The sequence below is a fragment of the Toxotes jaculatrix genome, chromosome 15 (assembly GCF_017976425.1).
Source record: "Toxotes jaculatrix isolate fToxJac2 chromosome 15, fToxJac2.pri, whole genome shotgun sequence".
In the NCBI taxonomy this organism is placed as follows: Eukaryota; Metazoa; Chordata; class Actinopteri; family Toxotidae; genus Toxotes; species Toxotes jaculatrix.
In genome coordinates this window covers 11,808,145-11,869,092 of record NC_054408.1, presented here as the reverse complement: position 1 = coordinate 11,869,092, position 60,948 = coordinate 11,808,145, and the positions used below count along the sequence as shown (strand labels likewise).

At 40.0% G+C, this 60,948-nt stretch overlaps 2 protein-coding genes across 8 annotated transcripts; both read right to left on the bottom strand.

Annotated features, from left to right (window-relative positions):
* Positions 1-1,225: 1,225 nt before the first annotated feature.
* On the bottom strand, positions 1,226-18,363 carry atf2 (activating transcription factor 2). Of its 7 annotated transcripts, none has more exons than XR_005895385.1 (13): positions 18,238-18,296; positions 17,603-17,675; positions 16,303-16,399; positions 16,105-16,223; positions 15,895-16,020; positions 15,316-15,494; positions 13,393-13,507; positions 11,479-11,583; positions 8,609-8,845; positions 8,086-8,292; positions 5,438-5,543; positions 4,370-4,540; positions 2,662-4,120 (listed from the first exon to the last, which is right to left on the bottom strand). XR_005895385.1 is itself a non-coding variant. In XM_041057418.1 (12 exons), the coding sequence occupies exons 2-12, from the start codon at positions 17,648-17,650 to the stop codon at positions 2,574-2,576; spliced, it is 1,563 nt and encodes a 520-aa protein (XP_040913352.1). In that variant the 5' UTR covers positions 17,651-17,675; positions 18,238-18,293; the 3' UTR covers positions 1,226-2,573. The 7 variants fall into 7 exon arrangements, 5 of the variants coding, with proteins under 5 accessions (XP_040913352.1, XP_040913353.1, XP_040913354.1 ...); XR_005895386.1 differs by having other exon boundaries at positions 4,370-4,537; XM_041057418.1 differs by lacking the exon at positions 4,370-4,540 and having other exon boundaries at positions 1,226-2,797; positions 18,238-18,293.
* Positions 18,364-19,374: 1,011 nt separating this feature from the next.
* atp5mc3a (ATP synthase membrane subunit c locus 3a) lies at positions 19,375-21,997 on the bottom strand. Its single transcript, XM_041057835.1, has 5 exons — positions 21,941-21,997; positions 21,646-21,742; positions 20,739-20,813; positions 20,050-20,240; positions 19,375-19,942 (listed from the first exon to the last, which is right to left on the bottom strand). The coding sequence occupies exons 2-5, from the start codon at positions 21,682-21,684 to the stop codon at positions 19,828-19,830; spliced, it is 420 nt and encodes a 139-aa protein (XP_040913769.1). The 5' UTR covers positions 21,685-21,742; positions 21,941-21,997; the 3' UTR covers positions 19,375-19,827.
* Positions 21,998-60,948: the final 38,951 nt, after the last annotated feature.

Here is a 60,948-nt window from a genome sequence, read left to right as displayed (position 1 = left end):
ATCAAGCAGCAGCTCTGTAGTTAGCTGTAGCTGTTTCTATAACAATGCTTCATTATTTATCGATCGATAATATATTTTGTTTCTAAAATCTTATCTTAGATGTAGTGAAGTAGAAGTATTTACTCAAGTATTGTGGACAATACAAGTACAATTATGAGTTACTTCATATTTCTACTCCACTACATTTATTTCACAGTCACATTTACTTTGCAGATCAAGATTTTACACACAAAAATGATTAACAAACAAAATATGCTGCAGTATTATTATTAATTAAAAAAGGAGCACAGAACAGTAGGGCACGAATAAGTTTTACATTGTGGTGATTTAACTGAAGGATAAAAAAAATCACTATTAGACAAAGGATACAAATATGGCACAAAGGAGGCCAAATACCTGGGTTTCTCAAGATAGGGAAGGTTCACTGGAGCTGTAAGAAAAATATGAGAGAAAGTGTTATTTTGAAAGAAATATAATCAAGCACAAAAACAGTACCACCAGTTGTCAGAGATCTGGTCATTTCCATATTTTCCACAAGGTGGCAGAACACACCACAAAAAGAAAATGTAAAGGTTACAATCAAACAGTGTCCTGTTACAACTATTGTAAAAGCAAGTGGTGAGGCCTGGACTTATCCATCAATGATAATACATCTTACTTAAAACATTCACACATTTCATTCAATCTGTAGTTAATACAGATCAGCCTGGAGAATTAAGTGAAAGCAAAGCTGGATTTTAAAGAGATATTAAAAGGTTTATTACAACAACTTATCAATTCAAATTTTTATACAGAACTTTCACAAGTTACAAGTACACTTTCAACACAGTATCACACCTCTTTTTAGCAGTTAAGCCAAGGTAAAACAAAAAAACAAAAAAACAAAAACCAAAGCTTTCATAAACTTAGAGCCACAACTCAAGTTGAAACAACTTGTTTAATGATATTTATCTAACTGAGACATTATCAAACAGACAGTTAAATTCTCGCAGAGAATTATTATCTCATGCAGATAGCACATAACAGTAAAATTTAAAAAATAACATACTTTAAGAAAACCATGTGTTAGCTTCTCATAAAACTACACAGTAGTAAGCCAGTACAGACTAAGAGAAAAGGCAAATTGACTTCATGGTGTGATTTGTTTCCTACAATTATTTCAATGATGAAACGCTCACAATTCTTACAAAGCAGTAGTAGTGTTACTCTAATATACATGATGTGATTCCTGTTCACATCTGAATGCTTTTTTTTTTTTTACATGACAACATTACTGTGTCGGGGAGAGGCCTATCCTAATGATTCAAAGACTTCAAAGGTCAGTTTTTAACTGCTAACAGAGTTTATGTGATCAACAGAGCTCAGAGCTACTGAATCCACACTATCCTTTTAAAAAAAAACAAACAAACAAAACAAAAAACTAAGTACGTAACACCTGGAAAGATCACGAACAATGTATCATTGATGTTATTTACAATGTTTTCTAAAAACTGTCATCTAGAATTGCAATCAAGAAAACAGCATAATGTCTTTAAGCGTTCTGCATTAGACACTATAGCCATAAAACAGTCACTTATAAAGCAAAGACAGTATACAAAGCAAGATGTTGGCTCTACTGAGCAATTGTGCTCATGAGACCCATAATCTGAGAGAACGGCATTCAACTTAAGCTGATCTGCATTAAAAAAGGTACAGAACTAATTTATACAAAACCATTAATGGCACTGAATGAAGTCAACATCACCATGATTGAGTAATGGAAAAGGTACTGCAATCCTACAATCACTGCTTCAGGAACAATCAGACTACAGATGGAATGTCAATGAAATAGCAAACGTTTCTAACTAACTCACCCCCTTAAGACTATTTTACAAGCAAAGATGAGCTCAGACATTCAAACTGCACAATGCGACTACAGCTGATCTCACTCACAGAAAAGGTGGCAAATTTAAAATCTGATTCAGCCATTTTTACATTGGTGTATTGTGACAGTAATCAAACCTACTTCTAAAAAGCTGCCGGTACTTAACGTGTGGACTGTCGAACTCTAAAAAGGTAAACCCGTCATCTCTCAAAATGTGCAAAATCAAAAAAGCAATTAAAAAAAAAAAAAGTGATCACTGTTAATGTAACAATATTATAAAGATAGTGCTTATAACAGTCATGAAAACAAACAAGCAAACTAATTACAAATGAGCCACAACACACTTTGGTAAGGTCTCTAACAATTCACTGATCAACCGTTCAGGCCGATCGCTTTCAAATAAAAAAATATATAAGATTAATAAATAAGTCACAGAAATACAAAAACATTTTAGAACCACGTGTTTTACATCTTACACCTAAAGTGCCTGTTCTTTTGTCTTCATCAATTCCAGAGAAAACATTGCATTTTCAAAAGCATTGTCTATGGAGGACGAAATGGACCAAACATAAAACAAACCAATCAAGAATAAATTAAAAACATTACGGTCCGAACTGAAGCTGAGAGAGAATCGCTTTCCTCTGTTTGTCAGAGAGATAGAAGAAGCAACAGCGCTCCAGTGTTGACGCTCGGGCACAGTTTGGGACGATCAACTCCCTGAAGGCTGAGACTGGCTGACGCCCCTCTGTGGCTGGCTCTCCTCTGTGCTCTGGTTTGATGTGATGGCGGTGGCGCTGGACAGGGCGGAGACGGCCGGGGTCGTGGAGGAAGAGCTGACCCCATTGGAGGTGCTGACGGAGCTGTGCTGGATGGCCTCGTTCTGGGGGCTGCCGGGGACAGACATGTCCTCGCAGCTCTCATCTTTGTCAGAGACTGCAAAGATCACACAGAAAAATCACAGTCTGGGCCGATAATATGTCTTGATAAAGTTTGGATTTGCCGTTTCCTGCTGTTTTAATTGACAGCACTGACAGTGATACAATCCAGAAAGGCTCAGGAAAACTTTGTCATGTAGGCCTAATCAGATGTAAAAGAGCTATTTGCATGTGGTGTGTGGAAACCATTTCATTAATCCCCATAATGCTACTTCTGCACCCCTTCCTTTAATTAAAGCTCCAATGTCAATTTAAACCCACATCATAAGGGTGCATTACATTCTGGGGCATGTGGCAATGTTTCCCATCCCTAACTGCATTCTCATTTGTTTTTTTGTTATCTTGCCAACTACTGCAGCGACAGATGATTACAGCACCTGATTTTAATGATGCTCACACTGGAGAGTAGGGAAGACTTGGAGTTGAAATGCCACCAGCTGTTAGGCAGTTGCATTGAATTAATTGGATCCGGATGGAAAAAAAAAAAAAAGAAAAAAAAAAGACTCTACTCTCATGCTCTGTTTCATAAAGGAATAAGGAGCACAATGATAATTAATATTGCTAATGATATGAAGTCACTTGTTATGGCACTTTGTAATTAATGACTGGGACTCGTATTTGAGACTGTAAAATACAGATTCCATAGCAAGAGGAAGCAATTAAAGTGCAACACAAATGTCTTCACATTAGAAGCTTCATCTGCCCTCTTGACTAGACTTTGACCGTGTGATTTAGTGCAAGTGAATGTCAAAGCGCAATAAACTCCCTTGCTGTTTTACCATGTAGAAGGTCAACCTCAGAATAAATCAGCCTCGTGGTTTTGTTCCATGTTCAAGTGAGCATTATTACTCCTAACGACATTAAGGGCTGGCTGGCTGATATATAATAATACTCGGAAATTCTGGTTCCCTGGGCAGCCGGAGCTTCTTTCTGCTCTCTTGGTTTCTGAAGTGGGGTTTGCTGTAAGCAGATGGACAGCTTGGTGTGCCAACTGAAAGCATGTCCGGGCTTGTTTGTGGGGCAGTCTGGGTAATTTCCTCCCACCTGCCATGGTTATGCCTGGTCAGGACGATGAAGGGTATTACCAGGTCTGGAGGCCAGTGTAGCCTTATGGGATGTGTAACTCTCGGAGAACAGAGAGCTTGATGAGGCCTTTATATGGGTGAGAGCCATGGATCAGTCAGAATGAAATAATGTGTTTTACTAATTAGTGAGATTTATTATTTCATTGATTCTCAACCAGGGTCACTTGTATCCCAAGGGTTACTTCTACAGTTGAGGGTTGAAAGGGGTTAAATGATTGTGGAGTAGCTCCAGTAATCTGAAAAAAAAAACCAAAAAATATATTTGATTTGAAAAACAGATCTACACATTGAGTCCATTGTAACACCTCTACATTAAATGTTGTGATTGCAAACTATTGTAATAATATCTACTTTTTCCTGATCAAAAATCCAGTTTAAAATCAATTCAAATGAACAAATTTTCATTGAGCAGACACTAGCAGACATTTATTTTCACTCTCACATCTGTTGGCTTTACTTCTTAGCTTGTCTAAAATCTACTCCACCTGTCATCATGAACCAAACTGATGAAGCGGGGTATTTGGATGGGGTCATATTTTTTCCAAACTGCATAAAAAGTGCTCCAAATCTCATCCTTCACAAAGGTCTGGAAAACGCAGGACAGACATCCTCAGCAAACACATGAGAAAGATGACCCACTTCATCTGCGGATCCTGCTAAAAAACAATCCAGACGACACTAAATGAGACCTGGCTCCGACAACCCACTCCAGCCTGGAAACCATCAGTCCCATAATGCACATGACGTGTGTCAGTGGAATGGTTAGCAATAAGGAATGCATAATGAACAGCCAAGCTTGGTGGACATCCCACAACGAGAATGCTCTGCAGTCTTGTCAGGCTTGCTGCTTTAATGGACTCATTTCAGAGGCAATCATTGTCAATACAAGTCAGCGGAGGTGTTTAGAGCACAGTGGAGAAGTGGCTTGGAGCGCTCTTGTTTCTCGTCGCATACTGGCTAATCTGTGAGGGAAGGTGAGTTATGACCAGAAAATCAGAATGACAGAAGCCCAGTCTCTGGAAATGAAGAAATATAGGTGATATAATGCTAAATGAGACCGTGTGAAGAAACTGTACAGTACAGGCTGACAACAGGAAATTTAAATGAAGAGGATGTCAATGGCTGAATCTTCTCATATATTCGAATATTCGTAAACATGATCGAAGTATGTAAGCTGAAAATATTAAAAGTTACATTTTAACTACCATATGTGGGTGTTACATGCTTTCATACTCACTCACAGTAGGTATTTAGCCTCATTTGACAAATGCTCATTTAGGTGTCAGGTGAGGAGAAAAGAACTGTTATCTTGTAGTTACCACCTGTGGCCTCTGACAATGCCACCAGTAAGGATTTGTCTCAAACAACATTACCCATTAATATCTAAACTTTGCAAAGTTTTTCAAAAACAACAACAAAAAAGTGCCTTAATATGTCAAGAGCTCTTTCCATTTGGCCATAAGTAAGACGTGTCCTTCTAGTGGTTATCTGGAGCTCATTTTAGAAGCGTTTCACTGGAAGCCTCGGGCTGGGAATAATGGAGCATTACTCACTGTGATAGCCAGATTTCTTCTGCATGGCGGTTACAGGGCAATCTTTATGAGCCAGAAGAAGCTGCTTCAGCTGAGCCACTTCGTTTCTCAGCAGGGTGACTTCATTCTTTGGGAGAGAGGAGACACACAACAGCACTCAATAAAATGGTCACACACGGAGCAAACACCATGTCAGATTAAAACATGAAGACAAACAGACGACATGTGCACATAGTTCGAAATCCTCCAAAATGCTTTTCACCAAACAAGACTGAGCTCTGCTTCAAACAAAAGGTCTGCAGTAGAGTTCGACCAGTACTTGATTCTTGCGGCCAACAGTTAAAATGAAATTTGAGAGCTACAAAAAAGTAATAGTAAAGTTGTTTTTTAAAAGAAGAAAGAAATAATGTGTACTGAATGGAACATTTTATACTTTAATAACAAATCTGTCAGTGCTCTTTACCTCATCTGAAACATATGTTTAGCATTTCTGTACTGTTCTTGTCTCCGGACAACATTTTAAGCTGATACTGATACATCTGCAAAAAGAGGCTGTAAGTAAATGTATCAACACACCTGATTTATCCGTCTAATTCTAGTGTGAATCCATAATAGGAAGCTATATAAAGACTAGAAATAATCCAAAAACCTGCATGTATACAGTAAATGCTCAGTACAGTATATACACTAAATCATAGCCTGAATGTGGGGTATGTCCTCTATAGATGAATAGCTGAATCTTTTAGCTAATGCAAATAATTAATGGGATCACAGGGTTAAATGCTCAGGACCTCCTCTGTACAGTAAGAACACGTGACCACAGCATTACTGCAGATAAACCCATATTTTGTCCCACAAGAAAGAGCAAACACAGGAAAAGGTAACACCACAGTGAACGAATTCAGAATAAAATGTGATGTACTTCTTCATTTATGTTTTTCCTACACAATAATTATGGGCCTTCACTGGCGACCGACCAGCACATTTTTCAGAAGCGAGCTGTTCGGATTGTCAGTGCAACTTTGTAGATGCTGCTTAGATTTACACTCTCGTGTCGTTACAGCTCCCAGGGGAACAGAGGATTTCTGCATGTCGTAAAAGAGAGCCACATTACGCTGAAGGTGACTTTAACTGGATTTAGAGCGGCCAGGGGCCCGCAGAACACCCAATGGCAGATTTAAGCTCCTTCTCTTCTCCTTTAAAAGGACTATGGGCAGCTTAATCTATTAGTCTAAAAGCAGCCAATTTATTTGATTCCATCTGTTTAGTCTTGCCGGTGCTGGCAAGGCTGAGTTATTGTAAGACAGATTTAAACACAGCTGGAAGGACGGTATGTATCACATGTAGCCAACGCCATATTCACTGTGCTTCCACCATGACTGCTGCCATTTACTGTAGTCACATAAACGCAGGCGTTCCTTTCTACTCTCTCTCCATCTTACTAAAGATAAACAAACTCCATGCAGATAGATTTGTACACAAAAGTCACAAAATGCTGTATCATTAGTTGGATGTGGAGAAAAAGGCATCCTACTGTTAGAGCTTAGCGGTGAAAATACAAAGCGTTCGGCTGATTTACAAAGACATTTACACCTTCATTTACTTATAAGGTGAAGTCAAACTCATGACAGTCACACTGCCACTGATGCTCCAAATACAGTAACTGCAAACTGCATCGTGCAGGGAATGTTAATCCCGACTAAGCTGGACTTTTGAGAGTTCAACTTGTTTCTAACTTTGTGAATTAATCAAAATTGAGCAAATGGGCCTTGGGTAAAGCTGGGAGCACTGTGAGCTGCCTGGTCTGACACCTCATTAAAAAGCCAGTTAAGGATGATGTTAAAATAATTGTGCATCATTAGAGGCAGTTTCACTGATCAGCTGGGCCATGTCAGCATGGGGGTTTTTACAAAAACTGCTCTGCTGATTAATGCCTTCATGTAAAGCGCTCTTTTATTCTCTGCCACATGTTGTTCCCTTCTTTGTAGTTAACAGCAATGCTCTTGCGGTTTATAACCCCATTCACTCACCTCTCCTTCCCCTTTCATCTACCTATATTTATGTAAATTCTCAGCCAGTGCACCCGTGACAAGTGGTGATAACTTGTTTTGTGATCCAGATATTAACAACATGAACCCATTTCTTTTCCACTGCTGTCTGTCTCCCCCTCCACCTTCCACATCTTACTCTGCTTTCATAGAAAAATAAGACAGTGAGCAAATAAACACCACATCTCATTTAATTGTCTGGAACACCGATGTGCTGCACCCCCGGCTCACACTTATCAACAGAGACAGCAGATACATGAACTGTTTCGAACTTGTCAGCATCAGATCCTAATTGCTTCCAGCGAAATGAAGGTTCAAAAAGACACCTTTCCCTAGGAGATTTTTGAGGCCATTCAGTAAACTGCTGAGACAGAAGCGAAGACACGCTTGTGTGCAGCTGACATCTGGAGGATACATCTTTATTGACAGGGACATATCGATGTAAAGGGCTGCTGTCACACGACAGCTCTTTTTAATCGGCTTTAATGACTTCATCACCACAGAAGGGAAAAGTCTGTGTACACAGCAGATGATGATAAACAGATACGGGCATGCATATATACATAAACTGTCAGTAGCTGCTGTTACATGCAATGAGTGAAGGTTAGAGGTAAAGAGCACCTGTAGTTGTCCGTTCATGGAGCTGAGGTCCTCCGCCTTCTTCTCCAGAGACTGGACCCACACTTTCCTCTTTTGCCTACAGCGAGAAGCGGCAGCCCTGTTACGCTCCAGGAACTTGCGGCGTTTCTCATCAGGGTCTTCACTTGTGGTTCTGCGCCGCCGACCCCCTGTGCTTGGAGGGTTTTGTGCAGGGGGCACCGGGGAAGCCTGTACAATAACAAGAACAATAATATAAAACAATAACTACCAGAGCAAAAATCACCACCACACACACTGAGTAACGGGACCGGTGTGGTTACACACAGAGAATACTGACGTTACTGTTACTAATCACATTAAATACTCAGTTTAGTGACTGATTTGATATGTCAGTATATACTGTACATACAAAGATTTTACATAATAAAATCCCGTTTTAGGTTATATTCACATCTTGTTAAAACAACAGTTGTGCTTACAAGAGGCTTAATTGCAACAATATTCTCAGAAAGAACAAACAGACACTGTAGTTGTGAATACTTACAGGTGTCTCTGTGGTGGAGGTGGCTGGCTGTTGAAGGGAATGGGCAGAAGGTTCCTCAGCTGTGGGTAGGTGAGGAGCCGGAGCCGGAGTTAGGACTGCGGTCGGGGCTGGAGTTGGGGTCGGGGTCGGAGCAGGAGAAGCGGGAGCAGCAGTGTGTGTAACAGCGCTGCTCTGAACTTCACCACCATCTCCATTGGTTACCTGAGGAAGCTGCTGGCTTAATGTGGCTTTCAGTTTCTGGGAAGAGAGTTCATCACAGAGAAAACAGTCATTAATAGTTCAAGCAAAGAAATGGTTCTTATAAGAGGAAAAAGTCAATTATACAAGTATGGTACAAAGGAGGACATGCTGCAAGAAGACCATTTTGCTGTTTTATCATTCAATATATTTGATATTTTTATTAGAGTATGTAAAGGGAACATTTTTGAAGTATTAGTGTTTATTTTCACTGGCTGTTAAGGCATGTGTTTACTCTATATAAATATGATTTTCACCTGTGAATACCTTCTTTTGAGCAATACATTAGCAATTAATCTAGTTGTGACAGAAAAACAAGGTTATTATAAGTAACAGAGCAAATGTGCATTTGTGATTGTGGGCCTGCGCAAATGAATTACAAAGGAGCGAGCCCTGTGTGGGATTTTAACAAGCGCTTAGTGTTTTTTGAAGAACTACAAATGAAACTTGAAACCCAAGACATTTCAAAACACTCTCTCAACTGCTAACAAAAATATGTGCTTAGAGGAATTAAGGAAAGACGTTCCAAAAGATGAATAACAACACCAGACAGAGCACGAGTCTTCAGAAGTTAGTGAACTGTCTTGACATTTGCTTCAATGAAGCTACTGAGTTGAAAGCAGTCAGAAGAGATGAAGAGGAGAGGTGTATGACTGCTGACTTTACTAACAGGGTCGGTTGCTTGATTATACAAAATATTGTCCTTCTACAACGACTTTAGTGTTCCATTTCCCTTCAAAATAAATATAACATTGCAAAGAAAAAAAGACAAAAAAAAAGTCCGACGCACGCATGTAAAACACTCCTCGCGTTCATCTGGTTACAAAAGGTGAGGGACATCCACAGCACATAACGTGACCCAAACCATCACACAATGTACTTTTTTAGAACATCAACGGCATGTGACTCACACGTACAAAGACACAGTCCATTCACAGAAACTATTCCTCTGCACATTGGTGTCCATGATTCACAGGCCAATTCCTCCAGCATCACACACTGAGCAAACAAGGTGAAAGTGAATGAGCCTTTCAAAGCAATAACAAAGTGAGAGGGAATACATTTACATGGGAAAACAGAGGACCACATTATTCTAACAACTACCTTTGCCAGAGCAATCTATCTACCAAATTAGTTTATCGTGTAATACCCTTCCAGAAGCTCTTCTGGCAGAAACAAGATATTATTCTCTTGGAATGGCCCATAGAAAGAGGGAAAAGCCAGTCAGATTCATATTTCATCTCTGCCATGGAAACCTCATCAGTGTAATAACCCTCCATCTCGTGGGTGTTATTCAACCATCTGCTACTATATTACTTATCTTTATTTTGCAACTAATTAACAGCATAATCTTCTAAATTCAGCAAGTTAATTATCATTATTGTGGTCTTTGCAGCATCATCAGTCCTTGTAAAGTGCCGTCTCCACGCCCCCTGAGAGCCAGGTGGGGGCGGGGAGCGGGCAGGTTGAGTGGGGGTCTGTTTTCTTGACGCGGGCTCATTAGGTGTTTGCTGATGAGCTGAGTGCGGTGGGAGGCGCTGGGAGTAAGAGGGGGGATGCAGGTCAGGCAGGATTCTGCTGAACAAAAGGTTCCATGCAGGGTAAGGCCGACTTAATGTGCCTCGCTGAGCGTGTGCCAGGATGCCCCCAGCTGGCTTTCGCTGGTAGCCCCCCTCTGGTTGGCCCCAATGACGGCGTGCTGAGCACAACGCTGTCTACGCGTTTGTCATCGTCGTACCCCATGATCCCTGACAACCCCTCCCCTCCCACTCGCTTCCCTCCTTCTCCTCCTCGGTAGTCAGGATCAATCCTTCCTTCCCAACACACACACACACACACACACCTCCTCTCCATAGTTTATCTGTTAATTTCCACAGGCGGAGCATGCTGCGAACACTTACAGGTTCTGTGATCCGTGCTTCATCACATTGCCACTGATCTTGCTCACAACACTTCATATCCGGGCCCTTCAACTATCACATTTTAAACAGGATGACTTAGTTACAAGACTGCTGTGACCGTCTTCTCTCCACAGAGAAATGGCTGAAATATGTCTGTCTCCTGCTTTTTGTTTTTAGTAGCTGGATGATTCTAAGTCGTTATTTTGATTATGGATTAATCTGTGATTATTTTCTCAGAGAAACTGATTAATAATTTTGTCCATAAAATGTCAGAAAATAGTGAGATATGCCTTCACGTCTTGTGCTGTCAGACCAGCAGTCTAAAGGCCAAATATATGCAGTTTATTATCATGTATGACAAAGAAAAGATGCAATTCTCACAGTTGGTTATACTGGTATTGTTTTTTAATGTGTTGTTGTGTCTGTATTGTTATGTTAACATTACTGTTAACGTTTTATTTATTGTTGTTAATTTTCATTTCTGTTTCTGACCTAACACTGTTTTTAATCCTGTTCTGCACTTTAGGTTGAGTAAGAAGTATTCAATTTTCAATACTTTTGGATACTGCCCACCCAGGCTTTCTCTACCGCCCTCATTTGGTCAAAGACAGCAACTGTTTCTTTATCTTCAGGCTTTCTCATTACTTTGGTTGTTATTACCTCTCTCAGATAGGGAAATAACAGATTCTACATGGAAATAATATTTGATATAAAACAGGAGATGATAAATACCAGCTTTGCTTCTGATTGGGCGGGCTGTGGCTGTGCCTGTGGCTGTGGCGAGGGGGGTCCTGGGATCCCGGGGACGTTAGGCACTACGGTGACAGGTCTGACAAGCTGACAGCAGAGACACAGACACAGATCAGCACAGAGAAAATTAGTCTTCGGCAGTAAAAAGGCAAGCGGCGCTCCCCCATAACACAAACACACACACACACATGCATGCACCCACACACACACACGGCAGGCTCTCAGAGTTTCCTCATATCTCAGCCTCATTAGGTTGGATGGCCTGTTATTTTGTGGAGGCAGCGCCACATGGAGATGCAGTGTGCACGCTAATGAACCTCTGCCTGCCTGCGTCAGAGCATATGGACAGGGAAACTGAAGAGAGGATGGAGAGACACGAGTCGGAAGGGCAGAGCCAGGCCTCCTCTCACAGCCGCTGACAATGAGACAGAGGGAGGTGGGGAGAGCTGGAGAGGGAGAGAAAGAAGAGGGGGGAGGAGATGATCGAGTGAAAGGGAGGCCCACTAGTGGCTCGTTCTCCATCTACTTTTGCCCTCCTTTGCTTGTCAACGGCTTTCCCAGTCCCCACAGACTGGGAAGATACAGGTTTTTTCCCTGCTGTGCCGCTATCAGGAGATAATCATCTGCTGCTCAGTGTTCCACACAGACAATCAGGACTACAGTGAACAACAAGACAAGCTTACACATGGGGGAGTCAACAAAACAAAAAAAAACAAACCTTCATTTACAACATATTTCCTATATGAGACATGGGTTGCAGTTATAATTGGTTTGCAAAACACATTAGTGGTATCATGTATTTGCTTTGCCAGAAATCAAGAGAGTTGATTCTAATTGTACAAGGACAAATAGTAGTAAAGTATCCTGGACTGGAGCCTGCTGTGGCTCAGCCAATTCCTGTGTCTTCGTCACAGTGACACACAGTTATACTCTGAAGTCCATTATTTCACTCAACCTCTATAGCTTTGAGCCGACTGCCAAATCTGAGCTGCCAAAGTTGTAAATAGTCCCGCTGTCCAAATAGAGAAAAGGAGGTATGCGGTAATAATGTATCACTACAGCATAAATGCATTTTGAATGTCACCTGAGAAGGACTTCAGTTTTTCTGATGGAAATAACTGCCTGTGCACAGTCTCAAATTTATAACGTGAGCAACAAACAGAAGTAGTGTTATTCCCATTTGTGTTTTTTATGTTAAATCTCTTAGATGCACAAAGGCAACATTTCACAAGGAAACTTGTGTCCAGCAAAGCGCGTTGTTCGACACAGTCCAGTGATTTTTTAGTCTAACCACTGGACTACAATAGTAATGTAGAGTTACGTGGCTTGAGAAAGCAAATGCTTCAGTCCATTTGTTTGTCCCCGGAAAACAGCAGAAACAAAACAATCTTACCTCTAGGTGCATTTAGTCGATGTTCTGGAGCTCTGCAATATGATCGAAAGCTCAAGAATGCTACCAAATGGACTCTGAGGTGATGCGATTCAACAACTGCTGTTTTCCAAGGACAAGAATTAACTACAAAGCTCAGCTATTGAGCCGGCATGGAAGTCCTTATAGTGCTCATAATGCCCAAAATTGGAAACATCAGCATTTACAATCATATAACAACTGGGAAATCTCCATATTCTAATGAAGATCATGTGATATGACCAAAGGTTCCCCACCCTTGGATGATACTTTTTTGTCAGCAAATGCTTTTTTACTAGTTTTCTTGTTAGTGATATACCCATTTGTTCAGTGAGTTCAGGTTACTGCATGCATTCTTATTTCTATGATCAGTAAAAATGAGAAATGGCAAAAGCAAAAGGCTCATTTCAAATTTCAAATTTTAAAATTCTGCTTTAACCACACACTGAAACACAGTATTAACTTAATATAACCAGCAGAACACTCACAGGGATTGTAGTTGGAATATGTACACTTGAGTTTGTAATAGACGCAGGTATAGCAACTGGCATGGTCTGGCCATTAGGCAGCTGTAAGAGCACAGGGAAGGTGCCAGACACTGGGCTGAAGGAGGAGAGAAAAGAGATCCCAGTGAGGAAAACAACAAACAACTTTGTGATTAACACATGAAACAGAATCTGTCACAAATTCAAGACAAGAGTGGCTACTAACACACTGACATAAAGTCATATTCAGGCAACCACTGATGGGAATAAAACGGAGCCAAAGACAGAACCCAACTCAAACAAGACTTAAAATAAATACACCTGCAGCATAACAGAGTTAAGCAATATTATAAAAAAGATCACGTTTTACTGCCACATTAGATCCAGTAAGTATCATCAGTCCTGCCCATATATGGACTTCTGGTGCCAAAACAGTTTCTCTTAAAATACTTGGGGTTTTCACCAAATCATCTGTGTCAGGCTTTTTAAAGAATCATTCTTTTTTTTTTTCTTACAAAAAACATACCGGTTTAGAATTTCCGTGTGTCACTGCATACATGATTGTTCAGACAAGTCTTGAAGAAGTTCACTTTACCTCAGCTTTAACCTATGAAACTGACTGTAGGTGTGATGAGCACTTACTTTAACAAAGCAATGATAAATGTAATGGGTATTTCAGTGTGTACACATTCATCTGAGCTGGATCTGACTTGCTCCACTACGCACATGCCCACAATGTGCGGAGCTAATTTGCTGCCAAAACGCCAAACAAATGCCCTACGATTCACGAACAGACACAGTGTGGTTTGCATACACAATTGAATGGATTTTGTTTTGCAAATACAAAATACACCTGACAAACAAACACACCACATATTTCTAATACATCGTGCTTCAGACACAAACACAGCATGTCTTACAAGTACAAACATCCAGCACATCCAGCAAAGACAAAAAATATCTCAATCTTTCTGCCTTGATTGTGTTGAGAATTTTCTCACAAAAAAACTGAGTAATTCCCCCTCACGAACAGCAGGTGGCGCTACAAATCAATATAAATGCGCTGGGAGGTTGAGCAGAGACCTTCACTCCGGGTCCAGTGGGATCTTCTTATGAAGTTTCACATTGTGTTTGCAGTAAAAGGACAGTGAGCTCACCTCCCAGCCCTCTTGCTTAACCACCAGGGGTTGACTTAAGGAACTAATACCCTTTATAATGTACTACTGTACCATTGCGCAATATTATAGGGCTGTGCGCTCAATGGGCCATGTAGCCCTACACTTCAGAACAGACTATGAACCACTGGGTCACGTGACATGACATATTGGCAGAAAATTAGCTCCACAACAAAATTTTTTCATCAAGTTGTCTTTTTGAAAATCTGACGCACACAATCCACAATCCAATTTTCTGTCCATATTCTAAGTTAGACGGGTGTCTACTGACCCACATGATGGTAAAAAATATAATAATATATTTAATTAGCATTTTACAACTACAGCCCCAAGTAGGTTTTAATTATGCTTAAATGATACTAAAACAATTTATCAATTGACAGAGGATATTAGGGCTCAGTAGTGTGTAAGTAAAAACATACACGTTCCAAAAACTGCTCTGAACACAGAGTGTGACCGTGATGATCATGTGAAAACCCCATTCATTTTCTTCTCCACCACTCAGAAATTCAACTGAGGGTGTACGTCTATATTTGAGCAACACTGATGTTGTTTTTGAAGACGGGACTGATGAGGTCTACAGCCAAAAATAAACATTCCTGCGGAGTGCAAATAAATCAAAAACAAACAAGCACATGCCTCATAAAATATGAGCTCACCAAGACAAAACTGCACAAAAAGAATTTTAAAAAGGAAAGGATGACTTAATAAAAACTATGATTTTTAAAAATTGACATTTCGAGTTACTTACACTATAGGCCTATTAGTGGATGGGACTTGGGTAATAACAGAGCTAGATGTTGGCGATGGGAGAGCTTGCTGTATTACAACATTAGCCTCTGAGGTTGCTAGAAGTACATTGGGAACTTGGAGGGATGCAGGATGGACTATAGTGGATGTTGGCAGTGAGGCTGGCTGCAAAGATAAGTCCTGGAAACATCATACAACACCTTAGCTGCAGGAAGTGTTTAATGAAAACCAGATAATTTAATTACTTCCAATTATATGATCCTGATATTTTACCTTTTCCTCAACATTAGAATAAAAAAATAAAGATTAGGTATAAAATAAAACTTATTTGTTCAAATCTAAATCTCCCATTATGTTTAGGAATATGAAACATCTTTTGTGCAGCACTGTTAGTATTATTTCTGTCAAGTTAAAGTCAGATTAAAATTACCAAAAGGTGCAAACACTAGATGAATATTCATACGAGTGGATGTGCAAATTCCATAGTAAATTAACTAATCACAGAACCAGGAGAACAACCTTCATGACAGTCTCGTAAACTCTGTGTGATTAGCACAATCACCTAATTTAAAGATTTTACCTTGTCATCGCTTGTTGTAGATTCAGGGTGAGGCAGAGGGCTATCTCGATGTGCCTCCATTGCTGTGGGTTCCTCGACTTTGTTGCGTATGATAGGCGTCGCAAGGGGTGACAAATCCAGTGGTAACTGCAGAGAAGTGAGAAGAACGTGTCAGAAACAATGGAAGAAACAGGTGTCAGATAATCTGATGACAAGTTTATTGAGAACAACCTTTTTAATGTCATCGTCAGTGGCTTTTTTGAAGTCATGGTCGAATGGACTTGCAAGTTCATTGAAGAGCCCCACCTCCTCGCAATTCTTCAAAAAGCGGGTAGGTGTAGGTGTTTGGTCTGCAGTGGAAGACAAACGTCAGTGCACTGGGTAAAAGTATCAGTTACATTAAAATATATCAACTTCAAGAGCACTCACCAGCAATGATGACACTGTCATTCCTTGCAGGGCCAAACTTCAGGGTCATCTCATGTTTGTGTTTGTGGACAGCCAAGTGGTCTTCATTAGTAAACCTCTGCGTAAGGTCAAAAAAAGAAAGCAGGCAGGATAATGAGACATGACACACAAGGAGAGGCTGTGGAGCAAACAGTTACTGTTAAAGTTTGTAACAGTGTACATTAACTAACATTAAAACAAGACAGCAGGTCTATTAGCAAGATGGCAATTCAAATGCCTGTACTGCCACTACCTCTTCTCCTTCTGATGAGTAATATTATTCCACTGTCTGTATATAAATGAGGGTAGACTAAATTTTAGAGACTATTTTCAGTACAACACAATACAAAGACATCAGCACAACAGTCCGCAGCCCCTAAAATAACCACGGTATTGAATCAACACCCGGAAAACCGTTTCAACAAAACTTTAACATTTTAACCTTCATGAATGAAGGATTTCAGTTGCAGGTCTGTTGTTAACATTGAGAACACAGAGGTTATGTTCTCAGTACTTTTTTCTGTGACTTTGGTGTGCAGTTTTAGTTAGTTAGGAACTTTATTGTCCATGTTTTCCTTGTCATTTGATGCTTTTTAGTGCAAAAAATTATAAAATACATGAATTAATAAATACAACAATTCCCCACTCAAATCTATACCCTAGCAGGATTGAGACCATAACATAGAGAAACCCTAGGACATACAAACGATTCAAAATAGATAAAAGAATTACAGTAAAAAAAATACAATAAAGCAATCAAACTACTTGAACATACAAAAATATAACAGTGAACACATTTTTGTTTCCACAACTCTTTCATATCTCTTTAAAATAACACTGGAGGGTTGAGGGGTGGCTGCTTATGACCTCAGGACATTGAAAATCCTGGCTACACACATCAAAGCTGGAAGAGCAAAGCGTATCACATGCAACAAAGGTATGCGGTTATGTGGTATTTGTCTTAACTATCAGGCCACCAGATGCTCCACATGGTGCATTTCTCAAACAAAGTTATGTTATATCCATTCAATAATTACAATGAACTAACTGACAGAGAACTTTGTGCCAGGTAGTTATCCAGTACAAGCGGTTTCAGCTTCTGTACACAATACAGTGAAGCTGCCATCTACAGTGTCATGCACAGTGTACTTGAAGGGATCTTGGGGACAGCAGGGGCCAAATACCAAATTTTACCTGACAAAAGTTAACCAAGCTATAGGCCAGTTTATATACAGAGTAATTTGAAATAATGGCACAATTTGCGGTAACAAATACGACTTACCTGTCCACACCCAGGAGCAGTACATTGGAAAGGTTTATCATCACTCATATTAAGGAATTCCTGTTATGTCACCCTGGAATACAAAAAGGAAAAAACAAAGACTGCAGTTACAGTAAATATCAGACCTAAAGATGTGAGTCACAAATAAGGCTTTGGACACCTCAACGTGTCAAGTAAACGTTGTGGCTATAGCTCAAATTAATTTCAGCAAATGCACAGAACTGATATCGGATATTGTGTGACTAACGGAGGGCTGGAGCAGCATTGTAAAGGTGAAAGTCCTCAGAAATTTGGACAAAGCATGTCGATGAAGGGCGTCAGCTTTGGCTGTTTACATTTAAGTGTCACCATAAAAGACGCTAAATTCTCGGTCCATTAATTTTGGTCCAAAAAAAACGCGTCGGATGAGGACATCCTGAACCACCTGTACCGTCTCCCGTGTGACAAATATGATGAAAAGACACCACACATTAACCCTATAACGTTATAACATGAGGGAGCTATCATCTGTTCCAGTCGCTTCCATGAAATAGCCTGAGCCCTGCGTTAACATACAACCGTCGCCATGTTTGAACCTAAATACCACTGTAAACAGAGGACATGTCAGCATTTATTTCGAGGCCGTTTCATTGTACCGGAGTACAAGTCCCTCACAGTGCCAGAAATTAAGTCTTTTACAACAGCTTTGTGCTCGGTTGCTGTCAGTTTCTGTGGTCACTTACCCTCAGCCACAACCCTCGACTTCCAAAATCCCACGTTCGTACTAAAGTATCGCGAGAGAAGCGTGGGCTTTTCCGTAAACGTCAGGCGAATGGGTTCTGCGGTTTTTTCATTATGACACTCAGACACTCAAAAATAAGTATTATTTTCAAACTTTGTGCTTTACTGTAAATCTCATATTCTTAGGGGTAAATTTCGGTTTTCCCCAAATATAAATGGATTTTTGATAGAAATGACTAATGAGAAAAAATACATAACTTTATTTTGAAATCCTGTTGATGAATAATGTGTTTAATATATATTTTTCTCATAGAATTACACTTATGTACATGTTTGCACAAGAATGAATCTTTTTTGTTGCTAAAAAGTGAATGCTGGATATTAAATATAAAAAGATTCTCATTTTGATACTTTGGTGATTGCACCCTAAAGCTTCTCAATATGTTTAAAATTTTTCACTGTGGTAACCTGTGTTAACTTTAAATATTAGCTTCCCTTGTCCCAGGTGATTTACAAACAACTATTGGTGATATAAATATGGAATATGGGTTTTCACAACCATGCAGGGCAATGAAAATATACCAATCTCATCCAAAACTTTAGTGAAGTAACAAATTTTCCATTACTCAGATTTCTTCTGTATGGCATTTATCAATAATGTAATATGTCTTTAATTACCAGGTTAAGGGTCACATCTGATTATTCTCATCAACAGTAGTGAATGCGTCTCGTTTTTTTTCTTTTACTCAATAAAAAAATGCCCATCACCGGTTCTCAAATAACTCAGTGACATCTAAAGAGCTTCAACAAAGATATTCAATTTACAATGGTACAAGAAGTGGAGAAGTTGGAATGAAAAAATATTAGGCCTGTTTTCTTGCATGACAAATGACCTGAATAATAACCCATTACTAAAACTGATATTTTAAAATCTATTGAGTCAACTGTTTCAGCTTCCAATCAGCCTAAATTACAATTTGTTAGGTTTTTTTAAACAACCGAGCAACAACTTTGCTCATGACATTCAAAAAAGTCAAAAACCATTATTTAACTTAATTAAATTGTCTAAGATTTATTCAATGCCATTTACAAAAGTAAGCACTCACTTGCTGCCTAATTACATTACTAGTTAACTGCAGCTGAACCAAGAACTCATTAAGGTGGACCCCAAAAAGCTTGAATGTGATGCTCTGAAAAACAAGGCTGATGCATGGCAAGTCTAAGAGCTGCTTCACAGAAAAGATGACATTCATGTGCTGACCGCTCTCTGTTGTATTAGCATGATAGTCCAGACATAAAAGTTACTGCCATTGTTAAATAGTCAAATACATGTATTTTAATCACGTAATTTCTTACATTTGTACAATACATGCTTTGCTTATTTCGACAGTGTCTGAAAGACTTGAAAATGTACATTTCCATGACACCAACACGGAACAATTTTGGTAGCCACAATAAAATATGTAGTCACATCTGTAATGAAAGTGTCATATGACAGCAGATTTTTACATAGCAAACAGGATAAGGAAAGCGACCATCAAACAGAACAGTCCCATAGCTTCAGACAGGGCAAATCCCAGGATGGCATATGAGAACAGCTGCTGCTTCAGAGATGGGTTCCTGCAAACAAGATCATACTGTCAGTTCATCTATGAAAAACCAAAGCATGCACGAGAAATGAATCCATTTTACATTTTTAAAAGAATATTTTCAGGTATGACACAAACCTAGCATAGCCGATGATGAGACTGCCGAACACTGTCCCAATACCAGCACCGGATCCAGCTACTCCAACTGTGGCAGCTCCAGCTCCAATAAACTTGGCAGCGGTGTCAATGTCCCTGCTGACAGCACTGGTCTGGAAGCCCCTCAGTGTGACCTGGGTGAGTGGGCTCTGTGGCATCACAGCAACACTGCTCTGGAGCAACAGGAGTCAAAAATGGTGAACTTTCACCTTTAAAGGCAATGCCATGAGGTACGAAAAGAAATTACTTGACAAACCAGAGCTAAAACAAAACAGTCTTAGTGATAGGAGCAACAGATTAAACTACAACTACATTCCAGTTTTTGTGATTATGTGACAATTTTGTCAAGTGCCAAAATCCAGCCATGTTCATGTTAACATTTATAATGCAAAATCCTTTGACGCTTTTCTTCGTTTCCAACTAAAAACTAATTCTGTACTCTCAAAAGCCAGGAAGTGGACTGTTTTTTTTTTAAACTTATGACTTGAGTTTTGGGGATGTTGGTCAGACTAATTTCAAACTGCAGATCTAAATGTTTCTAAGTATAATTTCTGACATTTCGTAAGGTGAAAGACTAAAATCAAATAGTCAAAATTAGTTATAATTAACCAAGCAACTAAGTGTTCAAAGGACAGCCACAGTCTAGGTAGAAAGGATAAACTACTACTTACCTCTGATTTCATCTCAGGCCTGGACAGCACAGAGGCAGACAGGGGTCTGGAAAGAGCCCGGGAACCAGCACGGACCTGCAGTAACAGCACAGATACAAAAGCAGTTTTGGTTTAGCAGGTTTAGTAACACAACACAAACATAAGATCAGTAAGACATGGAACATATTGGGACTATTCCCAAGCACACAAGCAGATGGAAGGCACCTTGAATGTCCCTTTGTCAATCACAGTGTCATTCACTGCAGCTCACAGCCTGTCTGACCTGTGGCATTATAGACATTTGCAAGTACAGATTGAGCTGTCAGGCATTTATTTTAAAAACTTATATTAATATATGGTGCTGACAAACTACAATAGACCCTGCAGAAAACTTACTAACAAATGGACCTATTGTAATTTCCACTATAGCTAGCTAGCTAGGGCTACTAGAAACGGAAATATGACCTTGGAGAATAACTAAAACTTCAGGATACACCTATTTGGAGTTTATAACGACCAAATGAACGAGGGGAATATTTGTGCATCGAATGCACGGGGCAGTGTGTGAGTTTTCTGAAGGACCCTACACTGAAGTCGGCTAACAGAAGCTTATAATGACCTTAGCTGACGGCCATCATTGAAGATGTCCGCTACGAGCTAAAGCAGAGGCAAGGCGGCAGTATAATGAAGATAATTCACATGCACAGTGTTCATGAACATCAGAGATACACAGCCACCGTATTAAATGTCTGGGTCGTTCGGTGCTTTAGCATTAGCCCACTAGCCTGCCGGCCTGTTCTGCAGATACCCTTGCCACAGTCAGCTGCAGTCAAGTTCAACCGGAGGCCCAACCGGATTTAATGGAGACGTTAAAGACAGCGGAACTCACATTCATAGCACGGAGACAAACCGGAGGAAGAAAACTCACCAGCGCCGGCGTGGAGACGAACTTTGCACAGGCGTACATTTTCTACTTTAGGTCGTTTTAACCGGTTCGGTCAAATCTGGTTGAAGCCCGGGTCTCTCTGAGGAGGGAAGACCGGAGAGAAGTAAGGTCAAACGGGTGTATAAAAGCCCCACAGAGAAAATAAACACACTAATATGAACATTCGTATTCGCTCTGCACGATATCCTCACTTGCGCGCTGCAATGTGAAGTATGGAGAGAGGATGAAAAGGGATTTGTTACAATTACCTCCTCATTCAAACTACCATCACACTTACCGACTGCAGAGGTCGAACCACAGTGGAAGAGTGCGCATGCGCGACGTGAAGTATATAGAGACCCGGATGATGACAATGGAAGGTCATTTCACAGAAACTTTATTGAACAGGAGCATAGCGGCAACGCTCATTCACAAAAACGCTTGGTCTTTATTTACGCACTCAGATGCACCTCACATGCGTGAACACAGTTACGAACGATGATAAAAGTTTATAGTCATATTGATGAAAGGTAGTTTGGAAGCTTTAACAGCAGAGCTTTGTAAATGAATATCATGAGATGATTATTTCTTCTCTGAGTAGGAAATTTGTAATTAGTGGTAAAGTGTCAAGACTTCTGCAGAAGATTGCAAGAGTTCATTTGAATTTTCTTCTTTATGTATGGCTGAGAGTTAATAGTAAAAATCATATAACCTACTTATAAAATGCAAATTTAAACAAGTCCAATTATTAGGCATCAAAACTGTTTTGATAATAATTTTGGAAGAAAAACGTGATAAAAGCAATTAGCATACTGATGAAATCAGCCTGATCCTTGCTCGTTTTTGGAAGACCATTTACTTCCCTTTCCTGTATATTTGGTTACATGGACAGTCAGGACCACAGTGATACAATTTTCATTGGAATACATCAACAACTGGATCAAAAAATTTAGCCTTCCTGTTTCAAGAGTTCTGTATCCTAAATTGCAATCTGTCTGATACAATAACATATATTTTTAGATTCTGGCTAATACAGACAGCACAGAGAGAGTACAACATCTACATCAGACCTCTTTTTTTGTCAAACTGTCTACATCCTGTGGCTGCAGGTACAGCAGAGGCAGAATTCAACTAGTATTTCAGCATTAGTTTTTCTCTCAAAACAAAACCTGCCCACCGCTGTCCACTACTATCACCTGTTGTGTGAATTTAACACACTGCCCAGAGGGACTCATGGCTCAGGGCCCTGTCTGTGCATCTCACAGGCTGATGGTGGAGCTGTAGGCTACCAACACCGGGCGGATTTGTAATTGTGATGAATGACTCCACAGCAGCTGGTCTGTGATGGAAAGGTAATGAGCACGGGGAGTCTGCCTTTGCAACACGCTTTCTTTAAGGGAGGAACGTCCCAGTGGCTCCTCAGGTATGATCTTTTCAGTTTTACGGCGAACATCAAGCCACAGATTCCTGACCTCCTGGGCACTGAGAGGAAACAGTCAGTAGATCACATATGTACCAGAAATGCTGAAAAAGACAATGAAGGATCTTATGCATTCGCAAAGCACAGGACAACCAGCCACATCCTATACTATTCTATTCTGCTCTGTTCTATTCTCGTCTTATCTGTTCTGTTTCACTCAAATCTTTTCTGTTATGATTTATTCTATTCTATCATATTCTATTCTGCTGTATTCTATGCTGTTTTATCCTAGATAATTTTATTCAGTTCTACCACAAAAGGGAATAGTGCAGACTACTTTGTCCTGTGCCATTCTTTTGCTATTGTATTCTGCGCTATTCAATTTTGTTCTATTCTAACAGAATATGTATGCAAATCATCATGTCATAAGCTGGTAAAACTGCTTCTCATGTCCATTTATCATCACGTTATTGCACTATTACACAAAACTGTAGGGCCTGAGAAGCTTGAACATAACTTGTAACAACCATGAACAAGGTTATTCCTATAAAGGTCCAGCAGAGGGTGCAATAGGGTCTAATGTGCCTATAGCCTTTGTTGCTGGGGTCATGGTAACTGCACAAAAGTGAAGAGAAAAAGACTTTGTGTTTCAGCACTGTCCTAAAATTCATGATGGATTAATCAGGACAGGACATATTCTGTTGTAGAAATACACCTAAATAACTATCCAATGGATAAAATAGCTTATCCCATTTTTGTGATTCTGTACCAAACCTCTTAATCTTCCTAATGAGTCTGAATTTGCAAGAGAGCGAGAGCTTTTAAAATACAATTACCATATGACAGATCTTTAATTTTACACTGTTGATATTGTATTTTTGTTAATGCAAATGTAAAATGTGAGAATATATTGTAGGCCTGAGTGCAATGGAGCCACTTATAGGTCGGAGCTAACCGTACGATAAAACATGAAGATTTACAATATATTAATTGCAAGACAGCACATATCAAAGTGGCCGTTAACTACCCGAGGTCAATGTCACACTGTCTAATTAACCGGGCAGCGGCTGTGTGGTCCTACATGGCTGTGGAAGGTGGAGAGAGCAGCCGATCTCACGCACCCCCAGCTCCCCCCACCCCACCGCCCTTTACCCACCTTTTACTTCCTCCCATTCAGAGGCACGCACGCACTCGTTGTCTGAGTTCTTGCATAGAACACTCTGAGACATTCCATTTGCATGCCCGCCCCATCAAGCTGGATGCACTCAGACTGGTAATAAAAGGCATTGACCCCCTTAACCTTTATGAATTACAATTTGTGCCTGCAGCACGTCCTGTCAGAGGCCTCAGAAAAGCAGGCACCTCAGCCGGGGTGTGTGCGTGTTGTTTTGCAGTTGTTAAGGAGAGGGGAAAAGGTTTTTACAGCTCCTCGTCGGAGCTCCTGACAAGCAGGGAGGAGGCGGTCTGACAGCAGAAGCAGGGTAGGGAGGGACTGCAGCGCTGCTGATGGCTCCATGCTAATCTCCATCTCTGGATGCCGCACGAAACTACTGAGGCTCCTTTTCTTTGTCAAGGCCAAGGATACACAGCCTGTAGGGCTACAGTTTATCTGTGTTCCACTTCTCATTTCTTACTCTCCTGAACAACTGAGGCAGTTTATTCTTATAGTTTTAACTAAACCCAGGAACATATTAAACCAGATAGCCACTTATGGAAACATCTGGGTTGGGTTTCATTGCAAGTTGTCAGTATTAAAGACAAAAAGCCATTCAAACCTTGCGAAATCCGTTTGTGGGGACAAAGAGAAAAAACAAAAAATAAATCTAAGTCCAAGATGAGAACATTTGTTGTTGACTGGTTGAGATCATTTAAATGAAAAGGACTGAGCTACAGAAGATTATTGTGGAATTTTAAATCCCTCAGTGGAATGAATATGTCTAACTTCAGTTTGTTTTGTAGTTAAAGTAGTGAAGTGCACAAAACTGGAAACCAGTCTTTCCCAGTTCAGAAAGTTTATTCATATGTATGACTGATCAGCACATGACGTTCCCTTCATCGAAAGAAATGTCTGTTGAACTAGAGATGGTTCACATACATGAAATTCTGATAGGAGTTAAAAGTTTGAATCGCAACATTGATATATATCACAGTACAATCAGAAGTAATCAGCAGACGGTAGACTCTACAGGTACTCTGCTGTGTAGTGAAAGTACTCGAGTTCCTTTTTCTGATCATAAAGGTCCCAGAACTTAATGGTAGGCCTAAGACTCAGAAACCATATCATGCGAATCCCTTTCTCACATGGTATAAAGGCTCCATCAATCAAATAGTTTCAAAGTTTAGTCTTTAGGGTATGAAAGGAACTTTGTTTTCTTTTTTTGCTGATGTATATAATAAGTCATGCTATTGAGTAAAATGTTTTCAGAGGCTCAGAGGCATCATGAAAGCAGCCAGCTAGCAAACATGTAGCAGGAATAGTAGATTTTGATAAATAATCACAGGGAAGCTTTTCTAAATAGCCAGTGAAGTTTTTAACATATGATGGTGCCATTTCTCCTGGGTGGCACAGCTGATAATTACAACACCGGTGATCACACACCATGATAACACTTGTAGTTTTATTCCCTGAACAAACTGGGTGGAACAAACAGGTGGAAAATCAGGTGGAAACTGAATCCAGGTCACATGTTTGAAAGACCTACATAAAAACCAATGCTCTGCAAAATCTCAACTGGTGATTTTTTCAAAGAAAAACAAGACTCTTTAACCACTGTAGGTCACACAGAGAACCTGAGAACCCTTTTCATTGAGGGTGTAGACAGCCTTCAAGTAGCTGGTCCAATAATCCACAGTAGGGCAGTACATGGGCTGATACTCTGATACCGCTGGAAATCATCCCACAGAAATGCACCGAGTGCTCTTCATCTCTGAAAGATTTAAAGGACATTAGCATTCAAAAAATTGATTTTTCAGCAAATCCATAATAACACTGATCTTTGTGCTGCTGGTGAGCAGAGGAGTTGGAAGAGGTGTAAGAAATGCTGAGGCTTGCAGTATCATTAGTCTTTATCCTGACTTTTTTTTTTTTTTAGCTACCTCTGTAACACCTCTATATCCACTGCATGTCCTATGCTTTGGAGTGTTCAACTACAACAGTGATTTTATTACACAGTTGCCTAAAAGAAATACTATAATGCCAATATTGGCTGGATTTTAAATAAAATTTAAACCTGACATTCTGTTCTCACAAACACTGGAGTGAACTGAGCTTTATTCCTTCCTCTGTTTAACATCAGGAAATTCAGGCAGTGGCTGTGTGAACAGGAGCGTGGCTGACAGGGGCAGCCGTGCGATGATTGGTTTACGGATCTGCGCTTTCTCTAGTGACTTCAAGGTCACTAAGATTTACAATCAAATGGCTTATGACACTTTAGTAAAAGCCACCCACAGCTGATGACAGGAAAAGAAAACGAGTCGGCCCCTTTAGAGGAATCTGCTTGACCTCATGCTGTGGTCCATTACTGGGATGTACTTGTGTCTGTTTTTATTACAGCACCTAACAAAGACATGCATGTTAGTTTTTGCAGACAGAAGGTTGTTAAGGACGGCATATGGAGAATGGATTTGATAGACAGACAGTCAGTATATGGTGCACACAGTATAGTAGATTAGAAGAATGGTGCGTTTCAAGCTCCAGTCAAACTGCAGTTACAGTCTACTACACAAAAGAGCAATTAAATATGATTTAAAGGCCAATCTGTAATGGCAGTGTGCTGCCCCCTATTGAAATATTATTGCCCTACTACTTACTGTTTTAGATGGTGATTTAGTGTGGTGTTCTGTCTTGTTTAGTTTATTTTAGTCATCACTGAAATGTAATGGCTGAGTTATGATTTAGAGACTATGTAACAAGACTGGAGACTGTCAAAGCTTTGTTCTTTGGTTAAACAAAGCAAATGTATATATACATTTTAAAGTAATGATGGGCTCATAATCTTCAACCTCTAAGCTTATTTACCATCAACTTGTCACCTTTTAACTAATGGGAATATCCTCAAAAATCACAATAAAAGCAAAAACAGCCATGTAAGCAAATGCAGGCTTTTGTTTCAATCATTAACAAAATTACATTACCAACACTGGATATGAGACTTGTTACACATATTCAAGGCATGTTTACTTAGCACTCATATGGAACGCTGTTGATTTTTATGGGACGCATATGGTTGCATTTTATTGTGCTCAATTAAATCGCTTTAAACCAGGATTAACTTTTTAGAGCGGCAATCAATTATATAACGTTTCCTTACTAAGAGCTGTTCACTGCACGGCTGCTGCAAATGCCTCCTAAGCGCTGCTCACAGACCTGGGTGTCAAATATGAGGCTGTCACAACAATATTTAGTGAAAGAGCCCTTCCTGCTTTTAATGGCCTGACCTACATCCCAGTTCAGAGAGCTAATAAAGGCAGTCTGGTGTAGGTCCTGGAGCTGCACAATGTCACTCACAGATGCCCAACTCAGCAAGATCCGGAATGCTCAATTAGTTGCTTTTATAGGCCCCATTAATATGCATTAACTCTCTTTCTGATGTACGAGCACAGACAAACAGTCGCTGCGGCCGACCTATCAGCCAGGTAACACTGTTTTTTTGTTTTTTTTCAGCCCTTTCCAGAACATAAAGAATTTTGGCATCATAAAAGCATACTGTAGAAATGAAAAAGTAGCAGAACTTAAAGAGAACTATACTTATGTCAAAATACAGCTGTGGAATGTAACTAAGTACATTTACTCAAGTACCGTGCTCAAGTACACATCTGAGGTTCTTGTACTATTTCGTGCTACTTTATACTTCTGCTCCCCATTAACAGATAGTCAAATCATTATTTTGCTGGTTCCAGCTTCTCAAATGTGACTATTGGATGCTTTTGTAAGTTCCTATATTACAAAATACTTACTTGGGGGGTTTAGGATTTTTGGTGGGATAAAACAACACATTTAACTTGGTGACGGGAATTTTTCCCTTTTATTTCTCTTTTGAGGTTTTATAGATTTAATAAATTAATCAAGAAAATAAGCAGCAGATTAATCATTTAAAAAAAATAATTGTTAGTTGCAGCCTTAAAATATTCTACTCTTCAGTCCAATACACTTGTCAACTATAGCAATTAGTTACATACAAAACATGATGACCATACAAAATATGATAAATATGATCATACAGAGTACACCAACTCACAGCATAGAAAATTAGCTCTACTTCAATCAACTGCAACAGTAAAATGCCACTAATACATTAGTGCCTCAATAATAGGGATCTGATAATATGATATTTGACACTATAACACTCACAGGGGACACATTTCTGCATTGAGTACTTTCACTTTTGATACTTAAAAGTATATAATACTTACTACTTAATACTAGGTAATTTTGCATTTTGCTAACTCTTACATTTATAAGGTGTATTTTCTCCACCACTATAATAATATAGGTTTTAATATATAAGGGCGCATATAGACGTATAGATCTGGTGAAAAAAACAATACAAAAAAAAAAAACACACACTCACACAAAACAACACAACACTTACAGGAAGCCAGATCATAACATCTACATAGAATCATTCCCTCAGTCTCAGCTCCATCTTGAACCAAGACAACAGATAGCTCACCACAGAAAGCTACACAATCTGGTACCACTCCTCCCACACAATAAACCGATCTGGCACACAGCAAGCCGAATCAATCATGGCACTTTATTATCCTGTCACTAGTCTGCTTCCTGCAAGTGTGTTTACCCTGTCCATGGCCCTGCGATTGTGGCTGTTCAGTGTACATTAAGACAGACATAATTGAGATTGTGGGCGGCCGAAAGTGCAGGGCTCAACCTGTTGTCGTTAATCTGTCATATTGTCTCGAGTCACAGCAGCGGTGACCCATAGGAGGCTCCACCTTGGAGGCACGACTGATGGTGCTTTGTTGTTCATGGCAGAGGGCCTCACCTATTTTAAGTTTATTGGTTTGCCACCAGCGGAGAACCCAAAGAAAGTGTGATCTATTGCCCAACCTCTGACTTCAATTTCTCTGTTCTGGTCCTAATCCATGTTAGGCACTTTATGATTAGGAGTGACTCTCTTAAAACTCATCACCTCTACATTACACTCTAGTAGTAATGATTTGAGTGATTAAGCATCAGACTGCGTTTTTTATTTTGAAGTGTTATGATGAAAAATAAGCTGAAAAACTCAAAGGAGCAAACAGTCATGCACAGCATAATGAAAGCTTAATACTGCTCTTTGTAATATACTAAATTATACAAGGAATCAATCTGAATTAATTGGTAACCCTTCAGATAGCAGCAGTCTCTCTTTAAATTAGATTACTGATGGTTGTGCAGAAAATTCGCCTTCACTTTGTACAAATTAAAGCTGTGGAAAAGCATTTACAAAATAACAAGATATAAATGAATGCAATCGTACTGTTGGAAAAGGTGCTTTTTACAATCACACAACATATTAGAAATAATAGCTAAATCTTGCCTCAGCGGCCTGTTATTAATTACCTGGCAAATAGGACCTGTCTGTTTTGAAACTGAGTTATAGTGGTGGCGAGAGATCACCAAAGAAAATTAAACAGCAATCAAAGTACATTTCTATCATCATAATTCTGATTGTCAGGATCACCTTTCCCAAGATGGCTCATAACAGCACAACAAATCCTAGTTTTTATTAAGTGGCTCAATTTGCAGCTGCTCATATTTCACGTTTATGTTGTATTACAACAGCGTCATACATGTATTCCACATTCTTGTTATTTCTGGTATTCAACGTGATTTATTAGACATGGAAATATGAGAATTCTGCCATGAAGCTGAGTTTAATTGATAGAGAAGACGTAGCTTCTAAAGACTAATCTGTGGCATCCTCTGAGCAGAGCAGCACGATATGTTTATGCCACACTAACACAGAAACTGCAGCAATAACACAGAGCCCCTGGAAGGTTTTCATCGCATCATGCACGCCTTTTATCCAGCCTTGATTTTAGACTACAAAAATTCACAAAGCAATCACTTAAATCTCCAAGAGGATGTAAGTATCTGGCTCTGTGTCTTCAGAATGTGGCTTCTTTTATAGCGAGGGGTTATATCAGCCTTGAGACCCATAAGTTATGAAATGTCAGGATCCTATGCATTCTAATTGAGTGTGGAACAGTTAATGGCCGTGGAAATTCAGCCGCTTGACGTCTTATTCCCCTGTGTGCCGTTTCACAGCCAAGCCCATGAGCCTCAATTAAATGACAAAATGGGCCCATTCTTGAAAATAACAACAATAAAAACACAAGCCTATATGGCAATAATATCAGGTCTCACCTTGAATCAACAATGGTCACAGCTTGCAAATGACTAAACAGAGACACTGCGATAAGAGCAGAAGCAGCAGGGCTTATGTGAGATGTTTTTAGCAGCTTGATATGGGAATATACTGCAGTAGGCCTGTAACTAACAATCGTTTTCATTATCAGTGATTATTTTTGTCAGTTAATCAATTAATAAAACTACAGAAAATAGTATGAAAAATGCCCATCACGATTTCCCAAACTGAAATTTTCAGTTTTGTCTGACCAGCACTGTAAAACCCCAAAATATTCACTTTGGTATCAGAGCAGACAAAGAAAACACACAGATATTCATAAGAAAATATCTGTGAATTAAAAACTGATTAATTAATCATCAAAATAGTTGCTCATCAATTTTCTGTCAATCAACTAATTGATTAATCGACTAACCATTTCAGCTCCACAGTGTACACATAGCGTATGTAAACAATGTGTTAAGATGTTTTAAAAAAGGAATGAGAAAAGGATTTAATTACTTACACTTCAAACTGACATACAGCAGGTAAAACTCAGCCTGTCCACTGTACCCACAGGACTAGCAGAAGTTTTTTTCAGACTCAGGCCTACTTTTTCTAACAAACTAGATCATGTCCCAAAATATATATCCCCCCCAAAACTTAAAGTTACCTACGTGTTACTGAGTAAAACTTTTAAAATCCAGAATCAATACCGCCTAAACCTAAGCCCATTTTCAGGAGATGTCTGCAATCTATAAATACACATGGACCATGTCCTATTAAATCCTGTGATATGGAGAGGGGCTGAATATTGACCCAATCCTGATTGGAGTAGATTTTTTTCACACCCTTGCTTATTGTTTTTATGACTCTTTGACTTTAACCCCTTTACTGCTTCACTGATTTCATGCAACAAACAATAGCTTTTCAATAATTCAATTTATAGCTCGCCATAAATGGAATTCAAAGGACAATGCTGTTGCAAATGAACACAGACGATGCTTTTGGCTCCGGCATCATCCTGGTTGCCAGAGGAAAGAGAGAATATTTATTTTACGGTTGCCTCACATTCCCATTAAAACGAGGAAGCTACATTTCCAAGCACGTGGTGTAAATGTAATATACAGAGTTGAAAGAGACAGATGGTAGAGTGAAAGTCTCATGTGGCAACACTGTGCGATGGTACCACTGCAGCCAGTGCCAAAGAAGAAATCCTCCCAACACCATCCGAGGCCAGATTAGATCTATAAATACGCGTTCATGTGCATCTATCACGTGCCCGTTCACATCCATGTTCATGTGAGCAGTCGGATCCTGAAACGCACGTGGCCACATCTCGTTCATCATTTATTGTTAATGCCAAAACACTGAGAAGTTGTATGTGGGAGAGGATCAAGCACAGAAATGAATTACCATCCTATTTATTTATCCAGGCCTTTCTGTCAATCACAGCAATAATCAGAAGTAACTCATTCAAATTTTGAGAAAATGAAGGATGCATTCCTTCCAATTTTCAATTTGGAAGCGGCAACTATGGCCATGATGAATGTCTGAAGAGTCCATCTTCTTCCTCTCATTTCTCCTAACCTTTCCTGACAGCTTAGATATTGCCTACCTGGTAATTTGCTCTACAATAATTGTTACTGTGAGATTTCCCCCAGCTTTTAACAAGGATTCTTAACACCCTCTGTAGGTGACAAAATGCAATTACAAACACAAGTGCCCCATCGTGACTGGTCATCAGCAGCTGCCACCTCCATTCTCCAGTCCCAACTGGTTCCATTAATGAAAAAAAAAAAAGAAAAAACAAAAACAAAAGACGTGCAGACAGATTTGGCAAACATTTGCTGCGAATAAAACTTTAATTAAAAGATATGAAGCTGTTTTATTGATTAACAACATCAGTGATTAAAGTGTACGGCTGACATTTTTTTCCAGGCTTGCTGTTTTGTTCCCTCTCAGAGATCATTTATTGTTGCGCGGCCCTGTTTATTGATAAGTGTGTTTGATGAATGCAGATGCGGCTGTTTGGAGAGCGGGCTTGCTGATGGAGCGATCATATTGTGTGAAACACCAGGCTCGGGCAAGAACAGCTGTTGCGGCTCCGTCCACTGGGACGCCATGTTTCACCACCACCCCGAGTGCACATGCAGGCGCGCTGCTGTAAAGCTGCAATCAACATATTCACAACGCCCTAACAACTCTATGAATTTTATGACACATCACCAGAGCTCTCTCATCTCTGTCCGGCACTAAAACCTTAATTATTGAACTAATTGCTATGTCTATATTCATCTCTCTGGTAATCCTTTGGTGATTACATTTTGTGTTCAATACCAGGCTTATCCTTTAATTAAAAGGATTATTAACCTTTAAAACTGAGCCATGAGGGATTAAACCCTTGAATGTTAGTGTCAAAAGCATTTTTTTTTTCCCAAAACAAGTTGAGAATGAGGTACAACATTCCAGTCATAATCAGGAGACCGTCAGGCTGGTCAGATGTCTCATAGCTAACATGTTAGCTTTTATACAGAGTTGACTTACAACAGCAATAAGCCATCATCAACATCTCTTTCCAATTAAAGTCTACAGAATGCTGACACATTATACCTGGTGGGATAACAATCAGTGCATATACATGGATAATGATACAGTTCTGACCAGGGGGAATCTAAACATGGTGAGAGCAAGGTGAAAGGGTGAATGAGTCAATGGTAAAAAACTAATTATAATACAGACAATGAGATCTTTGCCATGGCAACCCTTCAAGGCCTTTCACCTCCAGAGCAGGTGAGTTCAAAGTTCAAAGTCAGCCTAAGTGGAGTGTGATTGAAAATCATTGAAGATCTTGAAAACTAAGAGTGCGTTCTAAGAACAAATAGTACATGGGGGGGTGGGGGTTTGGTGCGACCGGGGTTTGATGACACCCCATTGATCTACGTGAGGGTACGTCATGTACACCTGTGTGAGAAACAGTAAGGAACACATGCTCTGATCAGTACATGAATACATGAATGTTAAAATGATACCATCAGTGTCACAGGTGCTGCGCTGTTGTCACCCAATGTAGCATCTTTTTGTCTGATCAATACCTGCCCTCATCAATAGTGCAACAGAACTATTTGGCACCAATGAACCATGAGCAAGAGACCATGATGCTGAACCCACCCCCTCCACCTCCACCCCCCCCCTCAGCTGAGTCAAGCAGTTAGACTCAAGAGCTGTTTGCCCATGCCAAAGCCACGCTGCATTATCCAGAGCAAGTCTTCATTTGAATGTCCTAATTAGTTAATTAGTTGGTGGTTAAGGATGATATGAGCATCTCATCAATCTCTCTATCTCTAAAAATAAACACCCTGGGACGGTGGTGGTGAGTCATTAGAATACTGATGACTGTGGGAAGTGTCTGTGAGGATGAGAGGTCTGCTTGTGACACTCCATATTTCCACAAAGCACCGAGCTCCATAAAGAAGACTAAAGAGCAATTGCTGTGAGCACTGTATGGATGACAAGCCAAGCATGACGTAATGAGTTTACAGAAAGTCTGAGGAGCTCAATTAATGTTTTTTCATGCGTAGCTTTTGGGATTCATTTACTTGTTTATCATTGATGGAGGGAAAATGAGAATTAGACATGAGAATGAAAAGCTGTTTTCATACTCACAAATCATCAAAACAAGTCAATTTAAAGGTCCCATTATTTATACTTTTTTAGTTTTGATGTCCATAAGAAGATATATTTGTGGTTATAAGTTCCAAAAAACTATATGAATATAGTTTTACATCTCCTCTCTCATGCTTCTCTCTGGAGCTCTAACAAGAACAGGGCATTTTGTGTCGGTCTCTGAGACTCTATTCTAATTGGCTGACTATTTCGGAGTGACACAGAGCCAGGCCAACCACATGGTCAGTCAGCTCTGAAATTAACCAAACAGACTGTCAAACTCAGACTAAAATGCTATGGTACTTCAGCAAAAATAAACTTGAGCCACTGGTCTCTAATATTACTATCCTTGGGACAGCTGACATATTGGCTTCCAGATATGCAACAGTTGTGTACCTTGACATTTTCCTGTCTTGTAGCTTGCTAGCTAAGCAACCGTTATCAAAGTTAAAACAACAACAACAGCAACAAAATGTTGAACAGTGAGTGATGGTGGGCCGTACTGGGGGCAAGGCTGAGGGAGGCGACTGTAGTTTTGGCATTACAAAGTCCTAATGGCTCGTTTAAAGGCACAGTGTCTCAATATAGGCTGTGTGCATTTCTTTGTGGATTGAGTATTTTGATGCTTTCAGTCTTTACATAGTACCTAGACCTCCTGCTAAATAATCAAAGAAGACATGGAAATCTCACTTTCTACAATATGTGCTCTTTGAACAAAGAGTACATTAAGATTTTTTGTCGTTTTCAACCTACCGACCTCCTTAGATGTTGTGTAACTTTTAACAATTACTTTGTCCAAAGTAGCAGCAACAAGGACAGGGAGTTTGTTATTCGTTTCTGCAGTGGAATTTATGAAGGAAAGAGCAGAAAAGAGGGGAGAAGAAGAGGAAAGAATAGGTTAAAAATAGTTAGCATATGGCAGCATATGATTGAGTTTCCAGGGCTCTGAAAATTCACTCTAATTATTCAACGGTATCCCTCTGTCATCCTTCCCTATATGCATTCCTTTGCGTGGAAGTACAAGTGACTCCAACTAATATACATAATTCTGCTACTTAATTGGCACGGATCGGGTGAAAGTGGGCTAGGAAAACTCCTTAGAGACTAATAGGGGCACATATCATTGGCTCCATCAGAACAGTAGTCCCATAGGTGATAGAAGTCAGCAAATATTTCATGAGCTGTACTATCAAAGTACCTCACCTCTGGAGTCCTGTGCACTATCCTGCGAAAAGCACTTCTGAAACAGTTCTGCTGTCAGGTGTATTTATAGCAGGCGGGCCGATGACTGATGCTAATGCCACGGAAATTATGCAGTGCACTATCGCTGTCATAACAATATGTTAGACTTAAACAGGAAGGTTAACTAAACTAGTCATTTAAGTTATAAGTGGGCCACTGGCGTATGTCTGCGTCCACAGGTATGGATTAAGCTTCGTGCTGCAGTAACTGCAGTTGGTTTTCATAGACATGGTCCTAGATTTAGCCTAGTGTTGATTTTAATAATATGGTGCTAGATGGAAAGATATGCCCCATGGGGGATTAAATTAAACCACCACTGAGGAAGAGTTAAAGGTTACCCCTGTGAAGAAGTTGGACAAAATAATTGAAATTGCCCATATCACAAAAGAGAAAATGATTAGAAATCATAGCATAATGTGTTAGAGAAAAAAAAAAAAACACAAAGTACATGTACAACGAGGGAAAGTCCAAATCACAGCTCACTGGCAGGAATGTGTAACCAGTTTATTAAGGCACTTATTTGACACCACAAAGCTACAACCTCAAAAATTTCTGTGACGCCCCTGCAACAAAGTCTATGCACAGCGTGTGAAGAAGATGTGTAAACTGTATGTGTTAAAAGATGAATGCATTACAGTGCATAAACTGCTGTAAGGAGCTAAAAACCATGACTACTGTCTGATGGACTGTTACCCTTTTTCTTAAAGGCAATCAGGCTAACAGAAAACCAAAAGATGTAAACACATGGCGGTGAATCTGTGATGGTGAGAGCAGCTATTCTGCAGGAGTCATCAGCGCTGATAATTAGCTCTGTATGGTTTCAAAACAGATAGGGAATATGAGGGTATTTTGCAAGGCTAGGTGCACCCTGGGGTGTTGGCAATGTTCACTTGAGATGCTTCCATTTAATTGTAATTACAAAATGAAAATGCCACCATACATGATCAAAAACAAAAGCTACAAACAAATTCATGATGAGTGGTTTCTAAATAATTATATGACCAGCAGATTTATAGTCAAGAATGCTAATGCTACCATTTTAAGAGAGTATATTCAGTAAATTTAAGCCGTACACAGTGTTCCATAAAAATAAAATTAATAGGTCTATAGAAAAATGGGTCATTTAATGCTGTACTCTGTACACTGCTGTGCACTGTACGCAAAAACCTCCATCTTAACAAGTCAGTCTAAATTTATTCAGCTCTAAAAATCTAAAAAGTGGTAAAAATCTGCCAAGGGGGGTGAGATTATCAGATTATCATTATAGCTTGTTTCTAGCTTGTTTCTGGCCAGCATCATTTTTGTTTTAAATTAATGAAAAAAAAAATATATGTATTGGAAAGAAGCAAATTAATCTCTTTTACTTGCAGGAATATTAAGACTGTGAAAAAAACACTTTATCTGCCAGACCTGTCACATACAGTATAACTTTGAAATACTTAGGTAATGCTAATGACTACCGCCCAACACAATGTATGTTAAAGTGCTATCAGGAAGCACAAGAATACATGGAATGTTTTATAAGCCAAACAATCTCTCAACAAGTATTCCTACAGGACAAGGCCCTTTGACCTTTCTAAAATGAACACACACTGCCACAAAAATAAAAAAATGATTGGTAACTTCCTCTTCTCCGGTTGCACATGGTAATCAGTGAAGTCAGCAGCTGTTTGGTTGAAACCAAAACCTGCTGAAGAACCACAATGCAGTTCGCACTTTATCAAAACAAATTGTGGCCACTAAAGGAATCAATTTTTGACATTTCACCTCTATCTATGGGGAGTTCAGTGACCCTGGCCTTTAAATTTACAGCTCCGTACAGCCTCAATCAACGTGTTTGTCAGCAACACATTTTGTCGAAAGTTTTAGTGTAACACATTGCAGATCATGACATGTATGGATTTAATGGGCCCTTGAGCCACTCATATATATCTCATGTCGTTCACGCAGGATAAATATCTTGGTGTAATAACACAGGAGGAGATTTGTGAGACCTCCATTTCTAATCTTAGATCTAATAAAGTGCTTCTGAATGAATCATCAAAGCTATTGATGTCACTGTGGGCTTGTTAGCTGGATCCTGGAGTCAATAACAATTTCTGATGGGCTCTGCAGGAATGGTCACAAACACTGACGTTTTATAAACAATTGTAATATTGTGTATTGAAAAGTATATATAAAGTCAGCATATATTATCTGTATTTACATTTCGCTTCTCAAAGATTAGGAAAACGTGAAGTTGTGTAGGATAGTAAGACTATGAAAGGGGAAATGTTTAATATTTGTTTTTTTGTTGTTATTTTTGTGGCACTTCATAGCACAGAGTTTAGAAGGCATGTCAGCAGTCAGGAAAGAGATAAGGTACCAGCAAAGAGGAAAACAGGAAATATAATCCTAAATCTTTCTTTTTGCAGGAGCAAACACAACCCACTGGCCAGGTTTCTTTTGAGAATCAGGGAGAAGAGAACTACTCAAGCTGAGGATTCCCTCTAAGCAGCAGAGATGACTTTCTCCATGGCGGTGAGAGGCTGTTCGGTTAGCCCGGGGAGAGGGATCATGAGTACAATATTGACTTTAAATTACAGCAATAGCTGCTGCTCATGCTGTCTCAGGACCATGCTGCGGATCAAACACAAAGATCAGGCCAGGATTAGGAGAAAGCCACTGACAAGCGCCGAGCCGCCTCTCTGCTGCAGCAGCACACGCGTTCACACAGCACCTCCCAAATCTCACACTAAGCTCTCCCCCGCCTCTCCACATGTAACACACAGACCTTACAGTCATCTCATTTGGATTTCAAAGACAAAATTGATTACAAAGTAAATCATCTAAACACAAGGGGTAAAGGCGGCTCGTTGTGTGTGTGCAGGCTTTGTCAGGACAGATCTATTCTGAGGACTGGAGGATGGCAACATTTCCTCCCTGAAGGTGAAGACTCTCACGTTTGCTTACAGGATACAGCCGTGTTCTTGCAACGCCTTGTAACTGGGCTTTTATTTTCCTTTTCCTGGCAGTTAAACACAAATAACAGCATGGATGATGTGCTGGGATTCATTGTCTGTGTTCAGGGAGGAGTGCAGGATATGACTGGTGTGATAAATGATCATGCCTGGTGCCTGGCGTGACAAAGGAACTGCGGCACAATCTGCATGTGCTCCATCCTTTCGCCATCATTAGGTGTAATTGGGACTCATGGCGAGGTGTGTTCTTTTTCCGCTGTGGAAGTATCAGGGAATGAAGCTGCTACTCGTAATAGGACGTGCTACAGAAGAGAGACACGTCCAGGCCACTGCTACAGCACTAAAACTATGTCCTAATATCACACCGCTGGCCTAAATGGAAGCTCAACAGATATGTGATTGTGTCAAAACCTAAACTCTAATGTCAAACCAACTCTGTTGTCACATAAAACTACCCTTTTTGATGTTGACCTTCCTCTGTCTGAGAAAGCTGGAGAATGTTCCTTCACTCTGAACACTGTATTATGTAAAAAAAAAAAAAAAAAAAAAAAACACCCAGTCAGGCACTGATTACAGTGCTGCTCATTAGCTATAATGGGGATGCATGCAGAATTTACAGCGTTGTGTAACGAGGTTAAAAACAGACTCATGAATTCTAGTATTCATGCAACCTTTTTTCCTGCAGCACTATTATTCATCATTAAGACAAGAATATCCAAACAACACAGCCGAGTATTTGCAGTAAGCTGAGACTTCACTGGCAGAGTAATAACAAATGCGGAGGGGTAACTGAGCGTGCAAGCTGCCCCGGTTTGTCAGCAAAATACCCCAAACCCTCTTTAAACGCAGTGGAGTAAGTTCTAGCGGGAGCAGAAGCACAAAGTCTTTGTCTCATGACCTCAGTCTGTGTATCCTTTCCCCTCCTTTGAATCAAAGCCCCCACACCATCTTTAGCATTTAGAATTAATTGCACAGTTATCCTCAAATTAATTCCTAACTGTTTTACAACACACAGAGAGAAAAGGGCAAACCAATTATTATTCTGTTTTCACCTTACAGAGGGGGATATTATGCAAATGATCTTCTCTACATGAGAAGGAAAAGGGGCTTTATTTTCCTCAGCAGATGCTGCCTAGACAGTCTAGCGTTCAGTGGGGGACAGGAAGTGGGGATGCTGTGAAGATCTGATCGCTCCACCTGGCTTCCTACTGACTCCATATCCAAGCAATAATAGAAAACACACTGATTAATTATTTATTTCAAAGAGTCATTTTTTTTCTGTATCTCATGCTGGACAACTAAGGTTAAAAGGAATGTTCCAAGTGCTGTCTGGAAGTATTTTACAACTTCTGCACTTACGAGCTAGAGGTGTTTCTTGATGGAAGACAAAGTCCCTTGGCTAGGCAGACCTGCAAAATATTTTATTTGCTACTTTCCCAGGAAGAGAATACATACTAAGACCAAGCAGCGAGCCTGTGAGCCAGACATCAAGATGTGGCTGACAGGATGGCAATGCTGGGTTTCAGAGAAGACAGGGGGCATCTCACCTCCCTCGGCTGCTCCGCACTTCTGACCACAGCGAGTGTTTATTAATCTGAGACCTTGAGACCTCGGAGAAGTTGCTGAATGAAAACTAAAACACAGACGCCGGAGCATCTTCAACTTTTTAACAGTCAAGAGCCATAATGCTTTGCAACGAGCTGATTTAAATCCCTGCTTCTTCTTCCAAGGTGGAACAAACAAAAGCTTTAATGAGCTGTAATGATGAGTTAAGGTCAAAGCACTTATCATCTTTACAAATCAGGAGAAGATGTGCTCATGGAAATAAGCTCCCATGAGTATCCATCATCACCTCAAAAAACTGCATGCAGCGGCACAGCTCCAGGTGCTCGAGCAAATTGGGCTTTCGAAGCGGAATGGATCAAACACCGGCTCAATATTCATTATTCTCTCTGACTGTGATCTGCTGCAGTTCTGCGAGTGGGTGAGGGTAATTGTGTACCTCATTGTGCACGTGTTTGGACCAAACTTAATCATGATGTCAGGCTGTTAATAAAAGGTTATTAAAGGAACAAAGATCCAGGTTTTACATATGTTAGGCAGGGGAGGTCTTGGGAACTCCTGTCTCTGAGGTAAACAAGAGCCTTCATGACAAATGATGCTCATGCTGAGATCAGATAGTTAACAAGAGATCCCCTTATTAACCAGGTCTGCATAGATAATTGGCACTTGAGCCTCACATTTTGAATCTGGCCTGAGCACTGTCATTTATCAAGAACCCGAGCATGCTGTCAGGTCTCCATAATAAGCTGCAGTAACTGATGAATCAAGATTAAGCAGATAGATTGAGAAAGAAGGAGGAGAAAATGGGCCACAGCCACTCTGCAGGGGGCTTAGCTTGATATTCATAACATTAAAGTGGTGTTATTCCTTACAGGGAGGGATCTACGCTGCGTTAGAAGCGGTAGTTGTAAAACAGCTCCAGCTCGACAGCATTGTGATGAAGAGTAGATTAAAACACTTTTCTCTAATCTGCATGTGCCACAGCTCTTTGACCTGGAGATTGGGAATTTGCGAATAGTTGGTTTATTAGAACATTTTTAAGTCCCCTTCAGATATTTTTCTCTGAGAATTCTTAAGATATGTCAAGATAGATATGTCAATTACCTTTATTTATTTATTTATTTATTTCATTTTTTTGGACAAAACTATTTGCCAAAAAAAAAAAGAGAAAATCATAGTCAGATTAAATGATACTGAAAATAATCATTAGTGAGAGTGAAACTCATTATCCCCATTACTGTTTACAAGTACACAACTAAAAACAATAGCAGATATCACATCCTCCTCAGAGTAACATGAGTAGGGCTATTCATTATAGACACACTGGAAAACAGTTTCTACTGGTTGGTCACATCCGTTTTCACAGCACTTTAATGTAATTATAAACGTGTGTGTGTGTGTGTGTGTGTCCACCATCCCTCCTTTTATCTCACTGGTATATAAGTGTAGATAATTACAGATGATGGGCCAGTGATCAGCTGCAGGTATGGGAGCCACCTCAGGCCTCACCCAGCCTTGCACCTCCAGCACTCCCCAGCTCTGTCAGGCATGTTTGGCAGCGTCTCCTTTCCCTAAGTCTCCAGCTGTCCAGTGGGGTGCGCCAAGTCACAGCAGGAGTGCCTGCCTCTCCATCTATGGCCCATCTCTTTCTAAGAGTGCACAATGTGCGTGTGTGTCTGTGTTAGGGTGGTGGGGGTGGAGGGGGTCGTCTCTGTACTCGCATTACTCACTAGCAGACGGAACACGCTGCCAGCACCCAGCATGTCCGCCCACATGCCCCTGCCCTGCCGGTTAGACCTCACGGTTGGAGGAGATGATGGAGAGAATCTGGGATCCAGGAGGGGGGTGGATCCAGAGGAATCTGAGAGACAGAGAGAGACAGACAGAAGCCCAGAAGCTTACCTCCATCCCACAGGCCGATCCTCGGACAGCCCGACTTGATATGGTAGTCTGAAGTCTCCTTGTTGGGGTTCTTTGCGGGGGAGAAGCAGGAGGGGGTGTTTCTGTAAAATGACAGCTAAATGATTTGTTTGCTTTTGTGTTATCACTTCCCCTTATTACTGTACTATGAATTCTACAGGCATCTTTCTTAGCACAGTAGCTTTATGTTGATTTTGATGTTGACAGTGCATTATCATTTAAAATACCACTGAAGGATTTATATTTGACAGTCTGAATGACTTTATAAGAGTAATTAATAGAGTGTATTTACAAAAGCAGCAAAAGAATTTGGACCTTAAGAAAAAAAATTGTCAGCAGAGAAGGATTGCAGAAAGTTTAAGTAGCACCATCCTGTGCTTGATGTCTGTTCAGAGAACACGTATTTGCAGCATTAGCAGAATAAGTGACTTCTCGCACAAGAAAAAAACAATATTACATTTATAATCCATCTTTTAAATGTAGCAATTAGTCATATGTTAAAATGCAGATTGATGCTAAATTGTAGCAGCATATTCTCGAAAACTGCTCAAACAATAAAAAAAAAAAAAACAGAAATCAGATGTTCATCATCATCATTGGGACAAATTCTCAACAACAAATCCTCATCCAAATATAAATAACTACAGAAAGGCTCATTACTACCAGCCAGCATTACTCTCATGTGCCCACAGGGGGCTCTAGTGTACCACAGATTTTACTACCCTGAGTCTGTTAGCTGCTGCTCAGAGACCCGGGCGCTGATTGTGTTGAGGGTAGACCTTTTGAACTGCTGTGCTGTACAATTGATATAAACATTAACCAAGCTTATACGCAAATCAGAATGTAAGCATGCTGTAATAGAGCAAATTAAATGCAAAACAGGTTAAAAGTAGTTAAAAGGAAACAGAAATGTACTCACAATGTAGTGTAGCGCTGCATCAAAGTGGTACAAAATGACAGTAAAAAGCTGAAAGCCTGAGTGGATACACACCTTATCTCGATCCTGATATTTCTGACTATATGTATGTATGTGTGTGTGTATGTGTGTGAGGGAGAGTGTGTGTGTGTGTGTGTCTGTATGAAATTCCAGGGTGGTGAACAGTACTTGATGAGCTAGCTCTGGAGACCTCTGAATTTTAATGATGTTGGAGATGATATTGTGTGTCCTTCAGCTTGTTATACTGACACAAGCACTCCATAAATCATCATACCTAGCTATCGTAAAATCAATACCAAACTGCTACCTCAGCGCTAACCCGTAATAAGTTTTTCAGCCATCTAACAGCTTAAACTTTGCTGTAATGCCGTTCGACCTATAGGTTAAGATCAGAGCATGCTTAATTTGTTTTGTAATAGAGAGTTTCTAATCCTTAATGAAGCACCTATTAGGGAGGCTTTTGTTGGCACATTGGTGATCAGTTGGTGGAACAGCCACTGCAATTAAGTTTGAATCTTTGTCCTGGAGCAAAAAAAGGAAAAAGAAAATAAAAAAGGAGGTGGAAAAAAAAAGGAAAGCTTGAACGGTCAATAAATGTTAATCCAGTCAGAACTCGTCTGTGCCTTTGAACAGGGCTCACGCTGGGTTTTTTTCACATGTACTTGCTTCATCCTTCCCTAAGAGAGGCCATCCCTTAAGGATACTGCCACTGATCCTGAGACCAGACTACCACTCACTAATAAGAGCCCATGTGTAAGCAATATTGTCCACATTAAACACATTATTACTAGGCTTTGTGTAGCCATAAAGCCATAAATACATTCACAGAAATTGCTCTTGGAAAAAAAAAAAGGAAAACCGTGGTTTTTCCATAAGAATGGAGAAATAGTGAAACTGCTATTAGGTTAATGGTGAAAAACTTAAAATAAATCAAAGGCATCCGTGCAATTACTTTGTTTTATGGCTCGACAGATGTAAGAATTCATTGCCACATTTATTTTTGCCTTCCTCTTGCACTGAAATTATCCCTGCATGCTTTATACAAAGACCAAACAAGATGCAAATAACAAAAGAAAACTGAAAATGACAATCCTCATGTAACCTTGTGGAGGTGGTGGTGTTTTTTTTTTTTTTTTTTAGGATGATAGCTATAACTGGGGCAGTATTTCTGAGACACACAACATATGTAAAAGCCTTTGCACAAGAGAGAAGCCATTGCCACAATTTCTGAAGCGTAAACAGCTTATGAAAGTCAAATGGATATGTGGCATAATCTGACACGGCGAGTCGCTGCTTCAAAAACATCCTTAACAAACCACGATGCCCGACAACAGCGACAATAGTTGGAATGTTTTTAAACGCTCCACAGGTGATGGAGCTATAATATCAGCCAGCCGCAAGTCAACAAATAAAATTAACCAGGTATTATACAGGAGAAAATCATTTGTTTTGTTTAGCTTTCAGTCAAATGTGGTAATGAACAGGAACACACCAAATACGGTATATTTCATGACCGCCAGCTTTCAGTTTACACTTCAGTGGATGTAGTATTTACCAAAAAAAATGAAAAAGCTGACATGGGTCACAACCCCAAATTTCAGGTTCCAAAGATTAAGCATTAAACTGACATGGCACCGCTTTCAGCTTGCAACTCATGTTTTTTGGCAAGGGGAACACCCACATACCCACGTTTTTTTGGGCTGCTGACGTTGGCTGTGATTTACACGCAGTAAGAGGTGGTGACCAATTGTCAGAGGTCTTGCTGGCTGACCCCGAAACATCTGTGTTTAGGGTCTGTTGCTGATTACACAGCAGACAAGGCAGCTAAGAGGACGATATAACCCTGGCGTTAGAGCAGCCTGGAAAATATTGAACGGCGGCAACAAATAATTTGATTTTTAATGTAATGTTTAACAAGGCAAAGATTTGAAAGACTTTATAATAAAAAAAAAAAGAACTTACACAAAAGAATTCCTGGGAGTTGTAGTCTGCTGTTATCTTATGCTGGATCTGTATTCTGTCGTGTCAAAAATTGTTTTTAAGACAAATCATTACTGATGACAGATCTTTATGCCTGAAGGTGATGTTGTTTTTTGATACCAATGCAAAGATTTAAATCACTCAGCCAACAATATCAGAGTTAGTTTCCTGACCTAAGGGAGAAACTCACCTTAAATTTGTGGGCAAGTATCTCCAACATTTTAATTAAAGTGATAAAGAGAAAACCCTGTAATTTCATCAATTCATGGCAAACATGATTTCTCAATTGATAACTGGTTTGACTTTAGAATTAAGTCATATTAAGTCAATTATTAATTAATCAAAATCAGTTTCCTAATAATATTAGGAAAATTTCTGTTATGTTTCTCACTGTGGAAATAGGAAGCTGTATTTTATAATGAAAAGATATAATGCTGTTTTCAGAGCTCAGTGTAATTGGCAGTCTTCACATACAGATGCAGTTTCCACATGAACCCACTATTCCCATAAGTTTAAAATGCACAAGATGCTCCCACCTTCCTTATAAGTCAAAATCAGATACACATTGTCAAATTTTCAAAATATGTTCATTTATTTTGTTTCCTCAAATAATATTAAATGATTTCATTATTTCTTAAAATTTCTGATTGTTGTCACTGTCTAACACTGTTTCTGATAAAACACAAAACTGCTTGTAGTTCAAGGGTGGCTGTGACAAAGTTAGTTGTTTTTTTTTTTTTTTTTTTATCTTTAAGGAAACTAAACCAAGGTGTTTATGCTGACTAATAATACAAATGATGGATGAGTGTAAACCTAGGTCTTTTCAAAAGTTTATAGCTGGTGTTTGATATTATGGCAGCAGTGTTTGCTTTGTATTTTGAGAGGTTTCTTTTTTTCATGGTTTTAATTTGGTGGTGACATTTGTTTATGTTCACACATCTAAGATAAACTGTACAAGATCAAAGGAAGGACAGCTGTACATAATTTCTATGTTGAGCATTTCCTGTTTAATAAAGGGAAGTGTTGTTTCCACTCTAGATTTAAAAAAAACAAGAGCATATGTTGCACTGCTCAATATCAGTTTTTAATAAGGAATCAATGCCGCAGTAGGACAATACACATCTTTAGGTGCAATTTAAGTTGTGCAACATCATCATTGTTGTGTTTGCTCATGGCAATGGCAACAGTCATGAACTTACAAAAGACGTTGACATGGTGACTTTGCAGAGAAGCCTTTTATTTAAATGCAGGGCTAAATTGGAGCAGCCTGGTACCTTGCATGTCTGTCACAGGCCTCCCATGTGGCTCTGATAGGGCTGTTAGGGACTGGCGAGGCCAAACCAGGGCAGGGATGGAGGGGGAGGGGAGGATTTACACTTAAGGCCAGAGCTGGGATCCGTCAGTGTGGGCGGGTCGGGTCGTCTTCAGTGTGACCTGCCACCTCTGATGGAGCTCTGAAAAGTGCAGTCTGACCCTAATGCTGAGCAGTCGTCCCTCACTGTCACAAGCCTGCGTCATCTGAATGGAGACTGCTTACTGTAGTGTAATACTGCTTTGCTTATGCTGTCTATTTGTGCAATCTGTAAATGATAATCTCAACAATATCTATTTGAGTTTATAGGACATCAAAGCTAAAACCTGACACAAAGACAACAGATGACAGATTAAATTTTAAGCACAAAATTCTAATTTAAAAAACGCAGCAAAATAAAACCATTCCCTTGTCTGCATGAAAAAACACAGCAATGCCTCTCAATTAAACCCACAGAGCAGCAGCCACCACTTTAGAAGACACAGATGTAGTTTTTCACAATTGTATGATCTGCCAAAAAGTCCAGTCTCGCCCTTTGTTGAGCATCTACAGAGGAAGAAACACAGATAATAAAGGTCTCTTTATGATGAGGCTCCTGCACACAGAGGCGCAAAAAAACTTAAGAAAAAAGATCTATCAAGAGGTGGGAATTACATTGCCCTGTGCTGGGGTGGGAAAAATGAAGCAGGCATTTCTGAGCGAGCTGGCAACATAACCTTCAGAAACATCCTATTTTTCATTAGAGTTGTGTCAGACAGCTATGCCTTTAATAACATTCATCCCCGTACCAAGGAGAGGATAACTCAAGCTTTAGGCACATAATGAATGGGAGAATAGGCCCTGGCGCTGTTAAGAACAGGACAGCCAAACAGGCAGAGCTGCACTGCTGCACTCATGGCAAGCCTCTCACAGCACGGCATCCTCCTGTATTAACGCCATGTAAATGAACAGTCGGATGCTTCCTGAGGTGGCTCTCTAATGTGGCCCTGTTAATTACTGTCATTAGAGCAGGGGCTAGGAGAGAGGGCTAACGAGCCAGCGTCCTCATGATCTTTGCATTTGAAAGTCATCTCCGGCGATAAATACATGTCAGAACCCCAGTAAGAAAATTGCAAATCGCCAAATTTGCTGACAGGGTGGAAAATTTTCTGCTGACTCCGAGTAGCCTGCCGGTGATGGATGCATTCTTGACACAGTCTCGGTGTTTAGACTTAAGAAATAATGAGTATCAATGTCCCAACCGTGGAATATGCAAAGATGAAAGAGCGCTGTGTGGGTTTAATTAAGGCAAGCCGAGGCAGGAGCCGCTTTCAAACAGAGTGACCCAACATGATCAGGTTCTTACTGCTGTCATTTGTGTTCTGAAATATGGCCGGTAAGGTACAGGCAGTGCCTTAATAAGACCGACGTAATGTCATAGCAAGTGAGCACGAGGCTGCTAATGCACTGTAGATGAAGTCCAGATATATTTTTGTACAGTACGTCTTGGTTTCCAGGAACACAGGTTAACATTGTTCAAATAAAGCCAGAGTGAGGCTCTCTGAATCAGGGCAGTTTTGTTTTAAGATCAGTTGAATTGGTTTTCACTGCATCATTACAACCACGGGGGGTGTGGGCGCTCATTGTTTCCACAGTCAAGTAAAGTATTTTGTTTTACAAATGCCCTCCGGCAGTTCACACTCCCTACATCCGGGGGGGGGGGGGGGGGGGGAGAAAAAGTGTTTCTCATACTTCAGAGAGCAAACCAAAATATCCCCTATTATGTCTGTGATGCATCAAATCCCTGGTGTGGCCTTGAATTTAGTTTCTCCCCAAAAACTGGAGAGTGACACGGTCAATATATTCAACACACGAGGCCACGTCCAGGCTAATATAGAAGACTTTCCGTCCCTCTTCTCTTCTCTTTGTTTCACTTTTTCGCTCTCATTCCCTTCTCTGTTTTTCAAACGTCTGTGCTGTTGAGGACAAATCAAAGGCTCTATTTTACTAATGTAACACTGAGCAGACTGTGAGGTGGCTGTGGGGATAATGAGGAACTGCAGAGATGTGAAACAGACAGGCTGAAATGGATAATTAGGACAGAAAGTTTCTGCGATGCCAATGACACCCTACAGGAAATAGGATCATTAAGTTCTATATAAAATCTCTCTATGTTCAGTGTATCCGTATAACATTGCTCATCCTCTTCATCCTTTTCATTACAACTGAGCTGTGTTTAATTTAAGGTGCAGCCCTTACTTCTGTTTTAGAGACATGTCAGAATGTAGCCACTTTAACTATCTTTATAACTACCTGTGAATATATTTAGCATAATTACTGCTTTGACCTGCCGGAGAAATACATGAATACTTCCTGTACTTTCACATTACTGCCCACTTTTAGTTATTCTGCAAATCCAACAGTCTTGTTATGAAATGTGGGTATCTCAGAGTAAAGTTGTGGTGTTTGATTGTTAGGACAAGATGTGAATGAAAAGGACAGGCTCACAGGTCTGCAGTGCTCAGGAGTATTTCATATTGTATCAGAGGGTCTGGCGCAGGCAAACTGGATAATGAGCCGCAATAGCCGTTAAAAGGCGTTTGAGGGAGATATCATGCTATGTTGCTCTATTATGATTAGATTTCTCCTTGACAATATGAAAAGATCAAATCAATATCTACTGAGATTTTGATGATCCACCCCTCCCCATCCCGTTCCCCCCTCCCCAGGCTCTATTGAGAGAGCATGATCTGACATCACCACAGTAACATCAGGCTTCTCTCTGCTACTGTGAAAATGTGTGACTTCAATTAGTGAAACGCTGAACAAAATGACCTGCGTTTTGGATTCGCTCCCAAATGTTGCTGTTTGGGTACTGACGACAGGACCTATTGTGTTTCACTTTAAAGCAATTCAATTAGGAGTCATTAGTCCTCTGAGTGATTACCAGTGGCCTATCGATAGAGAGGAAGGACACACTAATTAAAGGGCATTTAAATGTTTCTCAGGGCAGAGTAATGGGGAGAAACACAGCATTTAAAATGCAGTTTGGAGGAAAATATCCTTGCACAGCAAATGACCGACATAACATGTTCACTTTGCTCCTGCAAATTCCCTTTATAGGCGCATATACGGGAATGGATCCCAGTGGAATACTAAAATGTGGTCATACAACAGTCACCAAGAAGCTAACAGCCCTGCTAAAACGCAGGTAAATATTCAGGTGTTATGGTTTTTCACTTTAGATTTTTTTTTTTTTAAAAGACAGATAAATAGCAAAACTGATGTAAAATCATGGCAGGTATTTATAGTGCATGTAAAATTGAATATAAGGATTCCACAAAAAGCAAGGAGCAGATTATCTTTCATATTTAATTGACTGTCGGTGCATCTTTGAATTCACTGTATCGGAGATGAATGGGTACTTTCACTGTCTATCATGAAGTTAATTTCATTCTTAGATGAATGGCAGTGATTATGTTGAAGGAAGGTGACTTACTCTAAATCCGCTTCCCTTTTCTATAATAGGTTGCTGTTTTTTTTTTTTAAGCAATCACACTATATACTGTGTAAATCATCAGAGGTGAAACTGAAGACATTCTGTGTATCAACAGGATGGATATAGAAAAGGCTTAGTGTTTAAATACATACTAAAAACTAGCTCATCTTAATCTGACAAAAAAAAAAATACGCAAATTAAATAATACAGCATTTGCACAGGTTACAAGATCATATTTCACTTCCATGTGTATTTCTAGAGACTTGTCAGCCATAGCACAAGGACACTACACCTCTACAGTGTTGTGAGAGGACTGCTTTGTGTTAACATAGAGAGAGAGATATTGATTAAAGTATGATAAGAAGAAGCTCCACTCCCAAGGCAGAGCCTCTACAGTTATGATTAAATACACTGCACCCAGTTAGGACCTATATCTCACAGAGAAGCAAACCTGTATACAGCAAATTATCTTTCCCACTAATATAGAATCAAAGGGTATAAAAGCTCTGAAATCCTAATTATAGTTCTTTTGATATCAAAGCAGATACAGCCCATGACTGCACCCTACTTTTGAGAATAACTGTTTGTCCCCAATATTTCAAACATGATCACAGGTTTTGGATCACAGTACTACAACTGTCATGGCTTTTTATTATTTGGCCAAAACATGCCAAAGGTACAAGATGACTCCTGAAATGATACAAAGCATCAAAACGGATTTCACAAATACAGTAGATAATATAGTGAGACAAGTGTATGAGACAATTATAAGATTTAAGTTGTGGATATAAGTATATTATAGGTAAGGAACATCTTTATAATGGCTAATAATGGATGAGAAATCGCTGATTAAATATGTTTTCAGCTCGGCTAGTAATTGTAACAATGGACTGAAATAGAAAGATGCTACAATTAAAATAGGTTATAGAAATGAATTTCAGGAATTATATAAATAAATATAAATAAATAAATTTAATCCAAGAAGAGTTTGCTATGTAAACTCTAATTTCCAGGTAATGAAGCCCAATTGTGACAACCAGTTCAACATTTATATTTTTACCCCACAAAAGTTGTTTACAGATAAAATATAAAATGTCAAGGTGGTCTGAAGGATCCAGTATAAAAACATATAAAATCATTTCATGCAGTGAAACATCAGTGGAGGTTTGTGAAGTTCACAACAGCATAGTTCAGCAAAGTGGCCATATGTAGGAGACAATACCACAGCTCCAGGTACGACAACTAACAATGTCAGTAATGATCCACCTGCACTAGCAGACACATTGGGTACAAACATGGCTGGATCAGGACTGACATACACTTGGATGATACCACTTTATGAAGCTTACAGAGGAGAAATGTGTATACATGACACACAAGCCGTTTTAGCCTCTTATCAGTTCACTGTTTTTTCTGTAATCACAATTAAGTGTTACTGTTGAGTGTCATTTTACTAAAAATCTAAAATCTTACAATCTACTAGAATCTAATTACAGAAACTGTTTTCAACTGTCAGTAGGTAAGTCAGTGAGAGCAAGTAGCAGTGTCTAGATGTTTGCATAGAGATAGGAAGACTTGTCATTTTTGTGCAAAACTCATTAGTTATAATACTTTTCTTTAAAAACTGGATATTGGAATTTTGCATGCCAGCTGAATTCTTCGGTTTTAGCTACGCAGCCAAAATAACTGTGAGAAATGTCCCCTTGGTCTGACTTTTATTCCTCACCTTATTCCCAATGTCATTCATTTGCCACTGAAGGTAACAAGCCTTTTCCACTCGGTGCTCTGTAACGGCAGACCTTTAATAGCCATTTCCCGGTGTGGCAAGAGGAGAGAGGGGGAACATGTTTATTTGTGTGTCTGCACATGCCTCTCCAGCGATTCTCTCTGCTCCACTCACCCAGCTGCTGGCTGGAGGAGTGATTCATGGGCCTGACAGATGCCTGGTGCAGCTGGATCTGTCCTTGATCATCCCAAAAGCCTGGACAGCACTGTCATTCACCATTGCCCAAATTATCTCTGTATTGACTGCAGAACCCTCTGTGACAGCACCGTAATGGCTAATTACCCAGGATGCTTTGGGTACTTTTAAACCCCAGAGTGTTCTCTTGCTGTCTTGCCATGCGGCTGCTGCTGCTACCGCGTGTCGCTGTGAGGGCCAGCGTTTCCTCTAGCCCCACCTGAGTACCATGGCTTAAGGATCCCGGGGAAAAATGTCCACGCAACAGAAAACAAGGCATGATGTCCTGTTTTCCAGAAATTATGCAGCGATACCAAAGTAACAAAACACTTTTCTTCTGGTCTCAGTGGTGTTTGGTGGGCTGTCACTTGTGACATCTCATAGAAGTGAAATGTGCACATAAATTACCATTTACGGTCTGTCTGTTTCTCTATCTTTCTCTGCATGTCAGGGGAATTACCTTGTGAAACACACACAGTTAATTATCAAAATCTGTCTCATGATGTTTGAAAATTTGGCTAATTGAAATCTTTCTCTGTACATAAATATGAAAGCATATTTAATCATGAAACTATGTTTCAAAGGAAAAACGACCTACACAAGTGGCTGCGGAAAGTTTTCTATTCCAGTCAAAAAGTCCACCGTAAGCATACTCATCTACAATTCTAAAGCTGCAATGTTACTTAAGACTCTGAGATGCATCTCAGGAAGGTGACAGAGGGAAGTGAAAGGAAATGAACGGAGAGACAGAAAGAGGGAAGGAGAAGGTGAGGGAATAGAGGGTACAAAATCCCATCCTGACTGTTAGGGAAGATGATGAGGTCCCCTGAGAACGGACAGAGCAGAGAGGGAGCAGCTTTTCCTCACAAAGACTCCAGTAATTTGCCACATCCTGTCCGCACACCCGGCATGGAAGCCACTCTGTCCTTAATTACCAGGATAACAAACCCATCCCTTCCCTGCTCCTCATGGTCCTGTTCTCCTCATGTTACTTTCCCCCCTCAGCTGACGTCGTCGCCACCACCCAGGCTTCATGTGCTCCTCCTTCCCATCAGTGTCGGGGTAGAAATGGATTGCCTCTGCTGGTGTCTGCAGACAGTGGAAGGATGGACACCAAATAAAGTGATAAAAGCTGAGAGAATGGCCCTGCCTTGGTTAGCAGCTCTGATCTTGATGGACAGGGGCACTATAATGACACAGAGGCCTCACCTGGATAAACTAGCAGTTCTGACAGCCCTGTTAGCCATATACACAGGGGACGCCCTTTAGACAAGCCCACTACCATTGATGGTTTACAGCTAATGACACTGGTGAAACATGCTGATAAGTCCTCAATGACAATTAGTTATTTGGTAATAGTTATACTCACTTAGGGGAAAAATCTATTTGCAATCTATAAATGACTTCCAGTTTCCAGAAATTAAGTTAAATAAACACTAAAATCTACATCATAAGATACTGCAAACCTTGTGTCTTGTAATGACATCTCTGACATGAGACAACCAGAGAGTAGGGGCCGTGGCCTTTTCGTCTGGCCATCGTCTGTCATCTCCAAGATGGCGCCGCGTCTGCCTCGGCTTTATTTGCATTGGCTTTTGCATATGTCGGCGTTGCTGCATTCATCCTGACTCCACAGAATCACAACAAAGGGGGAGAGCCGGGAGTGACACTACAGTCCTGCCTTACCAAAGTATACCCAGATACATTTGGCTCAGAGGGAATGACGAGGCTGAATTAGTGCAGTGTTTGTGTGCCTTTTTTCTGTGAGCAGGCAGTGGGAGGGTCTGATATTCCTGGGGGTGAAGGGGTTAGAGGGGTGTGTGTGTCTGTGTTACCAGTCACCTGCTGCTAAATCCTATTAGCAAGGCCTGGGGGTTAAACCAACCATCACCATTAAAGGCCTGTCAGGGGAAAGCCCACAAATAATAGGGCTGATCGCTACAACTCACAAATAATAAGGTGCTTTGATAGAGGATAATCAATTAGTGATAATAGGAGGAGGCTTGACATTCTGAAAGGGAAAAAACAGTCACATAAAGACAACAACAAAATAGGTGAGAGAAATGGGAAGTTAGACTGTAACAGCTTTAACCTTATTTTTAGGGGGGGCACCATTAAATCAAAGAAAATATAAAATTTTATTTTGTCTTATTTTAATATATTTTTATTTGTCATTTAAATTGACAGATCGTGGTATTACAGCTACAATAAATACTGAATGTGTCTTCAAACCGTAATATTTTTTTTAAAGTGCTTGAACACATCATAGTTATATTTTAGTCACTGCTCAGTGAAAAGGGGACTGGGTTTAAAGGTAACTTGAGGTTAGATGTTAGCTGAACTGAAACCTATGCAGCCATACTTGGATTCATTCCTTGAATGCTAACAATGTTTGCTCAGTTATGATGCAGCAATTTTCCACTTTAAATTACTCATCACAGTTGTATTCAGTCTGCATGTCTTTGAACAGGTAGCTGAAGTGCCCGTCTTGACCTTTTAACTAAACCAAGGACAAAACAGGGCTTAGTTCGAGGCCTCGTCGTCTCTAAAAATGAACTGCAAGTGAAAGTCATAAAGCAGATATTGTTATTCAAGGATTAGAGTGTCAGCCTAAACATTTCCATATGTTTTCTACAGCGAGGAAAACGAGGTGAGAAAAAATTGGCAAAGCAAGTGTTAAATGAGATGAGAAGTGACAGTTTACATCTCCAGCCACAATTAACACGTTGATGGCGATTTTCGCTGGGCCCCTCACAGTGATAATGCCTGTTGTCAAATCTGTTTAGCACGCCAAATCTCCTGGAGCCTTCAGCTAGGCAGCAAGCTTTTGACAGATTGAAGGTTCAGAGATAGGCTATCATGACAGATGGAAGCTGGCATCGATGTTCAGCTCTCGCCAATCACAGGGGACCTGCCCCCCTTATTCTGCGGGGCGCAGCTCCGCAACCTTCCCCCCTCTGATGGGAGCAGGGGATGGCATTGTTAAGCAGTGCATCTGTGAGACTCAGTCTCCTCTGATGGAAGCATAAGGCAAAGAGCTCTCAAGCAAAAGACGGCCACTGCTGTAAGCACATTTCAGATATGATGGGAGGCTAGCTCAAGGGAATTGTGGAAGAGAAAAAGTTTGAAACATTTTGAGGAGCAGAGGAAGACCCAGGAGAGAAAAGAGCGTCTGCAGCAAGCCTCAGCTATTCAGTAATGCCATCATTAAATTTGATTATTACCTAAATGCTGGCAAATGCTCTATACAGTCACAGCACAGTGGAGTTTGACAGAAACATTTACATGATCACTCTTTATATCTGATTAGCAGAATGGCATTTTTCTTCTGACCAGCAGAATCTTACCTCTTAAATACTCAATACTGAGAGGGAAAATCAATTTACATAGCCTTGGCTTGTGTATAAAGTCCTCCTTAGAACTCAGACTACAGTATGATTACCCTTAATGAGATCCATCTGAAATGGTGGCACAGGAAAAACTCATTAAAGTGAGCTTGTTCTAATCAGACAGGCTTATATGGATTTTGCAGGCATCAGAAATTGTTGTGAAAAAGAAAAATACATCAGGGCCTCTGAAACAGAAGAAAGGATCCGATAATTAAGTATCTGCCATGCGCTGATGATATCACGAGTGTTAATGATCACTATAATGACAGTTCACGCAGCACCCAGTTGATTTACAATACACCTACTGTGAGGCACCACTGCGACAAACACTGCAGCAAACACATCCAAGCGAAAACAGTTTAGTATAGATTAAAAAGCCATAAGTTAGACCCAATAGGCACTTTTAGGGAAAAGAATTAAATGCTTACTTGCACTATAAGATTTCCACAGGTAAATAACGTTAAAATGCAGCATTGTTGGTTTACTTGCTGGCAGGCAGCCCTCTAAGTTGTTTGGTCTCTCCCTCCCTGTTTAGGCGAACACATTGTTGATTCAGACCCATCATGTTGAGGCTTGAGGTCACCCTGTCTCAGGCTTGGCTAGTTAGCAGCAGCCCACCTGATGGCCCAGAGGAAATCACAGCAGCCGCACTCACAGGAGAGGGCCTGACAGCCAGGCCCCGCACCAGAGAGAGGGGTCCAGCCAGGGGGGTGGGGAGAGGAGGGTCAGTATGGGGGGAGGGAGGAGAGGAAAGTAGAGGGTTCTGGAAAGGAAGGGGGGGTGGGGTGGGGGCTTCAAACGCAGTGAGGGATGAGAGATGGCTAAAGAGGGCGCAATGGTGGGTAGTATAATGGTTGTTCTTAGTGAGAAAGTCTGGTTAAAAAAAAAAACATGTAGAGAGGCCTCTGTGATGAAAGAAGGATGCAAGAAAAGAAACAGTGAGTGACACTGACTTAGTAGGTGGCATATTTAAAAAGAAAAAGAGAGATGAAAAATGAGGGACACAGCTCCTAGGTTAAGTTTCGCAAAAAGAGGGAGAAGACGAAGGTCCAGTTAGTGTAAGAGAGTGATGAGGATCCTCATTCACAAAGATGGATGCTTGAAATTTGGGTAGATGGAGAGGGATTTCTGTTCAGTGGTATATATGGATCTATACAGGGGGCTGGTCTAGTGGTCTAGTTGTCTAGTTTTTCCAACACCTAACAGCAGTTTCTGTTCAAGCAGAAGCAAAAGTGCACTGTGTAAATGAAGTGAGGCATCAGTGTAAGTTATCCTGGGGCAGTGATGCTGCTCTTGCCGAGAAAACGTTGGCTGTAAAATGCTGTGATGAACAGCAGACATTTCCAGTTCACAAGTCTCCCAGTCTCTCCTGAGAGTCTGCTTCATCCCTATTATAGCCAATAATAGCCCATTGTAGTCAAATGCTCTTTCTCTTCACTGTGACTGAATGAGGACACATTATTTACTGAGAGGAGACAACACTAATACACCGCTGCAGAAAACTGCTGACAGGAAAGGGGCAAAAATCATAGGTTTTCCCTCCTAGAGGACATTACACTTCTTTATATTTATAGTTATGTATAATAACAACCCACAATCTGCCAATACACCTCCAGACAACCTCCACACCCGCTCTCACTTCAGGCTCAGCTACAAGGTGTTAAACGGAGTAGACAGAAATCAATGTTTTATTTCCACTTTCTTCACTAACTGTATGTTGACACTGACAAGGTCATTCTGTATGAAATGAAAGACACTTCTTCAAAATGGTGAGTAGCTAAATACAGCTGTTTAAGCAAAACCTATATAATTTCATCATCATAAATTCAGATTAAAGCAGGAGATGACATTCTGAAGCTACAAAATGGTGCTTTCGAGATTTCAAATTTCACATTTCAAAATACACACGGGGACACATCTTTGACAGTTACAGTTTGTACAGGGCATGAGCAATGTACAAATTAAAAGTAAAAAATGAATGAATTAAAGTTGGTTTAGAGTTCTTTCATACTCCTTAGTCTCAAAGGATAAAGGTCCTTACATCTGAAGCTTCTCTGCAGGGTAGTAGCTGCAAAATACAGATCGAAATCTCACTGTATCCATGTGCTATTTAACACACAGTTTCTTTAGGTTTCTATTTTGTTCTTACGTCCAAAGGCATCCGGAGACAAATGCCTCACCACAAAGTCATACACCATTAATGCAGTCAGCGGTGCTGCAGCCTCAGAATCTTATTATCTTAGTTGGTTCAGCCTCATTAGCTGTTCCATGCATATTAATGGATGGGAAATGGAAAACTATACCCCATTTAAGAACAAAACATGCTCAAAGTACTCGCTGCTTCGAGGTTATAGGACATAACTCACTCTGCAAATTGCTATCATCGGGCGCCTGGCAGAACCCTGCTGTTTTCTTTACCCAAAAGCCCCTGGTTCCCTCGCAGAGACAGAGTTTCATTAACCTGCACTGCATTGAGATGCCATTATGGCTCTAATTATGGCACATGCTCTTGCAAGGAACTGCCTGGGTTCTCAAAGACTTTTATGTCCAGCTGTCCTGTCGCCAAGGCCGGGGTCGTCCCTGCGGCTGCCAAAGTTCCAGATAGAGAAGATGTGCTAATCTCAGATGCATTGAAGCTGGCTTTGTCGACTTACACAGGCTTATCTATCATGGTCACGACTGCATTAGACGTAAGACCTTAAGTTTGCAGGCACTGAAGTAGAAAGAAGAGCAAATTAAATTCTTCTCATCTACCTCCTCAGCTGTGTCCAGATTGCATCAGTCAATGAAAAAAAAAAAAAAAAAGAAAGAAACTTGTACTCTTGAGGATAAAACTAGCACCTAGCAATGCAGAGGTAAGTCTTTATGTTCTGCTTCTTCTCCACAACAAAAAGACAATGCAATGAATGTAACAGTCTGCACTTAATGATTAGAAAAGCAAGATAACGACAGTGTGTTTGCCATTCTAGAGTCTGCACATCTGCCAACAAACCAATGGAGACCTTAGCTTGGGAAACAAATAAAACCTCTGTCCAGTGTCTCATTATCCATGAAAGTATCTCCTCGGCTTCCTCTGTCTAATCAAAGAGAAAGGAAACACAGGAACAAGATGAAAAATTCCAGCATGAGGGAGATTGAAACAGTTCCCTCAGCGTTGAGCATTGCTCACTCACAGCAGATAGTGAAGAGAAGAAGATCCTTTGGCAGGTGCTGCGGGCTGTCAGAGCTGTAGATGAGCTCTGCTGCTGGATAACATCTTGCCAAATGGTCGAGGCTTGTCAGTTAACAGTCTGCCAGAAAAAGGTGGACATCTACTAACCTCTTGGAGAAAAAGACAAAGACCAACAGTAAGTTCCAAGCGCTGAAAAGAAAGTTTAGAGTTTCTTGAGTGGAATTACGTGTATTGTTACACTGATGAACTTAAATCGCTGCGAAATACTATGTGTTTTTATGCTTTTTATTAAAAAACTGGACAGAGGGTGCATTTCAGTTGCTGCCTCTCAGAGACTTGAACAACACAAAAGAACCAAAATAGTTCCAACATGGTGTGGTGCTGTTATATCTCTATTCTGGGCAGTCTTTGGAAAAAAAAGTTTCTGAATAATGTATTTAACAGCCATAACATTAATTTAACTGATGACAATTATAATGCCTTTATTTGACCAAGTTACATTGTTTACTTGTGTGACCAGGAAGCAGTCAGCACTACAAAATTCAATATGTACAAACTGTGCTCTCATATGCACAGAAATCATATGATGTGATGGCTTAAAAAAAAAACAAAAAACAAACTTATACTGCTTCTCATTTAGATGAACTGCAATTTGCACAAATCAAAACACTGCCAGTTCACCATATTGTACTAGTGAACTGTTTTTAATACTTTTAAGTCTTGCACAAAGAGCAAAGTCGTAAGAATTTAATCTAAAATGGTTGGTGAAGAAAGTTAAACATCAATCAAAGGAAGGTAGGCCAAATATTTATCTCAGGAGCTGGTGGACCAAACCAGACAAGGCTGGACTTCATATTTGACAGGTAACAAGACAGGGGGTTCCAATGGGATGCCCCTGCTGCTCTGTCTCTGTTAGATGTGTAATTAGGCAATTGTTTGCTATTGGTTTAGCCAAAAGAACTTGATCCGAATGTAGTATGATGGTGGACTGCTGTGAGCATGTTTTGGAGTCTTTCCACTGCCTTTATGTTGCTTAATGCAGCTTTATCATACAATGACAATAACAAGGGTGAAGTGAGTATTTGATTTGCAGGCTCTTTCTTGCAGGATAATTTTAAAACTACAAGAAAATTTAAATTAAATAAAAACAGTTCCCCCTTGTACAATATATTCTAATATCATAGTGAAAGAAAACACATGAAAGAACATTTCTGACAACCTGGTCTACTGTTGTGATCTGTGCTCACACACAACCTACTTCTGAGTTATAACTTAAGCCTCATGTGGATGATGAAAAAAATTAAGACATGTCTGACACATGCATATGAGGGGAAAAAGAGACCAGGAAAATACTTAAGTCAAAGAAGAGGAAGAGAAAAAAAGAAAAATATGAAGGCTATGGAGTTCCTCAGCCTAGTCTGGTATCATTTCTACCACGACAAAAAAATTTGAAAGTGTAAAGTGATCTCTATAGTATGCACTACTACAGAGTTTAAATTACAGCACCTAGTGGAAGGTAAACCCATGCACTGATTTTGAAAAAAGTTCTGTGTTGCACCTGCAGTGTCCATGTTCTCCAGGGACAAGCTCACCAACCCTTAAAGGTGCTAAACAGCACTTTTTATTTGGAGTGTACAGGTAGGTACAGGTAGTTTTTTTTAAGCATCTCTAACATCCAGCTGAAGCAGTCCCATGAGATCTCAAAGGTGACCTCGTGTAAAGATGTATGATTACTAATTCCTCTCTCAGTTAAGTTCAGCTCTCTGTCCCCTGTTTTTTCTTCAGTTTTTTTCTTTTAACAACGAAACAGTCCATCAGGCAACTTTTTCTACTATCATAATCATTAAGTTAAAAATCTGATTTTAAGTTGTAAAATCTGTGGAGTTGCTTACTTTTCTCACCGTCATATAATTATTTAATTATTAACCTTTGTTGTTGTTTATTTCTTTATGAGTTATTTAGACTAAGTAATCCTAATGTCATTTCAGTGCTGTTAACTTGTTATGATTAGTCCTATTTTGTTTCAGTTTTAAAGACAAAATAATAAAGAGAAAAAAATGATGGAAATAATCTATATATCTGATCAATGTATCTGAATCCATGGACTCCTTTAATGTGGCCACAAGAGTGAACAGACCTCAAAGGCTTTACACATAGAATATGACCGGTATAACTGATCCTTCCATGTGAGTGGGATGAGCCATGTGTAAATCACTCCAGCTGCTTATCTTTGATGGTGCTCCACATTTCTGAAGATTTAAGCTGAGTTGGAGAGATCAACTACAGTAAGGCAACGTCTTTCATTTTCATTTCCCTTACAAACGAAACAAACCATTTGAATTAATGTGACCTCATGATTGAAAACACAGCCGAAGTGTACACACTTGCAATGCACTAATTCCAATAAACCCTTTTCCTATCTAAATAATATCGCTTTAATTATAACCACCATAACAATGAGCCACAGTGAGATAAATAAATAACTTCACTGTCCTCCCTGGAATTGTGCTGATGCGGAGGCCTGCCTAGGCATTATAAACCTAATTAGCAGAAGATTACTATGCAGTGTGCAAGGCTGTGGTCCAGAAAGACATCATTAGGTCTTCTGATGGGGATATGCCTTCAGCACATTGATTCTTTTTCGCTCCAAGAACAATGCAGATTGCAGACTTTATAATTGGACTTTCAGGTCACTTGCGACTTCACTTCCACTATGTGTGGCTGGTGATCTCCATTCAAACAAAAGAAGCCTAAAACAAAAAGGCATTCCCGCTGAGCTCAAGGAATGAAGAGGATGTTCATGGATTATGAGACCCACCTACGAGACATGGATAAATAAAAATCATGTGAGGAATACATTCTGTAGGACTACACAACCTTTCTACAGAGAAATGATGATTAAAAAAAAAAAACAGCAGCACTGTGTGAGCTAATTTAGCATAATGGATCTGAGAATGA

Excerpts from the sequence above, each read along its gene's own strand:
- atf2 (XM_041057417.1), bottom strand. The coding sequence starts at position 17,650 with ATGAGTGATGATAAACCTTTCCAATGTACTGCTCCTGGGTGTGGACAG. Across the intron at positions 11,584-13,392 it reads ATATTCCAACTACAATCCCT|CTTGTCAGACCTGTCACCGT; the intron begins GTGAGTGTTCTG and ends CTCTGCTGTCAG. Across the intron at positions 8,293-8,608 it reads CCTCCACCACAGAGACACCT|GCTTCCCCGGTGCCCCCTGC; the intron begins GTAAGTATTCAC and ends GTTATTGTACAG.
- atp5mc3a (XM_041057835.1), bottom strand. The coding sequence starts at position 21,684 with ATGTACGCCTGTGCAAAGTTCGTCTCCACGCCGGCGCTG. Across the intron at positions 20,241-20,738 it reads GGCCTGAGATGAAATCAGAG|AGCAGTGTTGCTGTGATGCC; the intron begins GTAAGTAGTAGT and ends CTGTTGCTCCAG. Across the intron at positions 19,943-20,049 it reads CTCATCATCGGCTATGCTAG|GAACCCATCTCTGAAGCAGC; the intron begins GTTTGTGTCATA and ends TCTTGTTTGCAG.